Source organism: Conger conger, chromosome 19, assembly GCF_963514075.1.
Source record: "Conger conger chromosome 19, fConCon1.1, whole genome shotgun sequence".
Taxonomy (NCBI): domain Eukaryota; kingdom Metazoa; phylum Chordata; class Actinopteri; order Anguilliformes; family Congridae; genus Conger; species Conger conger.
The window spans coordinates 15,317,727-15,387,558 of record NC_083778.1 but is presented as its reverse complement, the minus strand read 5'-3'; the positions used below and the strand labels follow the sequence as shown (position 1 = coordinate 15,387,558).

Below are 69,832 nucleotides of genomic sequence, written 5' to 3'. Positions count from 1 at the left end.
GGAAACGACAGAGTCCAAATCTTCAATTTGTCGAAAAACATCTTCGCGAGGGAAAAGACGACACCAGGCAGCAAGATCTTCAGGAAAATCAGACTTTATTAGCACACGTGCATAAAGCCGGATCAGCTCTCCAGAACTGAACCCCGACTGGCATTTGTACACCCATTTTATACACAGTTACTCCACCTACAACTCCTCCTCGAACCGCATTCTGGCAAATCACCCACACTTTTCTTATCGTAACTCCTCCCAACGCTCCTCCCACAATGTCATTGTGGCAAATTGCCAACGGTCCTTATGCTCTGCCAACTCTGTACAAAGTTCAGGGCATTCTGCCAACTACGTGTCCTCACTTCACCCCGCACCTGCTCTTGGCAAACTACCAGACCTCAGAAAGTTCTGGATGCCCTCCCTCTAACACGTCATCCATACACGTCACTCTGTATCTTTCGCTTTTATAAGACGAACTAAGCAGCAGTAATCATTGAAAATATACAGGCAAACTAAACATTTCATTAATATTCACTTCTAATATACTTTTCTAATATACAGACATACTAAACATTTGATTAATTATTCTCTTCTAAGGGAATAAATGTACGTAGCATTCTTTGCTCTCATTTCAACAGTTTTCACTGTGGTTTCTTGCGTTTTCATAAGCTCAGCTATAATTAATGTTCTAGGTCAAATAGATACACTCCTGGCATAAAACATCGAGAGTCCCGGAGAAATCAGCTGTATAGTCATATCTTGCTCTGCCCGTGTCCTTGACAGTTTGGTCTACACAGTTCAAGACGGGGCCCCCCCCTGCCAGCTGGCTGGGCTCACCGTGTTATCCTAGCACAATTTAGCAGTTAATCAGTTTGAAACTATACAGGGTACATATCATACTTTAATACAGATATATTGATAAACTTTTAGCACACATCGTCGAGAGTTTTGGAGGAACCAGCCTGCTCACTAAGGCGGAGTCTGATTTTGACTTGTGATTGGTTATCATGCTTTTAGGAGGGAGATCTTTCGTTCTGTGAATTTTCCCCTACAATATTCCGCTAATTCATAATCTCTCTTTAGGTTGAGGTAGCATTCTAATTTGGATTGTGATTTGGTTGGTTACTCCAATGTTCCAGATATGTTTTCTTACTTTGTTTCATAATTTGGGTAATTGTGGTTTGATTTTGGAAAGCAGTGTTGGTCTGAGAATCATGGGTTAGTGTGTTAGTTAACCTCAGAACCAACTGGCAAAGGGGACTGGTTTTAGGGCTAACCTCTTGGGTTTTGTATGCTTGAAACTTTATGGTGTTCTCAGCACTAGATTTTAGGTATATCCAGAATTTTAGGGATCTTTTTTGTATGCTTAATGCCAATGGGAATCTGCCTAATTCTGCCCTGCATGCATTTGTGGGTGTTTTCCTTTGGATTCTGAGAATGTTTCTAATAAATTCTGCATGCAGGGATTCAGGTTATCCCATCTAGTGTAGTCTAGCTTACTGAGTGGACCCCATGCCTTGCATCCACATAATGCAATTGGCATTATGACACTGTCGAATATTTTGCACCAGATTTGAATTGGGATTTGTATTTTATGGAAATTCCTTTTGATGGCATAGAGAGCTCTATGAGCTTTATCTTTTAGTGCATTCACTGCAAGGTCAAAGCTTACTGAGGCACTGAGTTTCAGGCCTAGATAATCATAACATACTGAATGCTCAAGAGCTGTGTTTCCTAGAGTGAAAAGGTGTCTGCTTGCCTGTGATCTGCCTTTGTTTTGAAAGATCACAATCTTTGTTTTGGCCAAATTAACTGTCAGAGCCCAGTTCTGACAGAATTGCTCCAGCAGATCTAGATGCTGCTGTAGTTCAGAGGGCGAGAGTAGCACCAGGTAATCCGCAAAGAGCAGAAATTTAACTTCCGTATTGTTTAGGGGGAGTCCAGGAGCTGTAGATTGTTCCAATACCACTGCTAACTCATTGATGTAGATATTGAACAGAGTTGGACTCAAGCTACAGCCCTGTCTCACCCCACGCCCCTGAGTGAAGTATTCTGTTCTGTTATCAATTTTTACAGCATTTTTGTTGTCCATAGACATAGATTGGATTAAATCATAGAATTTACCCCCTACACCGCTTTGCTAAATTTTATAAAATAATCCATCGTGCCAAATTGAGTCGAATGCTTTCTTAAGGTCTACGAAGCATGCAAAGATTTTCTGTAGTTTTTTTTGTAAAACATGGGTGTTAATTAGGGTGTGTAGGGTGTAAATGTGGTCAGTAGTTTGATGTTTTGGTAGGAAGCCAATCTGACCATTACTCAAGACCAGGGGTCGGCAACCCTGGTCCTGGAGAGCCGCAGGGTGTGCTGGCTTTCGTTGTTACTTGGCATTAATTGATCAATGAAAGCCATTGATTACACAGTTAACTCACCTCACCTGGTTTCTTGGGTCTGAATCGGTTGCTTATTTTAAGGTGGAGACGAAAGCCAGCACACCCTGCGGCTCTCCAGGACCAGGGTTGCCGACCCCTGCTCAAGACATTGTGCTTGATAAGGAAGGCCTGTATACAGGCGTTTAGAATACAGCAGAAAACCTTCCCCAGGTTACTGTTCACACAGATGCCTCGGTAGTTATTGGGGTCAAATTTGTCTCCACTCTTAAATATTGGGGATATAAGCCCCCCGTTCCAGACCTCAGGAAAGCAGCCAGCTTGTAGAACAAGGTTAAATAGTTTTAGAATGACCCTGTGCATTTCAGGGGTGCTGTGCTTCAGCATTTCTGTTTTTATATTGTCAGGTCCACATGCTTTGTTGGGTTTGAGTTTTAGGAGTGCATCTGCCAATTCCTCCGATGTGATGTCGTAGTCAAGGGGGTTTTGATGGTCTTTAATTACTTTTTTGAGTGTGTGTAGTTTTTGTGTTATAATTTGTTGGCCAATTGTGAGGTTATCAGGAGGGATTTTCTCATAAAGTTGAATGAAATAGTTCCTCCATAACTCTCCATCTTTTAGTGGTAGCTCTTGTCTTTGTTTTGGGTTCAGTGTGTTCTACTTTTCCCAGAACTGATTTTCAATTTCTTCAAGTGTTGCATTATAGTGAGTTAGTTTTTTATTTTGAATCATATGTTTATATTCTTTAAGTTTTTTACAGTAGTTTTGTCTCATCTCCTAATTGTCTGGTTTCCGGTGTTTTTGATTGGACAATTGTCTGAGATTTTTCTCATCCTCTCACACTCCTTATCAAACCATTGTTCTTTGTGGACTTTTTTGTGGAGGTTTGCTTTATGTGAAATTGTTTGGTATAATTAATCTACCAGATTTACTGCTGTTTTAACAGCTTGTGGATATGGATCAAATTTTTTTAGTAAAAAACTGTTAATTTTATTAGTAATTTTGAGTTGGATGCATTGATGAATTCAGACACACTGTCAGATGTCCATTTATAGGATGGTTTGAGTTTAATTAGTTTCTTTGGGTTTGTTTTGACTTGCATCATTCTTTTCAGGTATATATTGATATGACAGTGATCTGAAAGAGGAAGCTGTGGTCTTACAGTAAATGCGTTGATGGAGGAAGGGTCCATGTCAGTAATTGCATAGTCAACTACACTAGACCCAAGAGCTGAGCAGTACATGAACCGACCTAATGAGTCCCCTTTCATCCTACCATTCAGAAAATACAGGCCTTGGCCTCGACAGAGGTGCACTAACTCCTTACCGTATTGGTTGATGCCAGAGTCAGGGTTGTGTCTAGGTTTTGCTGGGTTTTCTAAGTTTGGTGACATGATAAATTTGTACCTGTACTGGTCCGGCTCAGCCGAGCCCCTGCTGCTGTCCTCCCCAGACCACCAGCACCGCTGGGGCGAGCAGACCCAGGCATACGTCAGCCTGCTGGATACCACCCCCACGGTGCTGGACTGGCTCTCCGTCCCGTACCCCTCCTACAGCATCATGGGGGGCCCGCCGGTGAGTCTGACGGGGAGGTTCCTGCTGCCTGCTCTGGCCACCGAGCAGCCCTGGGACACCGTGTTCGGGAGCCAGAGGTCACCATGTACTACCCCAGGCGCTGTGTGCACCAGGGCCCCTTCCGCCTGGTGCACAACCTCAACTACCTCATGCCCTTCCCCATCGACCAGGACTTCCACATCTCGCCCACCTTCCAGGACCTGCTGACCCGCAGGCCGGCCCGCCCACGGCCTGGTTCAAAGCGCTGTGCGGGTACTGCTACCGCGACCGCTGGGAGCTGTTCGACCGCCGGTCCGACCCCGCGGAGACCCGGAACCTGGCCCCCGACCCAGCCCACGGGCCCCTGCTGCACAGCCTGCTGAAGTGGCAGTGGGCGACCTCCGACCCCTGGGTGTGCGGACCGGAGGCGGTGCTGGAGGCCAAGCTCACGCCCCAGTGCAGGCCGCTGTTCAACGGGCTCTGAGGAGCGGGGCTGCGCACGGACACGGGGGGTCTGGGGTCCAGGGTCCGGGGTCTGGGGTCTGGGGTTGCTGGGTTAGGGTTCGGCACGGACGGGAGCAGCCTGTAGCGTAGTGGTTAAGGTAAATGATTGGGACACGCAAGGTCGGTGGTTCAATCCCCGGTGTAGCCACAATAAAATCCGCACAGCCGTTGGGCCCTTGAGCAAGGCCCTTAACCCTGCATTGCTCCAGGGGAGGATTGTCTCCTGCTAATCAACTGTATGTCGCTCTGGATAAGAGCGTCTGCCAAATGCCATTAATGTAATGTAATGTCTTTGCTGTGGAGGAATGATGAAATTAGGATGTTTGCAGTTGGGAATTGTTCATGGGCCTTCTGTGCCATAATTTTTATTGACTCTGCCACTGCTTCTCTCTTTGATCTCAGGTTAGTTGTTCCTGTGTGGATTATGATGTTTTGTGGGTCAAAAAGAGTGGAGGGGCAGAGAACTTTGTGAGCGGATTCTGTGGTGGGGCACCAAAATTTTGCTACTCTGTGGGTGGGAAACTGTTTCAAGGGGTCAAGGAACCATCCATTAGAGTCCATGAGTAGGGCTGTTTTTGTGGCTGGCCGATCTTGTACAGCAGGTGAGGTAGTCTCTGTCGAGGGAGCAGTCAGCATTGGCAGGAGTGGAGTGGTCTCTGCGGTAGGTGTGGGCATGACTGGGGAGGTGGGCTGGGGTGAGGCTGCAGAGGTAGACTGGGGCAGGAGTGTGGCTCAGAGGTAGACTGGGGTGGGAGTGTGGCTCAGAGGTAGACTGGGGCAGGAGTGTGGCTCAGAGGTAGACTGGGGCAGGAGTGTGGCTCAGAGGTAGACTGGGGTGGGAGTGTGGCTCAGAGGTAGACTGGGGCAGGAGTGTGGCTCAGAGGTAGACTGGGGCAGGAGTGTGGCTCAGGGGTAGACTGGGGCGCGAGTGTGGCTCAGGGGTAGACTGGGGCGGGAGTGTGGCTCAGGGGTAGACTGGGGCAGGAGTGTGGCTGGTGATGCCGGTTGGGTTGGGGAAGCAGGTAGAGTGGGTTTGGTGGTGGGAGTGTGTCCATCCGCTGAAATTCTGTTCCTGCTGGTGTCTGGGTTGCTCTCTGACAGTGAGGCTGTAATTGTTGAGTTGGTGGTTAGGCTGGTAAGCTGTTCAGTAAGGCCCTGGATGATGTTGTGTTTCTGTTCAAAGGACATTTTTACTTGTGCCAATTCAGTGTTTAGGCTGTTGTTTTGTTCCTTCAAGTTGTTCATTCTTAATTCAAGTTTTTTTATTTTGAGTTCATTTTTTAAATTCTTCCTTCAGCTGTTTAATCGTGTCACTGTCCATCAGTTGACTTTCCTTGTATTCAGCAATTTCCATCTCTACAAACGACAAGCACTCCTGGATCCTCTGCGCTGACACTGTCCTGGTGTCTGAGGGGAGTGAGGGAGAGTGGCCGCGCATGGAGAAGGAGCAGAGGGAGGGGCAGGGGCAGAGGGAGAGGCAGAAGGAGAGGCAGAGTGGGGGGCTTTGAGTTCTCTGCTGTTGTTGCTGCAGAGGAGACAGTGGGTTTGACTTTCTCTACCTGGGTTTTAAGTTTTGGAAAGTCTCTTTCAAATTGCCCCAGGCATGACTCTGATCCCTGGACCATCACTGTTCCATTGTTGTATAAGTTGACATTGAATTTTGGCTTAGAATCCAAATAAAGGTGCCTCATTGCTTTCTTCCCAGCCATTTTGAAAGCTTTGTTGTAGGAACTAAGGGTCTGGTGCCATTCTTCTGGATGATTAGTAAAGAACACCAGATTGTTTTCCTACCATTTAGGACCATGATGTCTGCTATTAAGGTTTCCGGAGAGTCTCTTAGTACCTGTTCCTTGTATTTCTTTCTCTGAGCTTCACTAGTGGCTGTGGCTGGGTAGCTGACAGCAAGGCTACTGAGGCTCCGCCCCTTTAATGTATCCATTTCCAACTGTCATGGAATGTTGACAGGGGCACACACCGCGGCAGTTGGTCTGCCTGCAGCTTTTATCACAGATAGCCTTATTAGCTGCAAACTTAAATGACTTAGTTTGTGGCTTACCTCCTGCTTTTCTTTTCTCAAATTATGTTGTTTTAATGTTTATTTGGTGGTCTTGTCAGGGTTCTTGTTGAGGGTGCCTCCCTGTGTTGACAGTTGATGGAGTTTCTTTGTATATTCCTTTGGTAGTTTCTTTGGTGGCTTCTTCGTGAAAAGTTAGCCAAAACAGAACCAGATTTCTTTTACAGATATACAAAAATCCAAATGAAGTTTCCTGGAAAAAACTTACTCAGTATGTCCCCATAGTCTTCATCTTCATTTTTATACCTTTAGTTCTTTAGACTAGTCTCTTAACCAGTAGTTTAAGGAGCTCATATTTTGCTGCTGCTCTGTAGCTGTATCTCTCTCTCTCACCATGTGTTCTTATTTATAGTGGATTGTATTCTCACGATCTCCCACAGGAGGGCGCTAATATGCCGTCTTGCAGTCACCACTGTTCCTATGTATTTATAGTGCATTCTTACGATATCCCACAGGAGTGCTCTAGTAGATTAAGTCACCACTGTTCGTATTTATAGTGTATTCACACAATCATCCACAGAGATCTGCATTGAGCTGCTAATTAGTAGAGTCAGGTGTGCCAATGTGTTACTGTTGAAATGAAAACCTACAGGACAGTAGATCTCCAGGACCAGGGCTGGTGACCACTGTCCAAGTGAATATTAGTCTGCGCAGCTCCTTGAAAATAACCAATGAGCTCTATCTAGTGTTGAGTCCTAGCACCTTCTGAAGAATATGCTGTGAAATATGTTTCTCTGCCTCCATTGAGCACAGAAGCAGCACCAGGATATTTTCAGTGGGCCCCGTGAATGCAATTTTGAAAAGGCACCGTTTATTAATTGTCTGTAATTGAATGTTAATATATAAGGAGTGCATCTATGTTATCACATACGGGAGCAGATGGGATTCTCAAGGGGCCTACGGGAGCAGATGGGGTTCTTGAGGGGACTACAGGAGCAGATGGATTTCTCAATGGGACTACAGGAGAATATGGGGTTCTAGAGGGGACTACAGGAGCATATGGGGTTCTCGAGGGACTACGGGAGCATATGGGGTTCTAGAGGGGCCTACAGGAGCATATGGGGTTCCAGAGGGGTATACAGGAGCAGATGGGGTTCTAGAGGGGCCTACAGGAGCATATGGGGTTCTAGAGGGGTGTACAGGAGCAGATGGGGTTCTAGAGGGGCCTACAGAAGAATATGGGGTTCTAGAGGGGCCTACAGGAGCTGATAGGGCACTAGAGGGGCCCCGGGCCTCTCCACTTTCACAGTGTGGAGATCACACTCCAGCATCTCTCTGATCCACTCGTCATCCAGAGCGCCCTCGATGAACTCATCCAAGGTGATGACGGCTGAACGGGGGCAGGACACACACACAGGGTGAGTCAGTGAGCCTTTTCCAATGATATTAAATCAATGTGAAAGTGACTCTCTGGCTGGACTGTCACTGCCCTGCATTCATACCGTTTTTGTCCTTGTCCAGGTGGACAAATATCCTGTTTGTGTTTGTGCCTGTGTCAGGTAAGATGGCGCCATTACGCAGCGTAGTTAGCATGCAAAACTGCTTACTACATACTTATTTTACCCAATTGTTAGCATGTGAAACCACATACTACATACTTATTTGACACTTGATTGGCATCTATTTACAATGAAACTGTGCAGAACTGTCACAATTAGCCAGAAGAGAAGGGTGAGTGGGGACACAGAGGAATGCAGTAAGAGGAACTATAGTTCCAGATGGAAATCTGGGCCAGTATCTGTGCTCAGAATTACTCATAAGAATGGCGTCAAACTTGGTCCTCCCTGTGCAAAACCATACACTCACACACACACACAGACACTCTCACACTCACACTCACACACACACACACACACACACACACACACTCACATTCTCACACACACACACTCACACACACACACACACACAGACTTTTCTGGCATATATAAATGTGTTGAAATGTGCTCTTTAATCCAGAACCACTGAAGTGAGTAGGTAGGCCGCTCACCGCTGTTTGTGCTTTAGTTAATCATCATGCATCATCATCACTGGCCAAGCTGTGGAGGCTGCCAGCTCACTGCCAGTAAGCTACGACTGTGAGTGTGTGTGTGTGTGTGTGAGTGTGTGTGAGTGTGTGTGTGTGTGAGTGTGTGTGTGTGTGTGTGTGTGTGTGTGTGTGTGTGTGTGTGTCTGCATGCGTGCAACAAACAAACCTAGAGAAATGCGTCAATCAAATATTTCACACAAATTCAAATACATTTATATATTTATGTGGAAAAAAAATTATGTACAAATTTGTATGTACATTTTATTGAATATTATTTGAAGTATTTCAAAGCATCCAAAAAATGTCAAATATTTTAAATGAATCATAGTTAATGCAACCATAATCTCACTCGATAAAGGGGTTAGTTGGGAGTGAATGAGTTGCGCATGGACATGGTTGTTGAGCAGTCATGTTAGTCTGCTGACAGATGGTGGTTAACATGACACATGTTGCAGATTCTCAACAGTTGGAGTCAGATGATCAATACACAGAGAGAAGGGTAATGGTTTCAAAGTTTATGGCGAGTTTGAAGACCTTCACTTATTTCATGAAATATGTTAAACATTTTATTTGATATATTAGTTTGAAGTAGTAAATAGTATAATAGTTAAGCTATTATACAGAACAAATTGATCCATCTTCTTCTGTAATTCTTTTGTATTTGAATTCAGTTTAACAAATGGTGCAGTGGGTAGCACTGCCGCCTCACAGCAAGGAGGTCCTGGGTTCGAATCCCCGTTGGCCAGGGCCTCTCTGTGCGGAGTTTGCATGTTCTCCCCGTGTCTGCGTGGGTTTCCTCCGGGTACTCCGGTTTCCTCCCACAGTCCAAAGACATGCACGTTAGGCTGATTGGAGAGTCTAAATTGCCTGTAGGTATGAGTGTGTGAGTGAATGGTGTGTGTGCCCTGCGATAGACTGGCGACCTGTCCAGGGTGTATTCCTGCCTTTCACCCAATGTATGCTGGGATAGGCTCCAGCCCCCCTGTGACCCTGATCAGGATAAGCGGGTTCAGATAATGGATGGATGGATGGATTGGTATCTGTATTTTAGCCAGGTCTGGCTTGTGTATTTGTGCTTGTTGGGGTCATTGGCAGCGGGGACTTTCAGTGAAGTATTCTTTTGCATATGAGCAAATTTGATCTGGCAATTGCAAATGTTTTTTTTTTTTTACTTTTCAATTTTCCAAAACAGTGGAATTTTTGGGGAATATTCCAATCAATCTGACATGGTGCCCCATGTAAAAATAATAACATACTCGTTTTTGACACGAAATACGAAAATCAAACGTAAAACAAGAAAAAAAAAAAAAAAACTAAACTGAATCTGGCTCCAGTGGTTTTGGCCAAAGCCACATGAATCTCTTATCGAATCATAGGAGGGTACACAGCGCTCCCTCCCCAGCTCAAATTATTCAACAGGGCAGGAGGCAGGTCTCATCACCTCCCTATATATTGCTCTGTGTGCCTGAGGGTAGAGCACAGTCAACTCTTCAAGCCTACAAATGGTAAGACTTTCAGATTTCTGGGCAATTCTGAGTAGAATGGGTTCTGTTCCAGCGTAGCGGTTTGTTCAGCAGAGAGATGCACCCAAGGCTGCTCCTTGTCCTCTCTTCCGTTCGCTCTTGGCTATGAGCAGTGAACTGGCATTAATCCTGCCACAATCTAATATGAGAGGAGGGAAAATGTTTTTATGCAATTGCTTCAAATGATTTATTTCTATGATATATTTGGCCCATTAGATTGGCAAAATCCATTTTTCATTTCAGTGGATAAATTATGTTGTGTATTTGATTATAATAATTATTCATAGTACAATAAGATCAGGATAATAATACTGTGGTGTGAGTATTTGCCCCCTTTCTGATTTCTATTAGCATTTATATTAGTGCCTCACAGCAAGGAGGTCCTGCGTTTGAATCCCCGTCGGCCGGGGCCTCTCTGTGTGGAGTTTGCATGTTCTCCCCGTGTCTGTGTGGGTTTCCTCCGGGTACTCCGGTTTCCTCCCACAGTCCAAAGGCATGCAGGTTAGGCTGATTGGAGAGTCTAAATTGCCCATAGGTATGAGTGTGTGAGTGAATGGTGTGTGTGCCCTGCGATGGACTGGCGACCTGTCCAGGGTGCATTCCTGCCTTTCGCTCAATGTATGCTGGGATAGAATCCAGCCCCCCTGCGACCCTGTTCAGGATAAGCGGGTTAGGATAATGAATGAATGAATTACTAAAAGTGCATGTCCCCTGAGTCAACATAACGGGTGAAGGTTAAAGAATGTGTCTGGAGCTGATGCGTGGCTGTTGTTCTTGGTGTTTCAGGGAGTCATGTGGAGGGTCCTCACTCTCAGTCTTCTCTGCTGGGACCTCTGCTCTTCAGAGGACAAAATCACCTGCAGAGATAAAAATGGCGTTAGGGTGGACTGGCAAGTGAATGCTTTGAATTCTCGCAAGAACAGAAAAAACCTTTCTGACGACATTGGTCAGACCTGTGGTGTGGGATTTTGCATTTTGTCTTGTGATTTTTTTCTGTGTCGGCATTGATAGTAATCCCCATTATTTAGGGGCCGACTTACTAGCTGTTTGTATTGGAGCATTGTTAGTGTTCCTATGTGCTGACGAATGTTCAATTTCTGTTGGAGAAGGGGGGGAAGTGGGGGGGGGGAATATAAATTTGTTAAATGCTGATGTGAAATGGAACTGAAAATTTTATCTCCTCTTTTCTTCCCTCCTTCTCCTCTTCTCTAAATGGTCATCATCAGGTATGTCTTATACAAGGTGCCCCAACTGAACAACTACGGATTTACTGGCTTAGAGTATGTCTACATTGCTCCAGGTATGTCTGAATGGCATACTTCTATCAAGGACACGAAAGGTGTCCTAGCACACACACTGGAGCCTCTGCTTAAGTCTCCGGTGAGAACACTTTTATTATGCTCTTTTTATGGTCTGTTTTTCTGAAAATAAAATCCTGACACAAAATGGTTGCCATTTATATTGTGCCTTTATCCAAAGCACTGTACAATTAATGCTTCTCATTAACACACACACACACACACACACACACACACCAATGATGATTGGCTGGCATGCAAGGCACCAACCAGCTTGTTGTTTAATATGACCCTTTTTAACTTAATGGGGGTCCCCCTGGATGCCTTTGAGCCTGGGTGGAGGGGCCCTGAATCATAAAAGGTAGAAAACCCCTGGCCTTGATGAAATCTTAAATTAGCTTTAAGCTATAGAGCAATTGGGGGTTGGGGGTTTTGCTTAGGGGACACTGCGACACACCCAGGGCAGGATCGAACCGGCAACCCTCCAACTGTCACACGACTGCTCTTACCTCCTGTGCCAGTGTTGCCCCTAACTGCTGAATAGATGGGCTCGTACAACTAACAGGGCTTCCTGAAGAACAAAGTGCAAATCTAACACACACAGACACACACACTGACATGCACACACTGACACACATACGATAAGACTATGAAAATGGAACTTAGTTTTGTTATTTAAGATATTGTCTTGTCAGAATTATTTTTGAGTTCCAAATCTTTTTTCCTGCTATTGTTTCTCCTGACGTTATTACTTTGGCTCACTTGGACCACAGTTCTTCCCAATTCTGACATTTTGGTCTGAAAAACAGCTGGACCTCTTGACGGTGTCAGTGTGCTTTTATGCATTTAGTTTCCGCAACATGATTGGATGATTAAATGTTTGCATTAACAAGCTGATGTACATAATCTACCTAATAAAGTGCTTACTGAGTGAAGCATTGTCTTTTCTCTGTGAAGAGAAAAAGGTCTGGAGTTATCGTCGTTTTTCTTCTGCATCACTTGTAGACACCAGACTGTGGATTCATTTCCTACAATGATCAGCCCCCAGGGAGTAATGCCTTACAGAGCTTTGGCCACAGTAAAGGTAGGACGGAGAATTCCCATCATATTCAATGGCAGAAGGCAGACGCTGTACGTACCTGCTTCAGAAGATGTAGTGGAGGCGGAAACACTGGGGCTTTTCAAGACCAGGCTTGATCCGGTGTTCGATTCTGTTTAGCTTTTAGGCAAACTAGGCAGTACGTACACTTAGGGGTAGGAAAAGGTGAGCATTGCTGGGCTGAATGGCCTCTTATGTTATGTTATGTTATGTTATGTTATGTGTGTTTTTGTGGAAATGTTTTTGTCTCATTGTTCATGTTCTCGAGGGGTTTTTGTGGAAATGCTGTCTCATTGTTCATGTTCCCTAGGGGTTGTAATGATGGATAAAACCACTGGGGTCTGGCTCCTACACAGCACCCCAGATTTCCCCTATGATCGAAAGCAGAAAGTTCTCTGGCCGGACTCTGGAGCAGTAAACGGTCAGACATTCATCTGTGTGACATTGCCCTACAAAACATTCAACGAGATAGGTAATCTGCCCTCGTTAGGCCTTCATATTTAGAAAGTATTTTAAGTGTTGGGAGTGACTTGAGTGGTTAATATCTCGCTTATTTCATTCTCAGGTAAACACCTCCTGCAGATCAGTGCCTTCCCATTTGACTATAACATCCCAGATGATTTTCATACATCACTCCAGGATGTTGTAAAACGTAAATTTGCCGAACCAAAGGATCCCTTTCTGGTCCAGGATTTGACATCAAGGGGTGGCCACAAGTTTAAAAGCTTTGCTAAATACAGCTCCGGGATAGAAGATGGTGAGATTTCTGTATGTTATTTAAAAATGCCTCATATTTTACTGCCTACGACCATTTCAATCCCTTATATTATTGACTACAATCAGCAATCACATTATTCAGCAATAATATTTTACACATTGTGCTGTAGTAGTACTTACAGCGGTGGAGAGATTGGATTAGGAGAGTGAGTCCTATGACTGTGCACACACAGTGAGCTTATGTCACTTGGCTTTGCTGTCATGTGTACAGTGCACAATGATATTAATTCATGAAAATGGATACTGTTGTCAGGCTGTAAAACTGACAGTGGCCAATGAGACACGACTAACTCCTTCCGCCACGGCCCTCAAACAAGAAGCCGAATGAATGTCCGAACAAAAATACCCATCGATTTCATACATTTCTTCAATGAGTTTTGATTGTTTTTGTTTTGATTTACTTGATTGTAACGTCCTCTCCATGTGGCGTTTCTGCTCTTCTTGAAGCGAAAGATCTTTATTTTCGCATCGCAAAGATCCTGGACAGTGACCTGTCTGTCCAGTCCTGGCGGGGAAGCAAGATGGACGTGTCCGATCCCGATTCCGATTCCGATTCCGACTGCTCCATGGAAGGGAAGGTTATTAACACGGTCGAGAATATCGTGATGACCGTGCCAAAGGGTTCGAAAAGGATAACGGCTTCGTGGACCGACTGCAACGACCATTCCAAATGGTGTGTGACTGAAGACGAGCGTAAACCGCTGTGGACCTGTATCAGCGATTTGAATAGAGTGCTGAGCCAGGACGAGAGGCCTGGAGGGGCACTCTGCATCGAGGGGTCAGAGGTCAGAAAGGAGTTCAAGGCTTTCATTGACTATAAAGAAAACTGTCCAGTCCGAAAAACCTGAGGAGTCTCGCCCAGCCACTTAACTTCATTCTAAACCCTGCCTTTCCCTCTCAAAATCCTGTTAGATTTTTGTCATATTTCTATTCTCTTCAGCCAAATGCAAGGAAGCCAAATGTCGACCACGAGTAGAATGAAACGAGTGGTTTCCTGTTGTCACTGTTAGCCTGTTGTTTATGGAATGTAATACATGGGTCTTGAATGAAATTAAAAATGGACCAGCTCTTCTGAGTTCTGTTCAATCCTACTCTGTGTTTTTCATGACCAGATTAAAATTGAACCTGTCAACCAGCTACCACTAGCTTGAGCTGTTTTTTTCAGCAGGGAACACAACTCCAAATACCATTGCTCATTAGACTGCTGAACTTACACAATGACTACATAAGATTAACTCAATCTTCATAAAGTATTCATTATGTATTCATCAGCAAAAACATTTAATTACAATTACAATTATGAATATTTTATCATATGATTTAATTGTCATCACTTGAATCTGTTCTATTGTGGACTATAGAACATATTCTTGAATGCACATTGAGATGAAAGAAAATGTACGTATGCATGATATCACCAACTGGGACAGATCTCACACGTGGTTCACCGATCTAGGTACACTGCACTCATAAATCATTCATAAGCACTCCAAAAAGCATGCATAATCGTTGTGAATGTTTTTTAATAGTTCAAAAATGGTACAGTATGTTGAGGCTCTTATATAGACTACATATGAACTATTCATAATATATTCAGTCCAACAATCTGCAAAAAAAAGAAAATGGGAAAAAAAATTGATGGCCACTTGGGATATGGACCTGAGGATGAATCTTCTAACTTAAAAGTACTACTGCAGTGCGCATGCCACCTCTCTTGTGCGGGCAAAAAACAAACAAAAACAATCAGGAAAACCACCAGTTCTGTAAGTTCTTATCCTTTACTAACAGTCACTGCTTGTTCGTTTGTATTTCTAGCGCAGGGTTTCTCAAACTTTTTTATCCCACAACCCCATTTCATGGGTGGGAAAACCCCATACATAAATTATAGTGCAATTACAACTGAAACATATATTGGTTGCCCTGCGATGGACTGGCGACCAGTCCAGGGTGTATTCCTGCCTTTAGCCCAATGTATGCTGGGATAGGCTCCAGCCCCCCTGCGACCCTATTCAGGATAAGCGGGTTAAGATAATGGATGGATGGATGGAAACATATATTGGTGGTCTATTTCCAAAATAGTCGCAAATGCATTCACGTGCTATGTCTTTATAAAAAACAAATAAAACAGACTTAATAGTAGCAAATACAGTACATTCACAGGCTATATCTTTATAAAAAATAAAACGGACTGCTTCGAACACAGTTCATCAAAGCGTGGCTGCGTTGGGCTGAGAAAGAGGCGGAGATCCCCTTCAACTCTCAAACGCGATCTATATTTATTTTTAATTAATGTCGTTTCGTCAAGTTGAATGGCAAAGAATGGGCTTTGCTTAACATTAGCAATAACATCCTCAGCCATCCCCTCCGAGGAATCGCCACCTTAACGTGGTGGAGGGGTTTGTGTGTCCCGGTGATCCTGGGAGCTAGGTTGTCGGGGGCACTGTTAGCCCCCAGTAGGGCAAATTGGTCCCGGGGGAGGGGCCGGACTAAGAGCGATTCAAAGACTCCCATGACACGGCCACACAAAGACCCAGTTACCTCGCCCGGAAAAGGGAAACCGGGGCCCCCTGCTGGAGCCAGACCCGGGAGGGGAGCTCGTCGGCGAGCGTCTGGTGGCTGGGCCTTATCCCATGGGGCCCGGCCGGGCACAGCCCGAACTGGTCACGTGGGGTCGCCGCCCTGTGGGCTCACCACCTGCAGGGGTCGGCATCGGAGTCGGGTGCTTTGCCCAACGGGCAGTAGGCAAAGGCGGGGATCCGGGCGTGCTGATCCTCGGCGTCGCAGACTGGTTCTGGGGACGTGGAACGTCACCTCTCTGGTGGGGAAGGAACCGGAGCTAGTGCGGGAGGCGGAGCGGTACCAACTAGATATAGTTGGGCTCACCTCCACGCACAGTACTGGTTCCGGAACCAAACTCCTGGAGAGGGGCTGGACTCTGTTCTTTTCTGGAGTTGCTCAAGGTGAGAGGCGCCGGGCGGGTGTGGGGATACTCACAAGCCACCGGCTGAGCGCCACTGTGTTGGAGTTCCACCCGGGGAACGAGAGGGTCGCTTCTCTGCGACTACGTGTCGCTGGGGGGAAGGCTCTGACTGTCATTTGTGCGTATGCACCAAATGGAAGTTCAGAGTATCCGGCCTTCTTGGAGTCACTGGGTGGCATCCTGGAAAGGGTGCCACCCGGAGACTCCATAGTTCTGCTGGGCGACTTCAACGCTCACGTGGGCAATGACGGAGAAACCTGGAGGGGGGTGATTGGGAGGAACGGCCTGCCTGATCTGAACCCAAGCGGTGTTTTGTTATTGGACTTCTGTGCTGGCCATGGATTGTCGATAACAAACACCATGTTCGAGCATAGGGTAGCTCATAAGTGTACTTGGTACCAGAGCACCTTAGGCCAAAGATCGATGATCGACTTTGTGGTCGTATCATCAGATCTGCGGCCGTATGTCTTGGACACTCGGGTGAAGAGAGGAGCAGAGCTGTCAACTGATCACCACCTGGTGGTGAGTTGGATCAAGTGGCCGGGGAGGCTGCCTGACAGACCCGGTAAACCCAAACGTGTAGTGAGGGTGAACTGGGAACGTCTGGCGGAGGCCCCTGTTCGCGAGGTCTTCAACTCCCACCTCCGGAAGAACTTCTCACGCATCCCGGGGGAAGCTGGGGACATGGAGTCCGAGTGGGCCATGTTCAAAGCCTCCATTGCAGAGGCGGCAAGCAGGAGCTGTGGCCAGAAGGTCATCGGTGCCTGTCGGGGCGGCAACCCAAGAACCCGCTGGTGGACACCAGCGGTGAGGGAGGCCGTCAAGCTGAAGAAGGAGGCCTTTCGGGCTTGGCTGGCCCGGGGGTCCCCTGAAGCAGCAGACAGGTACCGGGTGGCCAGAAGGGCTGCAGCTTCGGCAGTCGCTGAAGCAAAAACCCGGGTATGGGAGGAGTTCGGGGAGGCTATGGAGAAGGACTTTCGGTTGGCCTCGAGGAAGTTCTGGCAAACCATCCGACGACTCAGAAAGGGAAAGCAGGGCTTGTCTCAGGCTGTTTTCAGCAGGGGAGGAGAACTGCTGACCCGGACTGGGGATATTGTCGGGCGGTGGAAAGAGCACTTCGAGGAGCTCCTGAACCCGAACAACACGTCCTCTGTGGAAGAGGCAGAGCCTGAAGACTCGGGGGAATCTGCACCTATATCCCTGGCGGAAGTTGCTGAGGTAGTCAAAAAGCTCCTCAGTGGCAAGTCGCCGGGTGTAGATGAGATTCGCCCTGAGATGCTGAAGGCTCTGGACATTGTTGGGCTGTCTTGGCTGACACGCCTCTTCAGTGTCGCGTGGAGATCGGGGACAGTACCTGTAGAGTGGCAGACCGGGGTGGTGGTCCCCATTTTCAAGAAGGGGGACCGGAGGGTGTGCTCCAATTACCGGGGTATCACACTCCTCAACCTCCCTGGGAAAGCTTACTCTAGGGTACTGGAAAGGAGGCTCCGACCGACGGTCGAACCTCGGATTCAGGAGGAGCAATGTGGCTTCCGTCCTGGCCGTGGAACAGTGGACCAGCTCTTTACCTTGGCAGGGTTGCTGGCGGGGTCATGGGAGTTTGCCCATCCAGTCCACATGTGCTTTGTGGACTTGGAGAAGGCTTTCGACCGTGTCCCCCGGGGAACCCTGTGGGGTGTACTGCGGGAGTATGGGGTACCGGGGCCGTTGTTACGAGCCATCAGGTCCCTGTATAACCAAAGTGAGAGCTGTGTCCGCATTCTCGGCACAAAGTCAAGCACGTTTCCGGTGGGTGTTGGACTCCGCCAAGGTTGCCCCTTGTCACCGGTCCTGTTTGTGGTATTCATGGACAGGATCTCAAGGCGCAGCCGAGGTGAGGAGAGTGTCCGGTTTGGTGACCTCAGAATCGCATCCCTGCTTTTTGCGGATGATGTGGTTCTGCTGGCTTCATCGGACCGTGACCTTCAGCACGCACTGGAGCGGTTTGCAGCCGAGTGTGAAGCGGCCGGGATGAGCGTCAGCACCTCCAAGTCCGAGGCCATGGTTCTCTGCCGGAAAACGGTGGATTACTCCCTCCGGGTTGGGAACGAGTCTTTGCCCCAAGTGAAGGAGTTCAAGTATCTCGGGGTCTTGTTCACGAGTGAGGGTAGAAGGGAGCGTGAGATCGACAGGCGGATCGGTGCAGCGTCAGCAGTAATGCGGGCGTTGCACCGGACCGTTGTGGTGAAGAAGGAGCTGAGCCGGAAGGCGAAGCTCTCGATTTACTGGTCGATCTACGTCCCAACCCTCACCTATGGTCACGAGCTTTGGGTAGTGACCGAAAGAACGAGATCGCGTATACAAGCGGCCGAAATGAGCTTCCTCCGTAGGGTGGCCGGGCTCAGCCTTAGAGATAGGGTGAGGAGCTCGGACATCCGGAGGGAGCTCGGAGTAGAGCCGCTGCTCCTTCGCATCGAAAGGAGCCAATTGAGGTGGTTCGGGCATCTCATCAGGATGCCTCCCGGGCGCCTCCCTTTGGAGGTTTTCCGGGCTCGTCCAACTGGGCGGAGACCCCGAGGGAGACCCAGAGCCCGCTGGAGAGATTATATATCTCTCCTGGCCAGGGAACGCCTCGGGATCCCCCAGGAGGAGCTAGAATGCGTTGCTGGGGAGAGGGACGCCTGGAATACCCGGCTTTGCCTACTGCCCCCGCGACCCGACTCCGGATAAGCGGGTGACGATGGATGGATGGATGGATCCTCAGCCATGCTATCAATTCGCCTCGAAATTGTGTCGTTTGAGAGCGGTATTGTACTCATCTGATCTGCGGCGCTTTGTCCCAACAGAACAACAGAAACCAGTTCCTTGGCAGTTTCCTTGAAACTGTTCTCCAAATATTGTGTCGGCTTTACTGGTCTTCGCGATCCAATGTGCGACGACAAATGAAGCCTGTAGCCCCCCCGTTCGTTTGCTGTTGTTGCAGTTTTAAGCACGGTTTTCTGTCCTTGCTAAGCCGTGGGAAGTAGGGGTGCGGAGGGTGCTGCAGCACCCCCTGGAGTACAAATAAATAAATAAAAATAAACAATTTAAAAAAAGTTTTGTTTAATTTGTGTTGGTTATGTTCATATTCTCATGATATTTTGATTTCAGTACAGTGGATTTTAGGTTCGGGCGGCACGGATGGAGCAGCAGCCTGTCTACGAGTTGCAGCAGCACACATCATGCTAACGCTGGAGGAGAGGAGGAAGCTGTCTATAGCCTTCCCAGTCCACTGTATGACTGAATGTTGGCTGTGCGTAAAGGCACACGGTTTCACCATGTAAACAAACCATGTATCAGCTGTGTGCTCTCCTGGAGGGCGCTAATAGACCTGCAGTCACCATGTGTTCATAAGTATTTATAGTGCATTCTTACGATATCCCACAGGAGGGCGCTAGTAGATTAAGTCACCACTGTTCGTATTTATAGCGTAGTCACACAATCATCCACAGAGATCTGCATTGAGCTGCTAATTAGTAAAGTTAGGTGTGCCAATGTATTACTGTTGAAATTAAAACCTACAGGACTGTGCAGCTCCTTGAAAATAACCAATAAGCTCTATCTAATGGTGAGTCCCAGCACCTTCTGAAGAATATGTTGTGAAATATGTTTCTCTGCCTCCATTTAGCACAGAAGCAGCACCAGGATATTTTCAGTGGGCCCCATATGGGGTTCTAGAGGGGACTACGGGAGCATATGGGGTTCTAGAGGGGCCTAGCATACAGGGTTCTAGAGGGGCCTACAGGAGCAGATGCCGTTCTAGAGGGGCCTACAGGAGCAGATGGGGTTCTAGAGGGGACTACAGGAGCATATGGGGTTCTAGAGGGGACTACAGGAGCAGATGAGGTTCTAGAGGGGACTACAGGAGCATATGGGGTTCTAGCGGGGCCTACGGGAGCATATGGGGTTCTAGAGGGGACTACAGGAGCAGATGGGGTTCTAGAGGGGTGTACAGGAGCAGATGGGGTTCTAGAGGGGACTACAGGAGCACATGGGGTTCTAGAGGGGTGTACAGGAGCAGATGGGGTTCTAGAGGGGCCTGCAGGAACAGATGGGGTTCTATAGGGGCCTGCAGGAGCAGATGGGGTTCTCAAGGGGCCTACAGGAGCTGATAGGGCACTAGAGGGGCCCCGGGTTCTTCAGGGGCCTCTCCACTTTCACAGTGTGGAGATCACACTCCAGCATCTCTCTGATCCATTCATCATCCAGAGCGCCCTCGATGAACTCGTCCAAGGTGATGACGGCTGAATGGGGGCAGGACACACACACAGGGTGAGTCAGTGAGCTTTTTCCAATGACATTAAATCAATGTGAAAGTGACTCTCTGGCTGGACTGTCATTGTCTTGCTTTCATACCGTTTTTGTCCTTGTCCAGGCGGACAAATATCCTGTTTGTGCATTCCTCCGCGGTCAACGGGTTGGGCTGGGTTATGGAGGCTGCCACACTCATCTTGTACACTGCCTGTGTCAGGTAAGATGGCTCCATTACGCAGCGTAGTTAGCATGCAAAACTGCTTACTACATACTTATTTTACCCAATTGTTAGCATGTGAAACCACCTACTACATACTTATTTTATACTATAGTTAGCTTGTGAAACGGCATACTTTTTACTGTACTGTTACCATTAATTTGCACTGAATGCACTGAGTAACAGCTATACCGGAGCCAACCGCAATAGTGAGCAGCGTCTCCACATGACCAGGGAAGGAGCGTCACCTGCATGATCTCCAGCATTTCGCTCCGTGTAATGGCGCCATCCTTGTCCTTGTCGTACAGCTTGAAGGACCAGCGTAGCTTCTCCATCGGGGAGCCCTCCACCAGCATACTGATGGCGGTCACATACTCCCGGAAGTCCACCACGCCGTCCTGAGGAGAGAGCCGAGATCCCGGACTAGCTAATACAGGCCTATCACGCCTATGTCATATGTAGGCCTAGCTAATCCAGGTCTATCACGCCTATAGGCTATTGTATTTACATGTAGCAATGCGTGTCATATGTAGGCAGTTGTGGACAAGATGTGTCGTTAATGAGAGAGGTCAGAGGACAATGGCCAGACTGGTCGAAGCTGACAGGAAGGTGACAGAAATGCAGATAACCACACATTACAACAGAGGTATACAGAAGAGTATCTCTGAACACACAACATGTTGAACCTGGAAGTGGATTGGCTACAGCAGCAGAAGACCAATAAATCAAATCAAGAAAGTGCCAAATAAAGTGGTCACTTTGGGAATGTTCGCTCCATTCTTTGGCGGGTGTATTTGCCGGGGAATCCACCAATTACCATTAATGAATTAAAATAGGTTTAATTAAACGATTGCCAGTAGAGCACTCACAAGTTCAACAGTGAATGCATCAGAAAATTCAGATAGGGTCAACCTTGGGTCATAAGATTGGGTCAACCTTACAACTGAGAGTAGAATTTGGCCTGAAATTCGTAAGGATGCGTCCCTCCACGCCCCCCTACGTGCAGTACAGTACAGTACCTCGTTGTTGTCCAGGGTGCGGAATATCTGCTCAGCATACTCGGCTGACTCCGTGCCCACCGTGCCCTCGCAGAAGTGCCGTCGGAACTCGTGGAGCGTGATGAGCCCGCTCGGACACTCCTTTATGAACTTCCTGCAGGGAACGTCGGGAAAGGGATTTTTACGGCCTTCCCAGATTCCCCCTCTCTTCCTGTTCGGCGTCAGCGAGATTATCTATTTACAAACCAGTTAATATCCCGTAATTAATTAATTGATTATTAGAAACTGAACAATGGCCTTTTCAGTTTAACCCCGGTGTTGTATTACTATCTCACGGAATGTTCTGGAAATCTTCTGATTTATATCCGGTAATACCTTGTGTCTTTCAGGAAGTGAACCAATTGTAAAGGGACGTTAGCAAACATTTCAGAATGAGAATTTACAGGTCTGTACAGAAAGATGAGAGGAAAATCACTGTTCTAATTTCTTTATTTTCCAAGGTTTTTAGCAGGTGAGATTCCAACCGTTGTTGACCGACACAAAATAATGACAAGGCCATAGCATACAGCCGGATAGTCATAAACAATTAATTCAAAGTAATAACAACTTGAACGATCCAGCATTAATGCAAGGCCTAGGAACTAAACCTCCACAGAGTCGCGAGGCCAGCCCAAGAATTATGCTGCACCGCCATATTGCTTCCCACCATCCATCCTTAATCTAAACCCCTTCTTCATGGTCTCCTTGGGGCTAGAGGCAGGCATACGGTGCCCCAATCCAGGGGCCACACACCATTCATTCAGTCTCCAGCTAACCCTAACTTGCATGTTTTTACACTGTGATAGGGAACTGGAGTACCCAAATATTCAGGAAAACCCAAATATTCAATATAATATTCAAACTCTGGTCAGCGTTCAGGCTTGGTACCGTCTTGCTGTGAAGAGGCAGCGCGATACTCTATCCACTCCCACCCTGGCTATGACCTGTTTTGACCTATATGACCTATTTTCGTAGAAAATCCATGAACCTCCTTGTCCACCCTCAATAAGTGTTCCACGTTCTTTTTTTGGGGGACTCTTAAATCCCGAGTTTAACATATGAGCTTAAAGTATGCAGTGGTAACTGGATTAACTCCCAACCCCTGGAGGGACGGAACAGCAATGTCCAGCCTTCAGGTAATCACATTCCCTCTCACTCCATTTGTTTCAATATGGTTACGATAGTGACCAAATCAAGCTTTATTTTCACCAGCATGACATTTTACAACAATACTGTATCTTGTGACGGCCTTCCAACTTGACATTTGTAATACAAAAGTACTCAAGCACTTCACCCACATTTCATAGAAATCACAAACGTTTTGCGATTAACTACAGGAGCTTGAAAATGGTAGCACTATCAATATATACAATTGAGCCACACAGTAGTTCAGTATTTATTTGTCTGAAAAATAATTTGGAAAGCTCAATGGAGCCAATGAATACACACACACACATTTTACTGGTTCATTTTTTTTTGTGTGATTTATAGTACCGTAATGGGATTATAACACAGAGTGAAATGATAAAAAGGATCCTTACCGAAACCATTGGTAAAGCTCCATAACGTAGGTGCCCCCTCTTCTGCAGGGCAAAGTTGCAGCTTGCCCCATCTTCCAGTCGATTGAAATCCCCCTGTCTGTGCACAAACCACCATTATATACCAGATCCCTGCTTCATCTTTTATCTCGTAGCTAATAGCACTTAACCGTAGCCCACCACATTTGAGGGATTGGGTATTAGGACATTTAATCTACTAGAAGGGGGTGTAGGGTGTGACGCAAATGTGATTACCCAAAAGGGCTACAGAGCCAAGCAGGTTAATTAAGCTCAGTGCTCGTCATTATGTTTATGCCAGTGGAAACAAGAAACTAAGGCACACGTTCTGGTTTTCTGCTGGTGAACAAATTTGAAAATTGTCTGATACGTTTCAGGAAAATGCCCTTGTATGTGCTGGTTTTTATTTACAGCTCAAGACTGGACCCCCATCAACAAGTCAAACACATCCAAAAATTTCACATTCCATTTATTATTCAAAAGCAGGCCTCTTATAAGGATTCTGAATAATAATGAAATATTTTGAGAATGTATTTAGATGCTCACCAATATCAAAATGGGGCCAAGTGAAAATGTTAATTTCTTCTAATTAGATTTAGGCATTGCAAAATGCATGTTCTGTTGTAAAACATCAACCTTTTTAGGCATGAAGTCTCAAAACAAGTTTTGCCAATGTGTGACAGGCTCAGTGAAAAGGTTTGTTGATGCAGGCAAAAGGAATGTGTCATTTTATCCAAACCTAACAAATTATACACTGTTGGAAATTGACCTTCATTAGCTAAAATGCTACTCAGTCATCACTTTAATAACTTAACTCCGTGATTGAAAAGCCAAAATCTGAAGAAGAACTGTGACTCTGATATGTTTGAAGCATAAAATTCAAAACAAATTAAAATTTGTTGTGACCACCGCCCTTCACCCTTCTTAAATTGGCTGGCAGTTTGTGCCAAACGTATCAGAGAACTTGCCACAGATCTTCTGCCTGCTTTGGCTGTCTGGCTTTCGTTTAGCTCTCCGGGTAATCCCAGACAGCTATTGATTAATATGTTACTTTACTTTATTTCATGAAATTCTGTGAAAGATCTCTGTAACATTGAATGGAAATAAATACTTGGAAATCACAAATCTGCTCTTTTCCACTGACAGACTAATGCATAAAAAAATAAACATCCAAGACCAAATTATATTCAACAGATCTTGGGTGCCCAAAACCTAAGTACATAACTCAATGCAAAATGTCTTCACAAATTCACATTCAAAAGACAAATGAATAATAGTTTTCACTTCCTGTTTACAAAAAGTAAATGTAGCCTATTCTCTAAATCCACGAATTTAGACACAGGTAAGAACAAGGATATGTTTTGTGGAAGATTTTTTAATGCATTTCTTTTCTTTTGTTTTATAATCAAAATATATGTGGAAGCAACCAAGCTTTCTTCCAATCAATGCCTGAAATATGTGCATTTCAGAAACACTTTGCTCTGGGACTGAAAAGGTTGCCATATGAATGTTTTACTACATTTTTATTCAGTAAGGTGGGTGTCAGCAGACAGTTGAAACGTTGAAACCGCTAGATGGCGTTTTATTATCGCACTTTTCCAAGGAGAATCTTTCCATTTTTCCCAAAGCAATCCTGTAGGAAGTGGGGGCGGGATGTGTTGGCAGTGACGTCTCCGGTCTTTTCGAGCCCATTGCCGACATGGCGTAAGTGGAAAAAAGCGAGAAAGGACGGCGCTTTGGAAAACTGAGTTATCTAAAGGAAACCAAGAGAACACTCTTGAAACCTTTGGATTTATGTAGCTCCGAGAGATCATTCGTCGGCAATTTGTGTTAAAGTTTGGTAAGTGAGTTATTTTGAAGATAACATTGAGATAGTTACTTTCCCATCACTTTTTCAGTCTTCGCTCGTTTGATTTATAAATAGCTGAAAGTTCTCCACAACTGGATTGACGCCGTTAACGACTTGGAAAACTTTTTCCTTTTTTTACCTGTTGGCAATGTCTTGCTATTCGATAACGCTGTAGGTCACTGTCGGGCCTGGGTGGAGCAGTCTTCCTTTCGGAAATAGCTCGCAAAATATATAATTATCGTAGGCTAGCCAGCTAACGTTCGTAGAAAAGTTAGCAAGCAAGCCACGGTTGGAGCTAGCTCATTTGAACAGGCTAGCCAGTTAACTTGCGACGGCCCTGCAAATCCTAGCAGAGATTTCTCAATTTCTTTCTCAATATTAACCGCTAATTATGAAAAGATAAAATCAATTCGTGTTTAGGCTGACAAAATTATCGAAATGAGGATTTGTGTGGGGAAGCAGTTCCGACCTCATCGTTTTTTCTCGAAACAAGCCGGTGGACCGTTGACGTTAGTGGAGTAAAACTTCAGGCTAATAAACTATATGGCTAGCACATAAACTGCCGTTACAATTGATATTATAACTTTAAAGTGAAGTTTGAAACATTGGAAATGCTTTGGACATGCTCCGCTTGACAGAACGCTTTTATTGGGATATTTTACAACATTAAAAGTATGTTTTAACAACAAAATCGCCTTCCACGTTGCAGTGTTGTCCAAGCTGTGCAAGGGAGAGACAAAGCGGACGTGTTTTATAGATCCATCCTTGTGCTAACGGGGCATTAAATATTACGCAATCTCCAAATGATGCTGTTTCCAACATTTCTTCGATTCACCTACATTGAGGAAAACTAGCATACGTTGTAAGTTACCTGTAGAGACACGTCATGGCTGACCAAACGTCTCGCCCACTTTCTTGCTGTAAACATGTGCAACTGACCGGTGGATGGCTGATTATGTGTGAACAGTGTTGCCAAAATTAATGTGTTATAGTGACGATATAGCCTACCATCTTAAATGCCAGTGAGTTGTAATAATGCTAATTAGTTGGCTCATGCAAAGTTTTATAGTTTGTGTTGGCTAGGTCTTTTTGGCTACGTCTTCGTTCCATAATGTGATTTTAGGCTAACGTTACTTATTAGGGAGATTTCTTGCTTGGGATTTCGCTTCGAGCTGGATTAGATTTTAGAGGTTTATTCCATTAAACTTGGATCAGGAGGAAATAGCTTTTTGTTTGGTTGCGTGATTTTGTAAACAGACGGATCAGGCTTTGTAAAACACGACACCGTGTGCTTTTTTTTAGGAATGCATACATAGCCGGAAATTAATAAACACGCTGGAATAGCCTAGTGAATGGTAACCTAACCCGTGTAAAGAAATCAAGGCGATATCTGTCGCACTGCCATCAAGGTGGAAACGCGATCCGAGCACTAACAAAAACCTTGAAGTTGGAAATATGCGCACGGTTTCAAAAAAAGCAGTGGCCTTAAATTACAGTAAATTAGCAGGTCATGCTCCAACTGCCACATATTTAAAGAGAACACACCGACCGAGTCAGATGTTTATGCAGGCTATTTCTGGTTGGTAATTTACAGGTCATGACAGAATATCGGTTTTATGGGGTTTTGCCGGGGCAAAAAGTGAATTTTGCACCACTGAAAAACAAGCCAAAATGACTCCGCTTGGGGAGTCTTAATTGTGTTAATATGACCGTGTACTTTGTCGGATGTTAACAAGGAAGTCGTCGACTTGATTCACGATGTTCTCTTTTCTATTTGCAAGCGGTAACTTGTCTTCGACCCAGAATTTTACACCATGTCATTCAAGGGAGTAAAGTGATGTAGATCCAACAAAGTGCTGCATTTGTATTTTCCTTATCAGTTGACGTAAAGGTTTTCAACATTATTTAAATAAGCTATTCTAAAGGACGACTACTTGGCCTCCTTGTTAACTGAACACAGGTTTCACTGGTGTAATCTGAAAAGATTTAGAAAAGCTGTAAATATTCCCCCACAGTGGTCTGTACAGGAACTCCCAGATTCCTTGTGTCCCTGTCACTCAAGGGATGCCTCCAGCAAGTGCTGTGTTTTGCTGGTATTTCTCACGATATGCCTTTTAATTTGCTTCACAGATGGCCTGCATTCTTAAAGTAATCCTGTTCAGAGAAGTCCAAACAGAAAAAAATAAATACAGTAGCAGTTGCGTAATGGCAAATATATGAATCAGTTTTCAACATTTTCAGGCAGAGGCCTGGCATTTATGCTGGAAATGATGAGGAAACGGACAGACAGGTATGTGGCTGTGTTGTGTTGTGTTGAAGGCTGTTGATCTGCTGTCATTTGTTGCACCTCAAACACATGTGGTGCATCAAATCCCGCAGTCACTGTGGCCCTCCAGGATTGGAGTTAAACCTGCCGACACTGTGGCCCTCCAGGATTGTAGATAAACCCGCCGACACTGCAGTGACCCTCCAGGATTGTAGATAAACCTGCAGACACTGCAGCCCTCCAGGATTGGAGTTAAACCCGCAGACACTGCGGTGACCCTCCAGGATTGGAGGTAAACCCGCAGACACTGCGGCCCTCCAGGGCTGGTGTTAAACCAGCAGACACTGTGGCCCTCCAGGGCTGGAGTTAAACCCGCAGACACTGTGGCCCTCCAGGGCTGGAGTTAAACCCGCAGACACTGCAGCCCTCCAGGGCTGGAGTTAAACCCGCAGACACTGTGGCCCTCCAGGATTGTAGATAAACCCGCAGACACTGCAGTGACCCTCCAGGATTGTAGATAAACCTGCAGACACTGCAGCCCTCCAGGATTGGAGTTGAACCCGCAGACACTGTGGTGACCCTCCAGGATTGGAGGTAAACCCGCAGACACTGCGGCCCTCCAGGGCTGGTGTTAAACCAGCAGACACTGTGGTGATCCTCCAGGATTGGAGTTAAACCCGCAGACACTGCAGCCCTCAGGACCAGAGTTTGACACCCCTGGTTTACCAGGTGTCTCAGATTGACTGTGATCTCTTGGCTCCATGCTGGAATGAATCGGGGTAGAGGAATCCTCGTCAGGCACTTGGGCAGAGATTAGGATTTGAACAAAAGAATGGAAAAAACAAATTCTTTTCAACTCAACTAACTAATTTTGGAGTCACACTAATACTGAAATCATTTTGCAGTGTGTGGAAGACGGAACTTATCACAAGGCATTGACTATTTCTCAATTCTCACAGCAACATTGTATCTTGCATATTTTCCTTCTTCTGTCTTAGAATGCACGGTGGTCATCATTGGGTCTGTCCTGTCCTCGAAATTTGGGTTTGCGCTGAGCATCATGTGGCCAGTTGCTATGAGGAGATGATTGTGAATGGGATAGGTTTGGTTTGTGCATTTTCACAGAGGTGCCCAGTGAAGTGAAGCTGACCGGAAGTGAGGTCACCGAGGTGCCCAGTGAAGTGAAGCTGACAGGAAGTGAGGTCACCGAGGTGCCCAGTGAAGTGAACGGACATTTGCTGTCATAAAATATGAGTGCGAAAGACTGGAGAAATGAAGTAGGAAAACTGTTATTCACCGACAAGTGACCGGTTGTTTCTGTATGAAAAAGATTGATTTTGGGTCAGGTGAGGTTGGGTCACTTTTGTCCCAGTGGACCCGGGGTGCCTACATAATATTTAGACAACACAAGGGTTAAGACTTAAGAGTAGCCTCAAGGCTGACATTGTGTCCTTGTTTTGCACCGATTTCTGAGTGCGTGTTTCAAACATACCCTTACAAATGTACTCGCACAATATTTAATGGAGTTTTTTTTTTTTTTTTTTCGCATGTGAAGTAAAATCCCGCGCGTTGCCGGCGGTGGTGAAAGTCTTTTTTCGAGAGCGCAGCGCTTTGACGCGCGGAGGACGATTCTGGAGAGAGCCGTCCCGTCACCGAGGAAGCGGCGCCGTGCTCGTTTCCAGAGCCGAAGGGGGTGTAAATTTAGGGTTTCCTCTCTCGAGCGGTCGGAAATAGCGGCAGGTTATTGCAGGTTATGGGCGGCTCGCATATCTGGGATGCGTCGCGTCTGGGACGAGCAGAGCGACTCGTTGATGCAGAGCGCAGAGACTGGGCTATTCTGAGAGCACAGCACCCGGCGCTGAGGGGTGAAATCAGTCTGCAAGGGGTGGAACATAATAACTGAAAGCGGTTTTAAAAGTGTCATTTATTTTGTTTGTCGTAAGTTTGCGGAATTTTATTTTTTGAGGTACATTTTTTCCCAATTATTTCTGGGGTAAGTGGACTGCCTAATTGAATATATGTTAATCTATTCAATTCAACTCTTGCGAAAAAACACAAACGAAACACTTTTTGACTGCGTCGTCTTGGATTTTAATGAGATTTGGCTCAATGATTTGGCCTTGTAACAAGAAACCCCTGGAAATTAAATTACACTTGTCTCTCTTGATTGTTTAATCTGGTGGATGCAGGCTAACGAAGTTTGCAGTAATTAGCGTAACTTAAGACTTGCCTGATATCCATTACTGTGGGTCAGTTCATAGGCCTTGTAACAGCTCAGTAAGTGTTTGGACGGCGGCGCGTTTATTGTCATTTTCGCTCCGTACTCCAGCAAACAGACAGTTGCAATAAGACGGTCGCTGTCTGAAGCGCACGTGAAACGCACGTGAAGCGCTCTTCCCAGAGAGACCCGTGAGGGAAGCGGGTTTTGGCCGAGTTGCTGCAACCGTTTCCTCTCGGCCTCTCAGCTTCCTGCAAAGCGCATCCCCTGTGCCAGTTTTCAGGGCTCGGAGCAAGTTGTCACACACCCACCCCCCCACCCTCGGGCGTGTGCCAGGGAACGGTCTGTCAGGGCAGGTTCAGGAAACGGCGCACGTCGGCTTTTTTGGCAGCTTGCTCTCGGATATTGCACTCGGATATTTTTCTCATTCGCACAGAGGAATCCTGCGTGGCTCTCTGATGACCCGCGAGGGCTGGGGTGCTCGAAATGGGCCTGCGTTTCACACCAGCGATTCTCTGAGATCACGTCCCTCCCGTTGCTTTTGCCGTCCACAGTCCCCGAGCCTTTCGGCGGTGATGAAGTCCTTCCTGAACGGCTGCGTGCCGGCCTGAACGCTTGACTGGATTTATGGCGTTCCCGGACATGCTTCCCCCGTGTGTGCTCCCCCCCCCCCCCCACTTTTCGCTTCTTCCTCATGGTTCGGAGAGAAAATGTGGAGCTGATGTCATAGATCATTCCTCCAGACATTCCTCTGCGGGAGCTATGTGACCTTCCGACCGGTGGAATCTGGCCCCGGGGGGGATACAGGGATCCCCTTATTTCCGAGTCCCAGGCAGTGAGGAGCCTGGAGCAGAGTTTTATTTGACTCTCCAACCCAAAATTCGGGGCCCCTGGGGGTCGTGGGGCCCTCTTGCGACATCTTGCATTTTGTTTCTAGAGTAACTGGCTTCTCCTCAAACCCGTCTATTTCGCTAGCTAGCGAATGTAAACAAATCATCTTCATTCATAAAAACAAGTAGCCTCGTTAACCGAGTATCCTCGCCATGGCAACCTTTTGTCTTCCTTTCAGTCGACAGGTCACGGCTACGCAAAAACTTCTGATGAAAAATCTGATCGGGTTTTATGCCTCAACTGGAAGCATTTCATGTGCCGGACCGCCAAGAGCACGTTTTGTTTTCAATTTCAGTTTGTGTCGTGTGATGTTGATGAGTATTTACTGCCATATACTTAACCTTTATGCCTAATTTTCTCATCATTCTTAATTTATGCTTTACTTACATTTGAATATTTAGAAAATGAATAGGTTGGAATCTACCAAATTAGCAACATGTCTTTTAATATTCTGGTGGGCAGAAATTGTTTGGTCCTGCTTATTTGTGGAAAGTGGAATGTGTCAGCAAGTACAAAAGATGATCTCCACACCACGGGCTAACTATGAACTGGGATTTGCAGGTGTGTAATTTTAAGAGGGCCTAGAGTTCAGGAAAGCAAAACAAATCTGTTGAATACTACTGTGTGGCTTGCGGGCGGGTTTTAAAAAAAGACTTCTGGTCACGGCAGTAAAAACACAGCCGTGTGGAATTTTTCCCAGACTAAGAAACGGCTGCTTAAAGAACACCCTCCTTTTCTGAAAAGCAAATATTGTCCAAACAGAGTGAAAAGTTGGGGTTTCCAAACAGGTTTGCCACAGCCAAAGATGAATTTCACCGAGCTTTGCTTGGCCTTGAATGTCTGGATTTTACTGAATGGGTCGAAGCTAAGTTGGAACTGTGTTCATTTGTGTCCAGAACATGAGCCTGAAGTAATGTCCTATTAATATTATATATTTTGTTTTTCCATAAATGATCCCTGTTCAAGTCAAAGTTGTGTGAGATGGTTGTGTATGTGTGTTTGGATATTTCAGTAAGTGGGTATCTGAGCGAGAGAGGGTTTTGTATGTGTGGATGTGAGATGATCGTGTGTTTGGATATTTGTGTGTGTGTGTGTGTGTGTGTGTGTGTGTGTGTGTGTGTGTGTGTGTGTCCGAGCGAGAGTGTGTATGTGTGATGTGAGATGATCGTGTGTGTTTGGATATTTGTGTGTGTGTGTGTGTGTGTGTGTGTGTGTGTGTGTATCTGAGTGAGAGAGGCTTTTGTATGTGTGTATGTGAGATGACAGTGTGTGTTTGGATATTTCTAATGGTCGTATCAAGGCTGGTTTTGGGGTGAGGAGTGTGACTGCAGGGTTTTCTGGGCATTTTACCAAACACCCCCCCCCCCCCCCAACACTATTAAAACAGAAAGCCCCCAGTGTTCACTGGAGTAACTCACTGACTCAGCCAGCGTTTGGGGTAAATGGTTTGATTCTTCCTGAGCCGCTTTCTCTGGTCCCAATCTGCACACACCTCGGGAGGGGACACAGGAAATGCTCAATCCCCCCCCCCCCCCCCCCCCGCTCCCAGGACACGTGTCACGGACATTGGGACATCCTGCCTCACCCATTGAGTGAAGTCGCACCATCCATAACATCACTATCCACACCGTCGCCAAAGCCCGGGCAAGTACACTCACCGAGCACTTTATTAGGAACATTATTTTACTTCTCTCCTGGCATTTTCAAGCACACTAGTATCTAGAGTTTGCAAGAATGGTTCCAAAAAAATAAAATAAAATAAATAATCCAGTGAGCAGCGGTTCTGCAGACAGGAAAGCCTCGTTAATGACAGACGTCAGAGGAGAAAGGCCCAGACTGGTCACAGCTGACAGGAAGGGTGACGGTAACGCAAATACCCGTGTGTTACAACCGTGGTATGCGGAAGAGCATCTCTGAACACACCGCATCATAACTCTTTAAGTGGTTCGGCTACAGCAGCAGAAATCTAATCAATACCTAATAAAGTGCTCACTGAGTGTACGTTGCCCGTCCGTGCTGATAGTCCTGTCTGTAGGTGCTTTCTCTGAACGCGAGCGTGATGTTTTGCCTTGCGAGGCAGTCACAACTACCACAGTGTGACTTCTTCTTCTTTTTCTCCTTCTCTGGGTGGAACGTTTGAATTCCACGCATATCTCCGCACTGCCGCGAAGCTCCGTTAAAGAATGGACGCTTTCTTCTCGAAAAGTGATGTTTTCTTGCGTCACGTGACCGCGAGCTCCAGAGGAAATGAACGCCCCCCCCCCCCCCCCCCCCCTACTCTGACCCTGGGCCCAGAAATCTTTGCAGCTGTGGCGGCTTTTTTTTTTACCGCGAACCTCCGCTGGTGATGAAACCTGTCGAGGGAACTCGCGTTTCTACGGCAGGGCAATGAGTACGAGCGCCTTATTGCCTTCTTGTGTAGCCCGAACAAGGGCGCTCTGTTTCCCTTATACAGCGCGCTCTCTTCTGGCTAGTTATCGTCTTGGCTGCGGCACGTGCCTCCTCGTTGAAAAGGGAGTGCTGTGTCCAGCACTCGGTGTTCTTGGCACACGACTGACCCCCGGGGTCCTTCTCACAGGGCATTGCAGGAGCGCATCGCTTCCTAGACCTGGGGCCAAAGACTTAATCGTTTTAGATTCATACGATTCGGTTAAGGACTGATCTTCGATTTCAGCTTGCCGCTCTGGCCCATTTAACGACACGAGTTTGCACTGGTTTCCCTTTGTCCCTTTCGGTTGTTTTAAAAAGCAGCTTTCCACACCGTGAGTTCACAAAAGTCAGCTATGGGTCTGTCAGTAGTTGAGCAGCGTAAAGTTGAAATTCTATTGGCCACAGTGTGTTGCAGGAAATGAAGCGGCTCATCGGTGCGACACGTCTCTGACGCAGCGGCATTCGGGGTTAACCGCTGACATTTAGGGCTGTTTCCTGCAGTGAATGGCGTGCGGCCACTCGAGGCGTGGCCGGCGAATATTTTTGGTGTCCAGAGGCGACGGGCGCACAGATCAAAGGGCACAGGTGGAAAATGGGCGAGCTGCCAATTCCCGTGCTCATTATAATACGCTTCTCCCAACAGGGATCCCACGTCTTTCTGGGGGAGGTGTGGAGTCTGGCTTTTCCCCAAAAACTTCCCAAAAACGTTGTTTGATTAAAATTTCGGAAAATAATTGATTTTCTTCTGTCAAAAGGTTAGGTGAAAAATGGATAATTATGGCCAGTTTAAAATTCTTGTCAAACAAAATGTCATGCGTTGTATGAAACAAAATGGAAGAAGGGAAGATCATAGCATTGCAACTGATACCGTCACAGCTATAGAATGACTTGGCCGATCAAGCGTCACTCAAACGAAAGAAAAAGTCAGTTCACGACTCAAGTAGACCAAACGGAGCTGTTTGAAACACAAACCGGGCCTTGAAGGGCTCACTTCAGCAGACAAAGCCCTGCCTCTCAGCGGGTCGATCCGCGAGTGCGAGTTGTCGAGGAGACGAGACGTCTGGCTTTTGTGAAGCGACGCCTCCTGCAGTCTTAACTTTGAAAGCTCTCTGGCGCAATATATGTATACTAGTTACTAGACCGTTTTAAAGCATACACTATGTTTGGGTGCGGAGGAGGAGGGGGTGTTGGGATCTTCTGGGCAGGGTTAGGGACTTTTCCAAAAAAAAACCTACGTCACTGCTCTTTGCTAACGTTTTTGTGGGCTTTTTACAGACTACAACCAGCAAGAGAATGCTGATGCAGCTGGGGCCTTAAATAAAACTTAAAACCAGGCCGACCTTGCAATTGTGGCAGTAATTTGTGGACATTAAGTGTCGTCTCAGGTTTTTATCTCAGTGCCCTTGAAATACCAGCTACCAGCTGTTTCAAAACATAGCTTGAGCAGGTCAAACCATGTTGAGTATAGAGCTGGTCTGAACTGGTCACCCAGCTACCAGCTGTTTCAAAACCTAGCTTGAGCTGCTCAAACCATGTTGAGTATGGAGCTGGTCTGAACTGGTCAGCCAGCTACCAGCTGTTTCAAAACCAGCGGGGGGGGGGTAATGTTCAGTTTCTACGCAACCAGCTGAGGGCATTTGTTTATGTTGTGTAGGCACTGTGTGTGCAGACTTGAGTTGTGACAATGAAAGGTGTTGCCCTGGCCCTGGTGGTGACAGTTTGGAATGGAACTCTGCAGTTGTCCCTCTTATTTGGCAAGTTTTCATAAAATTTGCCGCCAGGCCGATGCATCTTTTGTGTTCTCCTAATTAAGTGGTGGAGCTTTTGTTGGGCATTCAAAGTTTCAAATTCAAATTCGTCCTTGTTTACCGCGAGGCTGACCTGCGTTCCACCCCGTCTCCGCTTGAGCTGGACGCGTGACCTCCTCTCTGTGCCTTCCTGCACCACAAAACATCTCGGGAATTTTACAAGGACGTAATTGTTGCGTTCGCCGTTTGGCTAATAGATGACGGTTAACGTGCACTCTTTTCAAGACCGTTTTAGTGGAGGGGGGGGGGGGGTGGGGGGAGGAGAAATGGTTGACCATTAGATAAGAAGTTATTTGACTTGGTGTCAGTTAGAAGTGTTGACACAGACTCCACTTGTGTACATTGCAGGATAAACATGACCCCACTCTGATTGGCGGCTTGTTATGACTGAATGTGGCCTGCAGACAAATCACCCAGAAGGCACTCTTGGAGCTTTCTGAAACATTCTCAGCGGTGTCACGCTTAAAGACAATCTAACTTTTCCCTTAATTTAGCCCATTCTTCAGAACCATACCTTACCCATACCCATACCTTCCAAATTTTTTTATTAAATTGTGTAACTTGTTTATTTTCACAGCAAAGTTTCAAAATAAATTTCATCCACTTTTTGGAAAACAAGATGTCATGACATTGGATGTCATCCTTTGCCAGCGGGCGTGTATTTATCTCAAATGTCATGACAGTGTCAGCATTGTGATGTACGATATTATATCATAATATGCCTGTAGGTGGCTAACGAGCTTGAGCAAGTAGGCCTGGTCTGTTACTCACGATATCCTGCTCCCGTCATGATAGCTGTCAATCATCGTCAAACAACCGACACTGTCGTCATCCTGCTCGTGTGTGACAAAAATGTGTCCCAATTTAGTCAAATTCAAAAGCATTTTTTTTTTCGCTTTGTCGTCACCAACCAATTTAGTTTTGCCTCTTGGCATTTTTTCCAAAGCTTCTAGATCGTTCTCATCTTTCTCATGTGGTACAAAACCGCACACAACACACAGTCAGCTGTTGTGCAAAAGAAACTTTGAGCGAGGTTTTTATTTCTTCTTCTTTCCTTCCTTTCCCAGGGTTCCAGGCCAGCTTCGAAGATGATGTCAGATGCCAGCGACATGTTGGCAGCTGCATTGGAGCAAATGGACGGGATCATCGCAGGTAACGCTGCTCACCCGAGCACGCAGGACCTAACTACTCGTGCAAAATCCAAACACGCTAGGCATTTAATACATACCTCTTATTGGTGAGCTGTCAATCATGCAAATAGGCTTTAATGTCTTTGGCCTGATGTCTTCTGGGCTGAAGCAGAAAGGGAAACCGCTACACTAACTTTGTCGACCAGTTCCAAGCGCCTCCCTTAACAGCTGCAGTAAATGGCCTTCAAAGTCAGTTTTACTCGAGCATCAGTTGAGCTGCCATTTTGGCTCAGTGTCAGAACATGGACTCTATAAGAGTGCGGACAGAATGAGCCTTTCGGCCCATCGAGGCACGGCTTTGGTCTACAAACTAGACGGCGTCTCAGGCCTGCTTCAGGTCTCGACCTCGACGACACGACCTGAAATGCTGGTCCTTGTGATGTCAGAACTTACCTTCATCTAGTTCCCATCCTTTTTTTTGCCAGTTTCTTTTCCATGATATGACTTTAATACGCTCAGTCAAATCCCTCTTAGTCTCCTTTTGCTGAGCCTTATTATATTCTGTGTAGGATAATGGTGAGGTAGCCGGGCTTGCAATTTATCGGTTGTGCATTCGATTCCAAAAGGTACTTACCCTGAATTATCCCGCCGCGATAATTCGTAAACGTGAGCCGCCGTAAGAAGCTCCGGATAAGAGCATTTGCTGAATGCTGGATTGTAATCTAATATCGACTCGATATCCGAGCGTTTCCTCATTGACTGCTGCTGAGCGGCGGACATTTTGGCTCAAACATGTATTCCCCCCCCCCCTCAGGCTCCAAGGCGCTGGAGTACTCCAACGGCCTGTTCGACTGCCAGTCCCCGACCTCGCCCTTCATGGGCGGCCTGCGCGCCCTGCACCTGGTGGAGGACCTGCGGGGGGCGCTAGAGCTGATGGACCCGGAGGAGCGGGACACCCTCCGCTGCCAGATCCCCGACTCCACCGCCGACAGCCTGGCGGAGTGGCTGCAGGGACATCTGGTACGCCGCACTGCTGAGTACTCCCCTACTACACTGAACTCAGTCTCTACTGAGTATACCCTTACTACACTGAACTCAGTCTCTACTGAGTACACCCCTACTACACTGAACTCAGTCTCTACTGAGTACACCCCTACTACACTGAACTCAGTCTCTACTGAGTATACCCTTACTACACTGAACTCAGTCTCTACTGAGTACACCCCTACTACACTGAACTCAGTCTCTACTGAGTACACCCCTACTACACTGAACTCAGTCTCTACTGAGTACACCCCTACTACACTGAACTCAGTCTCTACTGAGTACACCCCTACTACACTGAACTCAGTCTCTACTGAGTACACCCTTACTACACTGAACTTAGTCTCTACTGAGTACACCCCTACTACACTGAACTTAGTCTCTACTGAGTACACCCCTACTACACTGAACTCAGTCTACTGAGTACACCCCTACTCCACTGAACTCAGTCTACTGAGTACACCCCTACTACACTGAACTCAGTCTACTGAGTACACCCCTACTACACTGAACTCAGTCTCTACTGAGTACTCCCCTACTACACTGAACTCAGTCTCTACTGAGTACACCCCTACTACACTGAACTCAGTCTCTACTAAGTACACCCCTACTACACTGAACTCACTCTCTACTGAGTACACTCCTACTACACTGAACTCAGTCTACTGAGTACACCCCTACTCCACTGAACTCAGTCTACTGACTACACCCCTACTACACTGAACTCAGTCTCTACTGAGTACACCCCTATTACACTGAACTCAGTCTCTACTGAGTACACCCCTATTACACTGAACTCAGTCTCTACTGAGTACACCCCTACTACACTGAACTCACTCTCTACTGAGTACACTCCTACTACACTGAACTCAGTCTCTACTCAGTACACCCCTACTACACTGAACTCTGTCTCTACTGAGTACACCCATACTACTCTAGCCTCAATCTACCAGTACACCCTCTGCTACAATACATTAATTAACTCTTTTTAAAAAATCTCATTGGTTTTAATATTTAAAAAAATGTTTGTTTACCTTACGTCTTCATGAGGCAAGGTTTGAATGGGCCTTGCCGTGATGGGTACAAGCTTATAAATACAGTGCCTTACTCGACCTGGGTCGCAGATTTCGCAGTGATACTTCATCTGTCTTCTTTTTGTAATTCTTTTAAGGGGGTAGGGGTTAAGGTAAAGGACTGGGACACGCAAGGTCAGTGGTTCTAATCCCGGTGTGGCCATAATAAGATCCGCACAGCCGTTGGGCCCTTGAGCCAAGGCCCTTAACCCTGCATTGCTCCAGGGGAGGATTGTCTCCTGCTTAGTCTAAGCAACTGTATGTCGCTCTGGATAAGAGCGTCTGCCAAATGCCATTTATGTAATGTAATGTATTTGCGCGACACACGTATCTCGTCTTGCTTCTAAATGCCGGCGCCGCATTCCAGTTGAGTTGGCTGCATGTGTTCCTGCATGTAGCGGCGGGGAGAGTGCTTTCCTCCCCCTCAGCCGTCTGAAATCCCGTTTCTCCTCCGTGCGTTTGGCATTTATGCATTCTTTTGGGAGAAAAAAAAGCCTTATGTTCTCGTTTTGAGGGCTCGAAGGCTCCGAGATGCATTTTAAGAGCGGGGGTGGGGAGGAGGAGATCTGAATATGGCTGTTCTGTCGAGAGTGCCCCCTGAGGCACACAAGGACCTTTCCGGAAAGTTCAGTCCACTCTCGTTTGCCGAATGGGAAAAGTGTCCTGGCCATTGGTGTTTTTCCGCAAACCTTTCAGCATTCAGATTCTAGTTAACGGCGTTTTGGATTACACCACCAGCAGTTTTATTGTGGAAAACATTTTATTTTGGTCATTCGATGCTTTTAGTGCTCTTAAAGCATTGCCCATTTGTACGTGTGACTGAAAAAGGAGAATTTTTGTTGTCATTTTGAGATAATGGCAAAAGTGTTGAATTACCAAATGACCCAATTCACTCCCATTCAACTTGTATGAATAACTTTTGAAACTGAGGAGAATTTAGCTGGAAATGCAACTTGTAATCTTGCTTCTGTTGAGGGCAAACTTGACTATCCTGTTTTTGTCTCAGTGTATGCCTCATTAGATTGGTGAAGTATACCGTTTTAAACTTCTTCCTTAATTCTGGGTGCTTGTCAAGACATGGGGATTAGTGTGTTGCCTTTAACGTAAAGACCAGAACTTGTTTATCTTAGATTAAGAGAGGATACATTAAGCAAATTCACAAGGCTGGAAAGGGTGAAATTTGCGTGCTCGTTGGGGGTGATTCGTTCTGGGTGATTCGTTGATTTGTTCGGGGTGATTCGTTCTGGGTGATTCGTTCGGTCGGCGGAGCAGTCGGGAGAGAGAGGTGAATAAAGTGACAGGATTCTGCAGACTTGGAAAGGAATGGTTTGGCTTCAAAGGATCTGGCAGTCTGAGCAATGACTGAACGCAGCCCCTTAAGGGAGAAATTCACCCAAAATAAAAGCGTATCGTTAAAACAAACAACCAGAGCAGCATACAGGCTGTACCCAGCTTTATTAGGCAGTACTAATGGTTCCATTGCTCTGCAACATTTTCATCCCACTATGAATTGGCTTTATCTAATGTAGTTAACATGAAATTATGATTACATAAGATAAGCTGTACAGATTGACGTCTCAGTAGTTGGTTAATTAACACATTACATTACGCGCATAAATTAATTTCCATAAAGTAAAATCTTACCTTCTATAGTTTCTGTTCAAGCTTCTGAGCAGGCATGTAATGCTGTATACTGCATGACAATAAACATAAGCAGCTATGCACAGTTAGTTACGGTTACAGTTAATGAAGGGGGTTGCCTATTTATTTTAATGAGGAGCTACCTCCGCCATTTCGGTGCAGTTGGCTCCAGCTCTCGGCTCTAACGAATTTAGTTGCCTTCAGACGATGGCTCCGGTCATGTCAGACGCGTGTAAAATGCACGCGACCGCTTGGAAAATCGCCAAGCCCTTCTCCTCTCAGAGCTTTCCTTTGAACAAGAAACCTAAGAAAAAATGCTCATGATAATTAGACTTGCGCACTCTAAACCACTCATGGAATTTAAACGTGGAAAGGAGTGGAATTTCTCCAGCAAAACAACTGTAATCTGTTGTAAACTGTGAACTGTAAAAACTTGGTGGAATGCGTGCTGGAAAATTAACTGGAAAATGCTTAAGTACATATACTGCGGCCTTCAAACGTGCAGAAGATACTGTAAGTGGAGAGAATCTATGGCAAAGCCACTTTCCTGTTCGTGCTGCCTCTCAGTTTGAAACAGTCTATGGGGCAACTTCGGCTCAGGTGGTAAGAGCAGTGGTCTGGCAGTCGGAGGGTTGCCGGTTCGATTCCCACCCTGGGTGTGTCAAATGTGCCAATCACCGTTGGTGTGTGAGTGCATGTGTGAATGGGTGAATGAGAAGCATCAATTGTACAGCACTTTGGATAAAGGCGTTATATAAATGTCAACAATTTACCGTTTATGGCATCCCGCTCAATATCCCATATCCCCCATTTAAGACATGAAATTGCAGGAAAATGACAAAGTACAGAGAATGATGTGTTTAGAAGTAAAGCTCCACCGTGCAGAACTGCTGTATAGTTTTTGATTGATAAAAGTGAACCGGTTGTGCCGTAATACTTTGAAGCACCAACATCACACAGTAAAAATGATGAATGAGCAAATTATTCGAAGAATAAGCGTGGGTCTTTACAGGTTGGTATGCAGAAGAAATCTCAGGGATATACACGCAGAGACTGCATCTCTCTAATAACGGACGGCAATGAGTAACCTTTTTCTTTTCTTCTTTTTTTTTCCTTTGTAAAATTGTAATTTCAGACCAACGGACATATCTCCATGGGTGGGGACGTATACCAGGAGAGACTTTCCCGGCTAGAGAGTGACAAGGAGTCGCTGGTTTTACAGGTCTGTGTCTGAAACATATTGCCCCCTTCATCACCCATCATTGCCACCTTTAGCAGCTGAACAGGTAGTTTTCGTTAAGTTTGTTTCCTTTGTTTTTTGGTCACTTGTCGTCAATGACGGCATTGTTTTTGGGAATGCCGTCATTCCGAACACCCCTCCTGAAGCCGAAACGTGGCTAAAGACCACCCTACATCTTAATAAAAATATTACCTTTAAAACGCCTCGATTCAGCATCTACCATAAGCCCCAGTGAAATTGTTGCGCATGAACCACGTTTAAATCCTCATTGTGTTTTATACCTGTGAGGCACTGTGCTATTCTCTGCGGTGACAATAACAATAACTGGGTTTTTCATTATTTATTCTATAAAATATTCAATACTCCATGTAGTAGTTGTATGATGGGAAATTTTCAAACCCTCTCGGGCTCCTCCACAGTGTTTTGGGAGCCTGTGGGGGTAACAGGGTAGTTTGGGGACATGTGGGGCTAACGGGGTATTTTGGGAGCCTGTGGGGGTAGCATGGTATTTTGGGAGCCTGTGGGGGTAGCAAAGTGCTTTTGGGAGCTTCTGGGGGTAGCAGGGTGTGTTTGGGAGCTTCTGGGGGTAGCGGGGTGTGTTTGGGAGCTTCTGGGGGTAGCGGGGTGTGTTTGGGAGCTTCTGGGGGTAGCAGGGTGTGTTTGGGAGCTTCTGGGGGTAACGGAGCCTGTGGGGATAACACAATGCTGTGTCACGGTGCCTGTTCGACAGGTGAGTGTGCTGACGGACCAGGTGGAGGCTCAGGGGGAAAAGATCAGGGACCTAGACCTGTGCCTTGAGGAACACCGCGAGAAGCTGAACGCCACAGAGGACATGCTGCAGCAGGTAGGCCCGCGCAGGGTAACACTGCTGGTCGTTGAGTTGGCGGTTTGACTGCCGCTGTGAAGGAGGTTTTAATGTGTCCTAAAGGGAAAGGAGGCCTCTGCGGGACCAAATGTATCCACACCAAAGCACTTAAAATGTCAGTTTGACCTTTTTAATGTTTAGTCTTGTATTGTTGCTCTCGGGTCAAATCCGGCCGCACATTTTTTTATTTTACAGGAAAGGTTTTTTTTTTTTTTTTTTTTTTTTTTTTTTGACGACATACACTTTGTTGGTCTTGTATTCATTGCAGGTTCAGCGGCGTATTCAATTAATTACATTTTTTAACCTGTTTGTGAACAGGGTTTATGACCAGGGTTTCAGAACCAAGTCCGTGATCGTATCTTAGAATGAACTAAAGGGGCAAAGTTACATCACGTAGCGTCCGGTCTCGTGTCTGTGTGCCGTTTGTTGTTTCACACGGTGCTTCTGACGCCCAGGAGCTGCTGAGCCGGACGTCCCTGGAGACGCAGAAGCTGGAGCTGATGGCCGAAGTGTCCAACCTGAAGCTGAAGCTGACGTCCACGGAGAAGGACCGGCTGGACTACGACGGGCGGCTAAGGGACGGCGAGGTATGGGGCAGTAAATACTTTTCTACTCACTTTTATTTGTAATGTATATCGCGCATGTTTTTTTTGTAACAACGTAATGTGTGTATGTACTTAACATCTATTCAATGTATGTATTTTAAGTGTGTATATAAGTATTATACTTTTAATCTTTTTCCTGTCTGTTTATAAAAAAAGCAGAATATCAGCTACATGAAGCTGGTGTAAACTGGCGGTAATGATGCCTCGTCTCTTGGCATTGTCCAAATAAACTTTATATAAATAATAAATAAAGTAATGAATCCGCTGAACTCTCTCGCAGCCGAAACGAAACGAGGCCCCTCACTCTCAGAACCCCCCCTCCTTGATGTTCAGAGCCCCTGTTTGGGCCCCCCCCCCCCCGGCCCCTCTGAAGTCGTTTTGACGGAGCGCACGTGTCCGTTTCGGGGCGCGGGCCTCGGGGGAGCCCGTAAAAGAAGGCGGGCTTTGTCTCTCCTCTGAGCCGCGAGCACTCATCCTCCGGCCCTCCCGGGGAGTTTTTTGTTTTTCCGTTCGACGCCGCTGCTCGTCCCTCCCATGTCTCCTCTCTGCCAAAGTTTTGTCCTGGTAAAGTGATGTGAAAACAGAAAGGGGGTCACCCAAAAAAGCAAAAAAAAAACAAAACAAAAAAAACGAAACAATGCAAGCAGTGTTTGCTGGGTCAGAGCATAGATGGCATAGCGACAGAACCCCCTCGACTCCGCTCCACTCAATCTCTCCCTATCTTCGTTCCCTCTTTCCTGCCCCCCCCCTCACCCCCCCTCACTGTGCTGCCCAGGGCTTTTACCCCGGGCAGCCGCCCCCCAGCCTGGCCCACGACCGGACGGGGCTCCTGGAGGCGGAGTTCTCAGTCTTCCGAGACGAGATGTGGGAATTTGGGGAGCAGGAGGTGAAAGGAATTTGAGGAATGTCGTTAACCCACCCAGCTCGAAAAACACACCCCGCATGAGCTTCCCCCGTCTGGCCGGGGGGGATGTGTTTTTTCCAGATTTTTCCAGATTTACTCAGGAATTACTGATTTTCAGAGCGGTCTCAACCAGAAGCGGATGGTTTTGGGTATTGTCATAAGCTCACGCACGCTGATCTATCGGGAGAGAATATTCAGCGGGACAAGCCAAATACTACTGCCCCCCAGAGACACTTAAGCTCTGGAAATCCGTATTTTCTTATTAAATTGGAATAATCAAGGAATATCGGCTCGTGGCTGCATGACTGCGATTCCTGTTACAGAAACATTGCTTTTTTTCAGCAGTAGTTTCCGGTTGTTTGTTCGTTTTCATTCTGTGGGGTAATTCGTATCAGATTTAGTCTGGGGAAAGTGCCGGCCCAGGGAGTTAACCCAGGTCCTGGAGTGCCAATCAGACCCCAAACCATCCGGACACCAAACTGCGATTCTGATAGGGGAGCAGTATAAAATGGTTCTTCTATTCAGAGCTAACCTAAACCTGAAACCAGTTTATCAGCTCAAAAAAAACAAAAAAACAGACCATTTGATGTTATTCCTTTCCTTATCGATCTGTAATCCTTCTCATTTAGTCTGTGCTTTAGAACAATTAAATTCGCCCAGGTCCCAAAAATGAATGGAAGTTAGTCGGAAATATGGCAATACCGTGTTGCTAGTATTCACTCTATGCAAATGGGATAAGCTCTGCAAAATTATTTGTGTTGTGCCTTGAGTATATTGATCTTAAAATCCCTTTTAATCGCTCTAGTACAGGGGTGTCAAACTGAATCCCCAGGGGGCCGCAGTGTCTGCGGGTTTTGGTGGTTTCCTTTCAATCAGCTGCCAATTAAGGCCAATTAAGGCCTTCAGAACAAGGCGTGTGGATACTTTAACCAATCAATGACTTGGAATGAACCCAGAACACCCCGAAAGCCAGCAGACACTACGGCCCTCCAGGACTGGAAGTTTGACACCTGTGCTCTAGTATATATGTGTGTGTGCTAAATGCTTATAATGTAATGATTGGCCAGCCTGTGAGATTCTGGGTCAGTCTGTTGAGTTTTTGTTTGTCCTGTTGGGGGAGTGTTTAACCACCTCGTGTGTGAAGAGAGCGCCAGCCTGGCAATGAGAGTACGAGCATGGCTTGCAGCCGCATCCACAGAAGAACTACATTCCCCATCTGCCAAAGCCTTTTGCCGATCGGAATTTCTCTTGACCCGACGTTCCATGGTCTCCTCCTAAGCATTCTGGGTGACGTAGTTCCTCTCTCCCGCAGGGGTTGGTCCAGGAGATCAATGAACTGAGGTACAGGGTGTCTGAGATGGAGAACGAAAGGGTGCATTATGAGAAGAAGCTGAAGTCCACCAAGGTGAGTGGTTTGTTGAGAAAAGGCCATGTCTGGAGGGACTCCCTGGACTCCCAGGGTTGCCTTCACTCATGTCCTCTTTGTCAGGGGTGGGGAGGTCCGTTCATGGTGGGGATGGTTTCTGCTTCCACCAATTACCCCTTAATTGGCTCACATCGGTTCATTCAGTCGTTCACATTTTAAATGGGGACACCGTTGATTCATTGGGTCATCAATTAATGTAGGTAAAGTGATTGGTGTTATAAATGATGGCTGATGAAATTAAGCTGAATTTGGCATGAAGTCCTGCCAGAGAACCTCCCAACCCCCCCTGCTCTGTGTCACCACTTTACGGTTTCATTTCTCTTTCCTTCCTTCAGAACTTTTCAGACTCTTCTCACTTCTCCTCCTTCTCTCTTCTCTTCCCTTTGCTCTTTTTTTCCCGGCTCCTAGCCGCTCATGGCCAAACTGTCGAGTCTGAAAATCAGAGTGGGGCAGATGCAGTTTGAGAAACAGCAGAACGAGACCGCGACCCAGGCCCTGAAGGTGTGCACGGCTCCACTGCGTCCGGCGTCGGGTTCTCTCTGCGATCCAGCGCTCGCTCGCTCGCACATCCAAGGGCTGCCTTGGTTGTTGAACGTCAGTGAAACTCGACCAGGGGTTTCCTACCTTTTCTGATTCAGGGCCCCTCCACCCAGGCTCAAAGGCATCCAGGGGGGACCCCCGTTAAAGTTAAAAATGCTCATATTAAACAAACGAGCTCGTTGGTGCCTTGCATGGCAGCCGATCACCGTTGGTGTGCGAGGGTGTGGATGAATGGGTAAATGATGAACATCAATTGTACAGCGCTTTGGATGAAGGCGCTACATAAATGCCAGCCATTTACCATTCTCCATTTATGGATATCAGGACATAAAATGAAACACTGGGGAGGTGTACATTATGGGATGTTTAAAGAGGAGCGGCCCTGTTTCTCTCCCCTGCAGGAGGAGCTGGCCACGCTGAGGAGGCAGCTGGACGGGAGGGACGGGGAGCTGAAGATGCTGCAGGAGGAGTCGTACCTGCGGGGAGGCGCAGGGACGGGAGGCGCAGACGGCTCGGAGAGAGGTAGGAGCAGGGAGCAGCCGCGAGCAGCCACAGGCAGCCTAGGAGCAGCCACAGGCAGCTACAGGCAGCCTAGGAGCAGCCACAGGCAGCAACAAGCAGCCTAGGAGCAGCCACGAGCAGCCTAGGAGCAGCCACGAGCAGCCTAGGAGCAGCCACAGGCAGCAACAAGCAGCCTAGGAGCAGCCACGAGCAGCCTAGGAGCAGCCACAGGCAGCAACAAGCAGCCTAGGAGCAGCCACAGGCAGCAACAAGCAGCCTAGGAGCAGCCACAGGCAGCAACAAGCAGCCTAGGAGCAGCCACAGGTAGCAACAAGCAGCCTAGGAGCAGCCACAGGCAGCAACAAGCAGCCTAGGAGCAGCCACGAGCAGCCTATGAGCAGCCACAGGCAGCAACAGGCAGCCTCTAAGTCCCTTAAAGTCACTGTGAAACAAATCTTTCAGGGGGAAGTGCGGGGGGTGGGTTTGACTGATGTGAGATGGGGAGGTGGGGGGGACAATGGAAACGGCTGCCTGAAAGGGTGTTGATTGGAGGGGAACGGAGAATTGAGACGTTTGATCGACGTACACGGCCACTGGCGCACGATGACGTAAAATCTCAAGTGTTCGAATTTCTTTCATTTTATGGAATATATATACGCTATATGCTGTGTTCAAATGCACGCATCAACAAAGCATAGCGCTGTATTTCATCAAATATTCATATTCATATTCATAAGTATGATTTGGCTCAGTCGGAACATGAAACCCTGGAATTTGCATGTTTAACCATTTCAGTCCCGAGAGTGCCATATGACATTCAAGCGTAACTACCAGAAAATCCCAAGAGTGCCATCTGGCACTCTTGACCTCTTCAATCGATCAAAAATGACTGCTTTGCAATTTTTTTGAGCCCCGAATAAACCCTAAAAAGTTCTCATCTTTCTCAACGAGGGCTACTTCATATTGGGCTTGGGGCCGAAAGAGTTGATGCCACATGTTGAGCCATTTGTATTCTACGACGGCTTTGTTTAAATTGGCAAAATAAAAAGGTTTATTTATTTTTCAAAAGTTGGCGCCTCCGCCAGTGTTATTTTTGGCCGTGCCTCTGGAATGAGATGTAGCAGCCGAACTTTAATCTGTGAATAACCGAGGTCAGAAAAATAAGATATGCTTCTTTTCCTGTTTTGGACAGTGACATCATGTGGCCTTCAGCCATACTCACTGTCGAATTCTGGTTTGGACATGGAATGTTTTTAAAGCCAAAAAATATAAACAAGGTTTTTTTTTTTTTTTTCCCAGACTAGCTTCTCTGTTCAGCTTTGTAAAGACTTTAAAAAATGGTTTTGTTCGCTGATGTTGAAAAATCCTTCCATTTAATAATAAGAATTCCTTGCATTTATATAGCCCTTGTCAGACACTCAAAGCACTTTACAGTGATGAGGGGGAACTCGCCTCGACCACCACCAGTGCGTAGCACCCCCCTGGGTGATGCGATGGCGGCCATTTTACGCCAGAATGCTCACCACACCCCACACCAGCTGAGGTAGAGATAAAGAGAACAACTATTTATCTAAAGTGACTTCAAAGGCCGAACCACCAAACCTTCTTAGCCACTAGGCTCTGGGCTGCCCTCACTCTGGTCCTGGGGGTCTTCATTCTGATGGTCTTAATGTTGATGAATGTTTTATGCACTTTTACCAACGACACTCAACCAGCAGCGACATCACTGCTAATGGAAAACAGGACCCAGGCGACACTTTATCACACATCCGTTTTCCACAGCATCGTACACTTATCCATTTCCCCAGCAATCTTACACGTGTCTGTTTCCACAGCACCTTAAACTGTCTGTTTAACGGTTGTGTCCCACACAGAGGAAACGTCTAAGAGGAAACTCAGAGAGAAACGTAAGGGTGGTTTAATTCACTTTCTCAACCTCCAGACCCTTTTTAAATCTTTGCATATTTCTGCTGGCTGCTCACGGTTTGCATGCACGGGCAAAGAGCCATTCCAGACCTGTTTACTCAGCAGGGAGTTGAGTCACCTCCCGTACATGTGCCTCATTTCAGATAACGTTCACCGTTTTTGAGAGGCCTTCATTGCATTCTGACACGTCACGTGCATACTCTTTATTTTATATTGCAAAGAGCTTTTGTGTCGACTTACCTCAGACTATTCCATTTTTTTGTGGTTTACAAAAAAAAAAGAAGTATGAGTTCATACTTTTTTGTGGGAAATATTTTACCCAAAATATCCAGACACATCGGGGTCTCCCAGATAAAGGGAGGCTGGAAAACCAGGAATTAGTCATCCAAAATTGTGTGCTGCTCTTTCAGATCAGTAATGATATCTCGGCAATGACTAAAATATCCAAGTCCAAATTTTCTGGAGATGGTGTTGACATTACGGCCTAACTTTGGTGAAAATTCTATCTATTTTAAAATATTATCGAGAAATCTGCGAATCAGATTTCTAGATAATCACTGATAACTCTGTTACCTTTCATTTTGGGGTGAAAGGTCATGTATATGTACACAATAGAGCTGATGAAGACCTCTGCAGTGATATAAGAACCATTTCCCTTCGACCTACAGTTGTGGAGACATCACAATTCAAAGTAATTGGGGGCACGCTAATCAGTGCAATTTGTGTTAGCTCGTATCTCCCAGACCAGCAATCCGAGACGAGTGTCATTTTGGTTCTAGGGGTTTCTTATAAGGCCGAATCAGCATTACAAATCTCATTAAAATCTCTGTCCGATGACGATGTGGTCCAAAAGTGTTTTTTGAATTGACACTGAATGACCCAGCAGACAACCCAACAACTTAATAAGTTGAAGTATGTACCTAATAAGTTACGTACCCAGTCAGAAGCTGATGAATCTGATTGTGTTTTACGGTTGTGCAAGTCTCTTTGTCGAACAGCATCAGCTAAACTCCTGAATGTTTGGCCTTCCCATGAATTACATTTCTGCCTGGTCCTTCCCTGCCAGGATTCAGCTGGCGGGATGAGTCACACTACTTTGGAGCGTATTTTGCCAGCAAAGAGCTGTTCACATCGCGTGAAAGAACACCTGCTGGCTTGTTTTTCCCTCTCAGACAACGGTCTGACTAAAAGTCTGCCAGACCGTGGAAAACTGCTGATAGTCATGCAAGGGAAACCACCCAAAAATTATAATTTGGTATGCTCCATTCCGCCATCACGATCATATAATTTGGCACGTTCCATCTTGACCTCAGAATAAGCTGTGTGACCTGTATAGTTCTTGTGCCAAAGCTTTTATCTGCATCCGTATCTGATGTGATTATATCGTCTGGACACAGTTCCTCCTCTTGCCCCCCGGTAATTCCAGCTGTTTCGGCATCCCTGTGTGTGGCGCCTCCTTCTTGTGTACAGAAATTTCCCAACAGTGTCTTAAGGCTCTTTTGGAAATATTGCCACGGCAACGGGTGGTTGGGGCTGTTCAGGGGTTCACCCCCCACCAATATTGTGATGTCATGCTGGCAGGACTGCTCCTTTCCGCTGCAGCCACACCCCTTTCCTGCTGAGGCCCCTCCCCCACCGCTACAGCACACACCCCTCCCGCTGAGGCCCCTCCCCTTCCCCCCCCCCACCACCCTTTGCAAAATGTGCGGATTTCACCTAACCAGACCTGGGTCAAATACGTAATTTGTTTTGGATTCAAATACTTTTCTATGCTTGACTGAGCTTGTCTGGTGTATTGGAACTACTGATGAAATGCTCTCACAAGCCCCACCTTCTCGTCTTCTTAGTTGGCTCTATTGCACCAGGCAAGATCAGTTGAGCGCAGAAAAGTATTTGAATCCAGAACGATTATGTAATTGTCCCAGGTCTGGGGCCCTCAAACTGTGTCAGGCGCGTTCCTGTGAAATGAAGCCACGTGCCCGTTTTTGTGGGTCGGCGTCTGTCCAGTTTACCTGCGCCCCCGCTGAGCCCCGCTCCGTTGCTTTCAGATTTCGAAGTGCAGCGGATGAAAAAGGCGGTGGAGTCCTTACTGACGGCAAACGAAGAGAAGGTGAGCTCGTCCGGCTCTCTGTCTGCCCTCCCCTACCGAGATCCCAAATTCAACATATGGGAAAGTATACGCAAATTAATGGTGCTTTCAGATATTTATTTGAAGTGCTTATATTTGGAAAGAAATATATCAGCAGTATAATCGGCTGTGAAAGGCATTTGCCCTGCTGCACAAATGAGTTCTGGCCCCTTTCCACACTGGGCCCCAGTAAAGGGTTTTCACCACGCATGCCAGAGCAGCCTGCCTCTGTAGTCTTGCTAACTTGGTAGAAATATTTTTGGCCTCATTAATAATAAGGGCCATTTAGCACAGATGTTGAAATCAGTCGACGCTCGTTCTTCACCTGTTTTTTTTACGGTGTTTGGAGCCACACAACACGCCATGTTTTTTTTGTTTTTTTCCTGCACCTGCAGGATCGCAAGATTGAGGAGCTGAGGGCTGTCCTGGGACGGTACCGCCGGGGTCAGGACACGCTGATGTCGCAGCAAGCCAAGAAAGGTGGGGATTGCACGACCCCCTGTGGTTGGATGCGGTACTGCGGTCTGCGGAGGTTGTACTTCAGGGATCATCAAATCTGAATCCAGTCCTGGTTTTGTAATTACCGCCCCCGCCCCCCCCCCCCGAATAGTGCTACTGCATCCCTGGTTAAAGGGTGGGTGGAAAGCCAGCAGTTATCAGCTGTCAAGGACTGTGATTTAATGATCCCTGCTGGACTTGGAAGTGCACGCCTCCACTCCAGCAGTGACTGTGTGAGCACCAAGTAGAAAAGTTTTGCCGGATAACAGCAGCTCACGTCTCAGAGGAGCCAATATCTCTAGAATGACAAATCCAACGAGGGGTTCACCCCTCACGTCTCAGAGGAGCCAATATCTCTAGAATGACAAATCCAACGAGGCCGAATTTTGGCCATGTTCTCTTATGAACGTTGAACAATATTTACACAAAGTTTGAGAAAAATTGGGAGTGGTCACCCCATGTTTCAGAGGAGGATAGCGTACAGGACGGCCTGTAGCATTGTGGTTAAGTTACATGACTGGGACCCGCAAGGTCGGTGGTTCGATCCCAGGTGTAGCCACAATTAGATCCGCACAGCCGTTGGGCCCTTGAGCAAGGCCCTTAACCCTGCATTGCTCCAGGGGAGGATTGTCTCCTCCTTAGTCTAATCAACTGTAAGTCGCTCTGGATGATAGCGTCTGCCCAATGCCATTAATGTAATATAATGTAAAGGATGCATGCTTGTGAAAAATAGTAGAAAAAAGAAAAGTAAAGTAAAAGGGGTAGTGGGAAAAAAAGGAAGCACGATAAGTGAAGGGTCATTTTGGAAAGTTCTGGATGGCCTTGCGGCTCACTTGTAACACGCAAATGTATCTGTTCCCGATCCAGACCTAGACAGCGAGGAGAGTCACAGCGAGGATTCGGTATCGGCATCGGCACAAGCGGGCGATTCCGGCGCCACGGATTTAGAGAAGGCCACTCTAATCGGCGTCGAAGAGGCGGCGGGGACTATCACTGAGGAGGTACAGTGCAGTCGGGCGCTGCTCGCTCTCGAATGGCACATCCAATTTAAAAAATGTGTATAATAAATGCGAATTAATATCAATAACTGAACATTTTGACACACTGAAACATCTGTGATCTGACAACCACACTCTATTCTCAGTATTGTAGCTTTGCTTTCACGTTAGTCTCCAAATATCATCGGTTTGCCTTCACTCTTGCTGAAAGAACACCTGCTGGCTGTTTTGCTCTCAGACAATGGTCTGACCAAAAGTCTGCCAGATCATGGAAAACTGCTGATAGTCATGCAAGGGAAACCACCCAAAAATGATGATTCCGCCATCATGAGCATATAATTTGGCACGTTCCATCTTGACCTCAGAATAAGCTGTGACCTGTATAGTTATTTTATCTGCATCCGTATCTGATGTGATTACATCATCCAGACACAGTTCCTCCTCCTCTTGCCACCTGGTTATTCCAGACCTGGGTCAAATACATTGCTGTAAGAAAAGGATATGCTTGGGTTGTCTCGGTGGCGCAGCCTGTAGAGCACTGACCGCATGCTCATTGCGAGCCGCGACGTCGGCGGTTCGAATCCGTCCGTCCGACATTTGTCGCATGTCTTCCCCTCTCTCTCGCTCCCATTCTTCCTGTCTCTCTATACTATATACTGTCCAATAAAGCTGAAAAAGGCCTAAAAAAGAAAAGGGTATGCTGATGTAATGTCATGGATCACACGCCTGCTTTATAGTCTGCATTAATATTCACTCTCATTTCCATTTTGTTTGGCCTGCAGCTTGCGGCTCTCACGCAAGGGTCCGCCGCTGCTCCGACCTCTGACCTGACCGAGGCGGGAGAGCCAGAGCGGGTAACGGCTGTCAGGTGAGACCGCCATCATCATCATCATCATCGCCTCGCTGTCATGTCACGGTCTCTCGGTCCTCTTCCTCGATTTCCCACGAGACCGACGAGTTCAGTTTCCAACTCGCTGGCATCGTTTATGAGATTTAATTCCACGTGGAGTGCCAAACTCAACGTAGTGATCAACTATCTCAAAAAAGAGAAGAAAGACCAAATTGTTCTTGATGAATCTCGTTTGCCTAAGACTTTTGCACAGTACAGTATATACCAGCAGGTGCGTATATCAGAACCGTGATGGTGTCCCAACTCTTTTGTCCTGTCACAGCGATGGAGACAGCCAAGACGCATCCGCGCTCCTGGAGTCGCCGTCGTGCAGCAGTCAGCGGTGAGTATGCCGCCTGTCGGCGTTGCTTCCACAAGCTTTTCCGGAAGCTTCCGGTGCACACAGTGACCTAAAATGGCTGCTCAGTGTTCTCTCTCTCTCTCGGAGGTGAGCCTTGACCGTTTCTGAATTTTCCGTTACAGAGAGGCGGACCTCCCCAAGGCAGGAGGAAGCCTGGATGACCTGATCAACGGCAAGGGTGACGAGAAGGTAAGGTGGTCTGCGCCTATCGACGTGGGACGCCATCTTGGGCGGGTGTCTCTGACTTGCCCTGGAGGGCTGCTCTTTCCACTTTGGGTCAATTGCGGTTGTGCCGATTATTATTATTTTTTTCTTTCTTTTGTTTAATCTTGATTCTGATATTTATGGGCAAGAGTTCCACAGATAGAAATGCCTGCCTTCCAGAGCTTACCAGCACCAGGTAATGCTCCTGTAAAGGTGTTATTTTGAGTCATTCTACACTCAAAACTTCATAGGGGACATGCAACCAAGCATTTAAATCCGCAGAAGTCTTTCATCCCATGCGGTGTAATGAGAACGTCTTGCAAGCTGTCTACCCTTGCTGTCCCGCGTTTGCTTGGGATCCATGTTGGTCAGGCATAACATTTGCTTCAGTTGTCTTGTGGTCAGACCATTGAGCTCTCCTGAGCGGCTTCCCTCTGTCTTCAGGGTCTTATCACACTTGTTGAACTTGTTGGGTTGATTGAATCCTGAATTTGGGAATCCTGACACCCTTGCTTTTTTAGTGAAACTGAACAGGGAGATTATATAAGAAATATGTGGTGTTTTTCTCATACTGTGGTCTTCTGTTGTTGGAGACGTTCTCATTCTGTGGTCTTTTGTAGTTGTAGAAGTTCTCATATTGCTGTCTTTTTTCATTGTAGAAGTTCCCATAGAGTGGTCTTTTGTAGTTGTAGAAGTTCCCAGAGTGGTCTTTTGTAGCTGTAGAAGTTCCCATAGAGTGATCTTTTGCAGTTGTAGGTGTTCCCATAGAGCGGTCTTTTGTAGTTGTAGAAGTACTCATACTGTTGTCTTGTCGTTGTAGAAGTGCTCATATTGTGGTCTTTTGTAGTTGTAGAAGTACTCATACTGTGGTGTTTTGCGGTTGTAGAAGTCGATGTCGGTTCACCAGACGCCTGCAGAGGTGAGCATTTTCCTTCCTTCCTTCCTTTCCTCCACCCTGCTTTCCCCTGTTCTTGGCAGACTGTCGTCTTTTCTCACACTCCCATCTTCTCTCCATTCCCCGCTGCGGGGGCTGTCCTTTCCTCTTTAGATGGCCGAACACCTCTTCCTGCTCATAAAGGTTAGCATCCTTCAGAAAGCCTCGAGCGTGTACGAGCTTGCGTGAGATGGACGCCTTCCCGCTTGCACATAGACGCTTGAGAATATCATGTCGCCTCTTCAGAAGAGTGCGGACATTCTTGTTTTTATTTTTCGCGTGTGTCTCGTCGCCTGCATGTTTTGCCTGTGTGCAGCTGCATCATTGGCTGCATGCATATTGAGTGCGGAGTGAACACCTGTTCAGCGGCTTTCAGGGAAACCTAAATACTTTTTTTTTTTTGGAGGCACGCACATCAGGAGCTGTCGCCAATCATTTTCACTGAGCGGCATGCAGTTTTGAGCCGTCCCATCATCGCCCCCTGCAGGGAATTCTAGGCACAGCAACGCGCTGGATTCAAATCCAGTAGCATCAAATAACAAATGTATTATTTTATCATGTTACTCTTTCTCCCCCCCCGTCCCCGTCCCCGTCCCCGTCCCCGTCCCCGTCCCCCAGACGAAGGCCCGTGAGGAGCTGAGTAAGATCAGCACGCTGCCGCCCCGGTCCCCCCCGCCCGCCTCAGCCAGCCCCGCAGACGACAGCTTCGGCTCCAGGAAGGCGCGCTCGTCCTTCGGCCGCGGCTTCTTCAAGATCCGCGGGGGCAAGAGGACCGCCAGCGCCCCCAACCTGGGTGAGAGGCTCCCGCCGTTTGCCCCCGGGGCGGGTTGGGGTGGTGGGGGTATTTCAAGACCCGTCTAGTCAGGGATCAGTTGTATTTCAAGTACAAATGCGTATTTGTATGAGGCTCTTTCATGTACAGTGAGGTCCGTAAGTATTTGGACACAGTGCACTTATGTGCATGTAGATGTGCATACCATAACCTGAGAGTCTGCACTTTAATTTGAAATTGAAACCATTGCACACAGGGTCTACAACTGGAACAGCAATGAACAGTTGACTTGTAATGTTGGCATAATGTAATGGTGTTCAGTTAAGTGTACAGCTGTCCATCGACTGGGACCTTCCATTGTAAAGCTTGGGGTCCCGGTCTTTACCTGAGACGGACCAATGGGAGGGAAAGCTCTCGTTTGAGCCCGGTCCAGGAGGTATTTCATGAAGCAGGAGGACTGCGTTAGCTGGGTAACCCCTAACCAGCATCCTGTCATATGACGCCGGGCCTTTCGTGACTGTTAGCAGTGGCGCGTGTTGTGCTCTGTGGCTGTTCGCTGTTGGCACTCTGTGTTCTCGTCCCGATTGCGTGGTAACCTTTGACCTTTCCACTCTGCCCTGCCCTGAAGACCGCAGCCGGAGTGCGAGTGCGCCCATGCTAGGTACAGTATCGACCCCCCCCCCTCCCCATCAGCAGACGGCGCCTGCAGGATGGCCACTCCAGAAAAATGGCTGCAACTTTGTCTACCCCCACCCCGTGTGGATAGTGCTTTTATCCAGCTGTACGGTTGAAGAAAGGAGACTCCAGACTCCCATTGGGGCCGGTGGACTTTGGGTTTGGAAATGCAGGGTGCCTCCCCTAGCAGCTGCTCTGTCATGGAGTCTCCTTTCTCCTCCGTCAGGACCCCCTTGTGTGAACCCTGTCCTTTTGGTGGTGGTTGCTTGAGATGAACTAGCCAATCGGCACGATGCGTCTCAGGCTTGCCCAGCATGAGATCCGCTTGCCGTATGTGTCATCGTCGCCTCCCCCTCCAGTCGACCGTCACCCGGTGCAGCAAAGTCCCCAAAGCTTGACGTCATTGCACTTCTGCGCCTGTACGGGCGACTTTGCAACTGCCTGACGGAAAGGTTTTCGCCTCAGTTGAAGCAGGCTGGAGTAGATTGTGATTGTGTGTCGTGAATTTGAAACATCCCTTGTTCCTCATTGCTTGGCTACCGTGGCGTGAAAAGTTGCTGTGTTATTGTGGAATTCCATCTGCCGCTGCTTACAGATGGTTTGTAGTCTTACTGATGTCTTGCAGCCATGAAATGGGTGCCCTTCGGCATTTCTGCTCACAACCACAGGTGGATTGTGGGAATTGTAGTCCACACCCTGCTGCTTGTAGTTCCAGAGTGCTGTTGATTGTGGGAGTTTGTGTGGGAGTTTGTATGGGACACTGAGTGGTCCATGTGATGCTGATGCTTACATACTTGTAGTTCCCAAGTGCTGTTGCATTGTGGGAGCTTGTGTGGGACACCGAGTTGTCCGTGTGATGCTGACGCTTGCATGCTTGTAGTTCCCGAGTGCTGGTGGATTGTGGGACTTTGTGTGGGACACCGAGTGGTCTTTGTGACGCTGATGCTCGCATGCTTTGTATTTCCCGAGTGCTGTTGCACTCTGGGAGTTTGTGTGGGACTGACGCCTGCGGGTGTGTGTCTGTGCAGCGGAGACTGAGCGGGAGGGAACGGACCACCTGGATTTAGCCGGGGTGCCCCACCGCTCGGCCGACAGCGACAGCACCCACACGCTGCCCTCCTCTCCGGAAGGCAAGAAGAAGTCCCGAGGGATCAAGAAGCTCTTCGGCAAGTGAGTCAGCGTTTATTTGTCTTCGATTTGATGACTCTGCATGGCCTTTGACCTAAAAGTTACATTGACCAAGTTTGCTTTATTAATTTAATGGCATGGCATGGCATGGCATGGCATGTCCTGTTCTGTCTACACCAGGGCTGCCCAACCCTGTTCCTGGATCTCCCGTCCTGGAGGATTTCACTCTAACCCTAATTTGGCACACCGGACTCTACTCGTTAGCAGCTCAACACGATCTCTGGCTGTTGAATGAGGGTGTGTTTTGTTAGGGTTGGAGTGAAACAGGAACAGGGCTAGCCGGCCAGTAAGAAAAGGCAAGCATTGCTGGGCTGAATGGCCTGTTTTCATTGTTATGTTATGTTATGTTATGCTATGTTATGCTATGTTATGCTATGTTATGCTATGTTATGCTATGCTATGCTATGCTATGCTATGCTACACATGGACATCTTGCACCATCAATGGCAAGTCCCTTTGGATTGTGTTGCTCATCCTGCTACAGTATAAATGCAGTGCACAAAATGCTAAAAGCTAACCGTTTTTTTTTTTTTTACATCTCTAGGCTGAAGAGAAGCCAGTCCACTACATTTAACCCTGACGAAGACATGTCAGAGACAGAGTTCAAGCGGGGCGGAGTCAGGGCCACCGCCGGCCCCCGGCTTGGCTGGTCACGCGACCTGCAGCGCGGAAACAAGTAAGAAAAAAAAGAGCTGTTCCCAGATCAGCCAGGCAGCTTCCAGTCTGCACAAGTAGAGAAATTGGATTAAAGGTACAATAGGTCATTTCAGACTTCTCACGGTCAAGAGATGAATCGCAGCGACAAACACGCTCAAACCACAACACCGTTAATCCCTCCCCCTTCTCTGTAAACATTCTGACGTTTTTCAATGATAGGACGGGATATACAATGGTCGTGTAACAACGTTTTAACACAAAAAACTTAGCTATTGCACCTTTAAGGGATCTTTTTATAAGTTCATATTAGAATATGGACCCCTATAACGGGGATGGGCAGTAAACAAAAAAAAAATATATATATTGAAAAAAAAAAAAAAAAAAAATGTAGGGTGCCTTAAGACTGCGGCATAACCCCCGGTTTCCTGTCCTGCAGCGAGCTGGACACGCCCTTCGCCAGGTGGACGAAGGACCAGGTGTGCGCCTGGCTCCAGGAGCAGGGTCTGGGCGTGCACGTGGGCCTGGCCAAGCAGTGGATCACCTCGGGCCAGACGCTCCTGCAGGCCTCCCAGCACGACCTGGAGAGGGTGAGTCACGGCTCTGTTATCGTTGACCTCAGTGTCAATTTCGCTTTTGGACAGTTTGTGAACTATTTCAGTCTTGGGTAGTGTGCACACTGCATTTACATTTGGATTGTGTCTGCGGCTTGTGTGAATGTTGTATCGTGTGTGTGTGTGTGTGTGTGTGTGTGTGTGTGTGTGTGTGTGTGTGTGTGTGTGTGTGTGTGTGTGTGTGTGTGTGTGTGTGTGTGTGTGTGTGTGTGTGTGTGTGTGTGTGTGTGTGTGTGTGTGCGCGCGTGCGTGCGTGTGCATACATACGTGTGTGTGTGTGATTGTTGTATTGTGTGTGTGTGTGTGTGTGTGTGTCCGCAGGAGCTGGGTATAAAACACGCCCTGCACAGGAAGAAGCTGCAGCTCGCCCTGCAGGCCCTGGGCTCAGAGGAGGACGATAACAAAGGAAAACTCGACTACTCCTGGGTGACCAGTAAGTGCGTGCTCTCCCACACATACTCCACTACTCCTGGGTGAGCAGTAAGTGCACACTCTCCCACACATACTCCACTACTCCTGGGTGACCAGTAAGTGCACACTCTCCCACACATACTCCACTACTCCTGGGCGACCACTAAGTGAGCCTGCTTCCTTGTGTACGCCCGCGAGTGTGAGAACTGCAAGTTTGTGGAGTTTCTACTCCTACCGTCTCTGTCCTCATGCTCTTTCGACCATCCTTGCACATCTTTCATGTGCTTATTTTCTCTCACTCTGTCTCTCTCATCCTCACACTTCCTTGTCCCTGCTCCCTCTCTCCCAGGGTGGCTGGATGACATCGGCCTGCCGCAGTATAAGACCCAGTTCGATGAGGGCAGGGTGGACGGCCGCATGCTTCACTACATGACTGTGGTGAGTTGCCCCTCTGTGTCGGGATGAGGAACATGCTGTCTGTCTGTCAGTGATTTATCTCTGTAAGTCTCAGTGATTTCCCTCTGAGTCTGTCAGTGAGTTTCCCCTCTGTGTGTCGGCTGGTGATTTCCCTCTGTAAGACTGTCTGTGATTTCCCTCTGTAAGTATGTCCGATTTCCCTCTAAATGTGTGAATGAGTTTCCCTCTAAGTGTGTCAGACTTCCCTCTGTAAGTCCCAGTGATTTCTCTCTGTAGGTCTGTCAGACTTCCGTCTAAGTGTGTGAGTGATTTCCCTCTGTAATTCTCTGTGATTTCCCTCTGTCAGACTTCTCTCTGTAAGTGTGTAAGCTTCCCTCTAAGTGTGGTCCTGCTGTCCTCAGGACGACCTGCTGTCCCTGAAAGTGGGCAGTGTTCTCCACCACCTGAGCATCAAGAGGGCCATCCAGGTCCTGCGGCTCAACAACTACGAGCCCAACTGCCTGCGGCGCCGCCCCTCCGATGAGGTCAGAGTCGGCGGGCCAATCCCGGCGCAGGGGGCGGGGTGTGGGGGTTTGCCCTGGGCTGGCTGGCTGGTCTTTGACGGTTCTGTCCCGTTGCCGCTGCCGATCCAGGGGAGTGCAGGAGAGCTTGTGCTTTGATCTGCACTGTCCCGGATCAAGGTTTTTCTGTGGCGTGAGCATGAGTGACCACTCCGAATTGGGAGAAAAATCTGGGGGGAGTAGCATAAATTTAGTTTTGTTCTTTTTTTAAACAGAAATATTTAAATGCATCATTTCTGCTTGAAATGTAAGGTCTATGGATAGAAACGATAAAAACATGAAAAATACTCCTCCTTTCTCTCTCTGGCTTTCTCTCCTCTGCGTCCCCCAGAATCACGTGACCCCAGCGGAGATCTCGCAGTGGACCAATCACAGAGTGATGGAGTGGCTGAGGTCCGTGGACCTGGCCGAGTATGCGCCCAACCTGCGGGGCAGCGGGGTGCACGGGGGCCTGATGGTGAGAGATCCGCTCAAGAGATCCCCTCAGAGATCCCCTCAGAGATCCCCTCAGAGATCCCCTCAGAGATCCCCTCAGAGATCCCCTCAGCTCTCTAAACAGGAAGTTTAGAGATCCGCTCAGCTCTCCGCAGGAAGTTTAGAGATCCGCTCAGCTCCCCGCAGGAAGTTTAGAGATCCCCTTCTCATTCGTATTTACTGTACTTCACTCTGGAAAAGAGTGTCTAAATTACTGTACTGTAATGTAATGTAACATAATGAGATCTGCTTCGAGATCCCCTCAGCTTTCCACAGGAGGTTTCGAGATCTGCTTGTCTTTCCACAAAAATTTTAGCTTTTTAACAGAGATGCAGTTTAGATTTCTAACAGAACAATTAACTTTAGCTTTTTTTTTTTTAAACAGATGTAGTTTAGCTTTTTAACAGATGCTATTTTAGCTTTTGAACAGATGTAGTTTAGCTTTTTAGCAGAGATGTACTTTCGCTTTTTTACGGGAAGACCAAGTGTACCGTGCTGCGGAACAGTTCGGGTTCAGGCTCGGGTTTGGGTCCGGGCTCTGGTCCGGGTTTGGGTCCGGGTTCGGGTCCAGGCTCGTAACGGCGCTGTCCCGGCAGGTGCTGGAGCCGCGGTTCAACGTGGAGACCATGGCCCTGCTGCTGAACATCCCGCCCAGCAAGACCCTCCTGCGGCGCCACCTGGCCACGCACTTCCACCTGCTGGTGGGGGACGAGGCCCAGCACCTCAAACAGGAGCAGCTGGAGTGCCCCGACTACACCCCGCTCACCGCCACCGCCAAAGTCAAGGTAGGGCCCCCTCACAGCGTCAAACCCCGGTCCTGCACTGGAGTTAGTCCAGCCCGGGTTTTCTCTCCTCCCGCGGGTGATTCCTGTAACTGGACAATAAGTGCTGCGGGTAGGCCGGACTGCCTTCACGCCTGGGTCCCAGGTTGAGGGACGACATTGGCTCAGGCAGTAAGAGCAGCCGTCTCATTGGCTCAGGCAGTAAGAGCAGCCGTCTCATTGGCTCAGGCAGTAAGAGCAGTCGTCTGCCAGTTGGAGGGTTGCCGGTTCGATCCCCCGCCTGGGCTGTGTCGAAGTGTTCCTGAGCAAGTGTGTGTGTGTGAATGAGAAGCATCAATTGTACAGCGCTTTGGATAAAGGTGCTATATAAATGCTAGCCATTTAAGGGAGGGTGGAAAAAGCAGCAGGTCTTGGCTGACACTGAAGCGAGCATGAGCAGCAGTTCTGCGTCTTGGTTGCAGGCTTCCAGGGCATGCTGTTTCTCCTCACAGCTGACATGTGTTTCTCTGTCTGTGCGTGTCTGTGTATCTGTCTGTCTCTCTGTCTCTCTGTCTGTATGTATCTGTGTGTGCATGTGATGTGTGTGTACGTGTGTGCATGCATGTGTTTTGTGTGCATGCATGTGTGTCTGTCTGCATGTGTGTGTCCGCGTGCGTATCTGCATGTGTGTTTGGTGTGTGCGCGCACGTGCGTGTGTGTGTGTGTGTGCGTCTGCGTGTGTGTGTGCGTGCGCCTGCGTGTGTGTGTGCGTGCGCGTGCGTCTGCGTGTGTGTGCGTCTGCGTGTGTGTGCGTCTGCGTGTGTGCGCGTCTGCTTGTGTGCGTGTGTGCGCGTCTGTGTGTGTGCGCGCACGTGTGCGTGTCTGTGTGTCTGTGTCTGTCTGTCTGTCTATGTGTGTGTGTGTAACTGTGTGTGTGTAACTGTGTGTGTGTCTGTCTGTCTGTGTGTGTGTATGTGTGTGTGTGCGTGCATGTGTGTAACTGTGTGTGTGTAACTGTGTGTGTGTGTGTGTGTGTGTGTGTGTGTGCGTGTGTGCATATATGTGTGTGTGCGCGTCTCCAGCCGAAGAAGCTGTCGTTCGGCAGCTTTGGCAGTCTGCGGCGCAGGCGTCAGGAGGACAGTGAGGAGTACGTGTGCCCCATGGACGTGGAGATGCCCAAGGGCAAGAGCTTCCAGACCGGCCACCGGGCCGGGGAGCTGCACCTGTACGAGGACGACCTGGACCGGCTCCAGCAGGTCAGGGCTGGTCACTCACTCCAGCACCCTCCCGTGCTGAGAATGTCCTAAACACGCGTGTCGAGAGCTCGCCGTATCGTAAACAACCGTGTCGATAAACGCATGTATCAAACGCTCTGCCCGCTCTTGACTATTGAAATTACGGGGGAAGAGATGAGCCCATACACCCTGGCCTGCAGTCCCCACCAGTTCAGCTGGTCTCTGGTTGTCTTCCTGATGTTTTATGTGTCCGCCCGCAGATGGAGGACTCGGAAGGGACTGTGAGACAAATCGGCGCATTCTCTGAGGGGATCAACAACCTGACGGTAGGGGTCGAGTCCCGTTCGTACGCCCTCACCCTCCCTGAGAATGACACAGTTCCCGGGTCAAAAAAAAAAAACCATGGTCTGGAACAGTGAGCTTTCACAAAATATACTGTTGGTGGAGCTGGAGTCAACTCTCAATCATTTTAGGCTCTCCTCAAGGCTGCGTTTTATCTGCCTTGTTGTTTATTTTATACACAAATAAGCTGAAGTGGGACAAATATACTGAATACATTAACAAAAAGAGACAGCAAAGGCTTTACTTTCTTAAAAAGTTAGCCTTATTTGATGTCAATCTCACCATGCTTAAGATGTTTTACAGTGCCTTTGTTGAGAGTGTTTTAACCTTTGGCCTTATTTGGTGGTTTGGTAATGCAACAGAAGCACAGAAAAAAAAACCCTGAGGAAAACTGTAACCAGTGCCAGCAAATTGCTGGGCTTTAAACTGACCAGCTTAGAAGAGAGTTACAGAACCAGGTCTCTCAAGAAAGCAGAGTCATTTCTGACCCCAAGCACCCTCTGTGTACAGCCTTCGACCGGTTACCTTCTGGGCGTAGGTTCCGGCAGCCAGCCTTTTCAAAAAACAGGTCCAAACATTCATTCATACCACAGGTGATTAAATCCCTGAATGGTAAGGTCTAACCCAAATATTTTATTTTATTTTATTTTATTTTATTTTATTTTATTTTTTTATATTTATATTTTATTCACTTAGTTTAACTCTGTCTAGCGGGTCCAGCCAGAGCACTACTCTTATTTTGTTATATATGTCGTAACTACCAGCAGCTGCTATAGTGCACCGTGTTTTTTTATTTTTATTAATTCAGATCTGAATTTATAAAGATCTGATCTGTTGATGTTATATGTCTGTCTCTATGTGCTGTGCCTGTTTTTATGTAACGCCGCCAACAATGATTTTCTACCGAAAACCCCCACGGCGACAATAAAGTACCTACTACTACTACTTTTTTCCACCAATCAAATTAATTTGATCTCCCAAACAGGTCTGAGGTGGCCTCAGTCTCCCACCACTATCTGAATATATGACCATGGAGAGTGTCGCACGTGGATTTATTCTCACTGTTGAGTTCAGAGATCCTTGTTCATCGTTATGGAAGGTTGTTCCAGTGATGAACTGAATTTGTCATTTCTGAAATTGAGTGCAGTGAAATAGACCCTGAATGCCCCCCCCCCCTCCCTTTGCCCTTCCTGTAGAGCTTGGCCTCTTTGAACCGGCCTGTAACTGCGCCCGTCTCTCTGTTCCCAGAGTATGCTGAAGGAGGACGAGTTCTTCTGCGAGCTGTCCGCGGGTTCGCCCACGATGGACGACGACTCCAACGTGTGAGGCGTTCGGGAGAGAGCTGTGAAGCGAGAGCTGACCTGTGCCAGCCCCCTGCCCGCCACCTTCGCTTTTCGGGCCTGACCGGAGCCAGGGCCGTGGGCCCCCCCCCCCCCTCCCCCCAACCCCTCCCTGACTGTTATGTTTGGTAACCGCTATCGTCAACCGCAAATCAAAAAGCCCACATCACAGAAACCGGTCGTAACCGGTCTCGGCAGCGCGGTGCAACGCTGAGCGAATGCGTGCCACAATCACATTGTAAAGGTGACGCCGAAAAAAAACCTGCTTTGAAAAATTCACTGCGTGCATTTAAGGACGCTGATCTATGACCCTCGTCGTGAGCTGGAACGTGCTGTCGTGGCTGGAAACGACCGGTCTCTCTCCGTGATCGTCAGTTACGTCGGCTTCATGGCCTGTAGTTTAAGCGAAGCGGTTACGGTCCGTTTTTTTAATGGTTTAAAAAAAAAAAAAAAAAAAGAAGAAAAAAAAAAAGTTCTATGTTCTTGTTTGTTTTCCAGTTTCACCGTACACTACACAAAAAAAAGCATTTGGCTTTGCAAATGGTGTCAACATTCTTGTGACTTTTTATTAAGAGGATGTTAAGCTTTAAATTTTGTGAATTTAGGCTCCACTCCAGTTCAGTTACTCCACTTTCTGTTTACACGTTGGAGACGGTTGAACTTGTTTGAAACCTGCACATATTGATATGCAAGTGCGAAAATAATACAGTGTTGGACAGGTCCCGAGTTTGCCAACCAGCTGGTTACTGGATGTGTTGGACTTGTATAAGGTTATGTGCTTTGTGCATCATTTTTTTAAATTTAGGACATCAACTGGACACAGGGCTCACATGGATTGCGTTCTCAGAGCACGATGCATGCAGTTTTTCGGACGTGGGGCGGTGTTCGTTGACGGCTGATCTGTTTTAAAAAGACAAACCGTATCTCGCATTAGCCCATAACAGAGCCACTTGTGCGATCGGTGGTTTCACTTGAAGCCAACAGTCACTCCCTTACCCTCAGCCCAGTTCGTTATTTCATGCATCCATTTTGTTTCGCCTCATTTCTATGATTAGATGAGTGGACCCACCCCCCACGGTCAGACATTTTGTGCCAAAACGCTTGTTTTCCTACCCGCAAAACCGGCACTGTTGCAGTTGTAGACCTGGAAAATGTCCATGATATTTTTACGTGACTTTGACTAATGCCCCCCCACCAGATCGCTGAAAGGCAGTCCTCCACACCAGTCTGTCTGCATGTTTTTTTCACCCAAGTCATTAACACATATTTAATTCAATTACTTTAGTGTCCTTGCATGTTATTTAAACTAATTGTCATTTTTTGCAATGACTATTGTGTTGAGAACTGCTAAAGACGGATTATTATTATTATTATTATTATTATTATTTTTATTATTATTATAATTATTACATTATATTATTATACATATTTGTAACAGGCTACCGTACAGCAGATTTTATTTGGGATTCTGTATGTTTTTAGAGTGGAAAAAGAAAGCAATATACAAGATGCACAAATTAATATTGCTATGCAACCCTTGTTATCCCATATCTGTAAAGCAAATATGTATTGTGTAACATTACTTAAGCATTTTTAAAAGTGTCAATAAAATTTCAACTTATTTGTGTGTACTTGGTTTTCAAAGTTCTGGTCAAGACGTTTGCTTATTGTACTGTACTAAGTAACCGTGTAAGCGCAAGTTTGCCAAAAACGGAAAACCACCCGATGATGACATGGATCATGAGCAGTGGAGAAACTGTTTCAAATAAACGAGTCCTCTTTGGGAGAAACGAGGAAACCATTACATGACATTATTGGCATTTGGCAGACGCTCTTATCCAGGGCGACGTACAGTTGATTAGACTAAGCAGGAGACAATCCTCCCCCTGGAGCAATGCAGGGTTAAGGGCCTTTGCTCAAGGGCCCAACGGCTGTGTGGATCTTATTGTGGCTACACCGGGATTAGAACCACGGACCTTGCATGTCCCAGTCATGTACCTTAACCACTACGTTTCAGGCCGCCCCGTATAGTCCCCGATGCAATGCGCTCGTCTCTCAGATTCAGGAAGCCTCCAAGACCTGTTATTGATAAACAGTATTATTTAACAATTCATTATTTCCCCGTCTTCAGAGTGCCTCATCTTGTACCACAGCGATCAGCAAACGGGATCATGGCTTCAGTGGGTGACTGAAGATTGGAGAAACATGGCCTGGCCTGATAAATCTCCCAAGTCTGCTGTGAGATGCAGAATTTCATGTAAACCATATGAAGCCCAGGGATCCAGCCTGCCTCGTGTCAGCACCGTCTGCTCTTTGTCAAACGAACACTTCCAGCAGGGGAACGTTCTCGTCCTCTCAGGCCACCGTGACGTGACCACATGTTCCTTCTCCTGCAATGGCCGTCTCAGTACCAACATCTCACGCAACGGAATCGGAACGAGGCGTCACGGGAGGTTTGTAGCAAAAGATCTGGAGCTACTACAAGACCCCCACCGTCTGCATTGACGAACCAATATCCGTCTCATGTTTCCAGCACCTGGGTGAATCCATGCCACGAATAATTCAATTCTGGAGTACCTAATAAAGTGGCCACTGAGCGTGTGCGTGCATGCATGGGCCTGCGTGTGTGTGTGTGTGTGCATCTCAGTACATACCGTCACTGAGGACAGTAATCCGTTTTCTCCTTTGTTTTTCAATCTGTATTTTGGAATACACCAAAATACTAGTTGAACCAGATCGGTTTTTCTCCTGGTTGTTGTTTGTTATCAACCTTTATTTATACAGGGTAAGTTGACTGAGCACACATTCTCTTTTGCAGCAACGCCCTGATGCAGGTAATTTGTATTACCTGTATCAACAACATTGAAGTGACAGTGCAAACAAGAGCAATGTTGAGATGATATTTCCAGGTAAAACATGAAAGGTGTTTGGAAGAAAATCACTTTTGAAGGCATAGCACTTTTTCATCCGTGTTTATTTAGCAGCCTTACTGGGTTGATCAAACCACAGAAGGATAAGCATTTCAGTAACAATCACTGTCAAGCTTTTCTTAGAATATAAGCTGTGGCTTCAATCAAATGCGCATACTGCCAGCATTTACACATCAGTACTATGGTCAATACAAAATATGGTTTAATACTCTTGTAGAGCTTTCAGTATACCAGTCTAGGTACTACTCTATAATTGGGTGTAAGGGATTGATTTCACTCTCAGGAATACAGATTTTACACAGATGATCCCGAAAGTACAACTTGGAACACCTCTACTGTAAGGAAGACACCCGTCACAAAAAAAATAACCCTTTTAAACAAAATGGCTGTGTGCAGTTACAAACGACATACTGAATGACTCGTGTATTGAGCAATAAGGCCAAAATCAAATTGCTGATTACAAATCCACTTTTCCCATTTCCCATCACAAACATCCAACTCATGCACCATCTAATTGAGCCCAGCTTTTGTTCCAGATTGTGCGTCCAGACAATCAGCAAATGTGTGAATCTCAACACATCTGAAAAAACGTTTTCTCGGTTAACAAAACAACACACAAAAATAACACAAAGTGCATAAACTCACTTTCTGAGAAATCACGCCAGTCGAACCACTGTATCCCAGCCGCATCATGCGTTTGATATTGCTGCATTGAAAGGTTGCGTTTGAGACACCCAAATCACACGGTTGTCTCCGATCGCAACATTCACCAAAATCCATTTCCCTTTGTGGTGCGGTCAGTGTCAATTGCTCATCAGCTACATTGACTGGCATTACTGGCCGAAAGAGGGGAACAGCACAAGTTGGGAATTGGCCACTAGGGGGCTTACTGGGAACAGCCTCAGCCTCAGCCCCAGGGGAAAAAGGCACTACATTTGGACCGAACGGAGCTCTTCAGTCAACATTTGCTGCAGCTTTAGTCTTCTACTCTCTGTGTCTATTTACACCCTAAGCCCTCAGCACTAGAAAGGCCAGACCTAGAACTGCCGAGCATTTTTCCTTTTGTTGTTCTTGTTTTTTCAAATGCACAGCAAGTGTCAGAGTAATCGATGCCATCGGCATTGATGCATCTCCTCCCTCTTCCAACTCAAACTAAAATGGCTGCTCGCAGCTCAGGGGTCTGTCATTTCAGCACAACTGACGCCAGACCAAACCTGACGCGTTGGGAGTACGCTCTTGCGGTTCACGTTTAGCAGCAACCCATTCGTCGGTTACGGTAAGGGGGAGTGCCCCTCCCCGTTAAGTGCTAGTACTTCAGTAAAATATTCAACAGCTGCCGTGCACCCTATAGACTTGTCTCAACACTTACTTTGATCTTAGATTTCAACATTCGCTCACATACATTGCATGAGGAGGAATCGGTGCCCAACCAAAACTGCAGCCTCTCCCACACGTCTTCGGATTCTCGGTCTTGAATCAGGAATGTGGAGAAATATGGTGAACAGCAGTGGTCAACCCCTCAATACAATTGAACATCTGAATGATAGTATTTGATCCCCTTTAAATTTGTTGTCTGTAACTTTTCTTCCCAAATGTTCAATAAAGGGCTTTGAGAGACTTTGCTGAGTCGTTGAATCGGCAAAGGTAGTCATCAAGCTCAAACTTCTAGTGTCACCACAGAAAAATTTTTTGGTCTTTTTTCTCTCTCAAAAAAAGTCAAGTATTCCAAATAATAATTTGACCCAGTGATGGTGGCCCCATGGTAACCATGAAAATAAGATGGTGAGGCCATTGATAACCCTTAAAGTAGGGGTTTGGTGGCATTAGGTCCCGTTTTAATGTTTACTGATCTTCATAGCTTAGGCTTGATTAATTCATGCATAAAGTCAAGGTGCTGTGCGGATAGTCAGATATACTGAAATGCGAAGCAACGATTAAATAAAAACGCCTCAATTTTATATTGGTAGTCCGAGGATCGAAACTGTCAGATGAACGCAAATGTCATTCCGTGTTAGTCAACTAGTTAAATTACTATTCTATTTCTAATTTCTATTAAATTTCCTATTTTTTCAACCAATTTGACTTCAGTATAACTGGAATGAGTGGTAAAGGGTTTTCTCATCATTTTTTTGGTCCTGGATGGTCCATGGAACAGATCCGGGGGGGGGGGGGTCGATCAAAGCCAAGCACTATTCAGCAGGGGAATATGAACGTTTGCTTGCCCTAGACGCACCGAAATGGCCCCCGCTGTCACCCGACAGGGAAACGGGGTTAGAAGATGAACCTCCTGTGGGCCTCGTGGCCCACCTTGTCCAGGTTGGGGTTGCAGGCGAACTGGATCATAGGCGGGGGGCCACACATGAGCACCAGGGTGTCCTCTCCTGGGGGAGGAAGGTGGTCCCGCACCATATCCTCACTGATGAATCCTTGGCTGTACTGCCAATCTGGGACAGAGGGGAAAAAAAATAAAGTGTGAAGTGTTTATCAATTAAATTGGAGCCTTCAGGGCAATGCATTGTGTACACTGGGAACTTGTAGCACTGGTAGCACCTCCTTTAGCAGCAATAACCACAAACAAACACTTCCTATAATTTGCCATCAGTCTTTGAGGAATTTTAGAGACTGACATCAAATTGTAGGAAGCAGCTGGTTGCAGTTATTGTAACCAGGTTGTGCAACCAGTTATTAAGTTTAAGGACGTGATTACTTTTTCCTGGTACAGTGTGCGAGTAGAAAACCTACCAATTTGTCTGAATTAAAGCAGTGGGCTAAAATGTGAATTTAAATGGCCAATCACTTCTAGTATTTTAGCATCTGGGCCCACTGACTGTCTGGAGGGGGAGCCTTACCCTCAGGTGCCCGGTCCACGGTGAACCACAGCTTGAAACGGGACGGGTGAGTAGCCAGAATCTCCTCCAGCTCAGGACGGAGCAAAATGTCCTTGTCAGTCTGTGGACATAATGAGAGGTGGGAGTTTTTCCGTTTGAAATGTTCAGTTTGTAATATTATTTCCTTCTTGCCTTCCTAAAAACCAATTGAGCAATTGAACACACCTGACGAATCAGAGGCAAAACCATTAAGTAAGTATAAAGATTAATCTTGTGCAGAACTGATGTGTACACCGATTTTCAAACTCCTGGAGTGTGTTTGTCATTTATTTTAAGGGTTGGTTCAATTTCATTGTGTTTGAGTTCACCCTTTCTATTCAACTAAAGTGGCAGATTTTACCTTCTAAAAATGTCTTTCCAAATATAATGCCACGGTTACTCACAAGCATCCACAGCGCTTAATTTGTGCAGGGATTAGTTGAAAAATATGAATTTTCTAAGTACACCAACCGTGTATATCTATCCTTAGTTTCAAACAAAGCATTCTTGTATTCTGGGGCGGAGTGTCAACACTGTCAACACAACATTGTTGAATCAATGTTTTAAAACCGCAAATGGCCAATTCAGGAAAACTTTTTTAACTTTTAATTATTAAAATGTATAATTTATGGAGGTTTCACTGGTGTCATTTTTGATCCTGAGGAAAACAGAACGGGGGATTTTAAGAACTAACATTTCAGACTTCAGACATAAATTCCCGGGGGAAGAACCTGCCAGGTCCACCTACCTGGTTGGCAAAGAGTAAATGGCACACAGTCTTGTCCTCTGGGTCCTTCATCACAGCGGTGATGATCTGCAGCATAGGGGTGATCCCTGCACACAGATACCGGCATTACAGCCAATCATATCCCTGCTAAAGCGCAGCCAATCGAGCCATGACATCACATATAACTGTCGCACAG

At 46.9% G+C, this 69,832-nt stretch overlaps 4 protein-coding genes across 11 annotated transcripts in view; 2 read left to right on the top strand and 2 right to left on the bottom strand.

Moving 5' to 3' along the window:
* The first annotated feature begins 9,989 nt into the window (after positions 1–9,989).
* Positions 9,990–14,375, top strand: LOC133119264 (deoxyribonuclease-2-alpha-like). Its single transcript, XM_061229791.1, has 7 exons — positions 9,990–10,046; positions 10,851–10,954; positions 11,291–11,444; positions 12,368–12,446; positions 12,772–12,933; positions 13,027–13,218; positions 13,686–14,375. The coding sequence occupies exons 1-7, from the start codon at positions 10,044–10,046 to the stop codon at positions 14,084–14,086; spliced, it is 1,095 nt and encodes a 364-aa protein (XP_061085775.1). The 5' UTR covers positions 9,990–10,043; the 3' UTR covers positions 14,087–14,375.
* Positions 14,376–20,355: 5,980 nt separating this feature from the next.
* si:ch211-245j22.3 (uncharacterized protein LOC563798 homolog) lies at positions 20,356–23,356 on the bottom strand. The gene is made up of 5 exons (XM_061229085.1): positions 23,286–23,356; positions 21,727–21,859; positions 20,956–21,105; positions 20,593–20,698; positions 20,356–20,480 (listed from the first exon to the last, which is right to left on the bottom strand). The coding sequence occupies exons 1-5, from the start codon at positions 23,354–23,356 to the stop codon at positions 20,356–20,358; spliced, it is 585 nt and encodes a 194-aa protein (XP_061085069.1).
* Positions 23,357–24,936: 1,580 nt separating this feature from the next.
* ppfibp1b (PPFIA binding protein 1b) lies at positions 24,937–64,733 on the top strand. Of its 7 annotated transcripts, XM_061229364.1 has the most exons (32): positions 24,937–25,140; positions 35,830–35,914; positions 36,707–36,912; positions 40,786–40,872; positions 41,621–41,734; positions 42,211–42,342; positions 43,136–43,246; positions 44,577–44,669; positions 45,099–45,191; positions 45,632–45,752; positions 47,606–47,638; positions 49,706–49,767; positions 50,181–50,265; positions 51,151–51,284; positions 52,064–52,149; positions 52,454–52,513; positions 52,654–52,720; positions 53,622–53,654; positions 53,784–53,813; positions 54,288–54,462; positions 55,070–55,102; positions 56,145–56,286; positions 56,849–56,980; positions 57,398–57,548; positions 57,894–58,005; positions 58,333–58,421; positions 58,802–58,924; positions 59,292–59,417; positions 60,031–60,219; positions 61,278–61,451; positions 61,691–61,756; positions 63,021–63,236. In XM_061229364.1, the coding sequence occupies exons 2-32, from the start codon at positions 35,851–35,853 to the stop codon at positions 63,096–63,098; spliced, it is 3,201 nt and encodes a 1,066-aa protein (XP_061085348.1). In that variant the 5' UTR covers positions 24,937–25,140; positions 35,830–35,850; the 3' UTR covers positions 63,099–63,236. The 7 variants fall into 7 exon arrangements, with proteins under 7 accessions (XP_061085348.1, XP_061085345.1, XP_061085347.1 ...); XM_061229361.1 differs by lacking the exon at positions 47,606–47,638 and having other exon boundaries at positions 62,969–64,733; XM_061229363.1 differs by lacking the exons at positions 43,136–43,246; positions 47,606–47,638 and having other exon boundaries at positions 62,969–64,733.
* Positions 64,734–66,068: 1,335 nt separating this feature from the next.
* The window catches only part of LOC133118911 (NADH-cytochrome b5 reductase 3-like), an 8,131-nt gene continuing 4,367 nt past the window's right edge, over positions 66,069–69,832 (bottom strand). For both annotated transcript variants that reach the window (XM_061229202.1, XM_061229201.1), the window contains exons 7-9: positions 69,658–69,743; positions 68,892–68,991; positions 66,069–68,486 (exon numbers count right to left, since the gene is read on the bottom strand). In XM_061229202.1, coding sequence (XP_061085186.1) covers positions 68,314–68,486; positions 68,892–68,991; positions 69,658–69,743 — 359 coding nt within the window. In that variant the 3' untranslated portion in view covers positions 66,069–68,313. The remainder of the gene's footprint in view (positions 68,487–68,891; positions 68,992–69,657; positions 69,744–69,832) is intronic.

What these genes read in the sequence shown, in the direction of transcription:
- si:ch211-245j22.3 (XM_061229085.1), bottom strand. Translation starts at nt 23,356, where the DNA reads ATGGGGCAAGCTGCAACTTTGCCCTGCAGAAGAGGGGGCACCTACGTT. An exon ending in GAGCTTTACCAATGGTTTCG is followed by an intron (nt 21,860 to 23,285) that starts GTAAGGATCCTT and finishes CGTTCCCTGCAG; the next exon opens with GAAGTTCATAAAGGAGTGTC. An exon ending in CCTGGACAAGGACAAAAACG is followed by an intron (nt 20,481 to 20,592) that starts GTATGAAAGCAA and finishes GCCCCCATTCAG; the next exon opens with CCGTCATCACCTTGGACGAG.
- LOC133119264 (XM_061229791.1), top strand. An exon ending in AATGGCGTTAGGGTGGACTG is followed by an intron (nt 10,955 to 11,290) that starts GCAAGTGAATGC and finishes GGTCATCATCAG; the next exon opens with GTATGTCTTATACAAGGTGC. An exon ending in CAGCTCCGGGATAGAAGATG is followed by an intron (nt 13,219 to 13,685) that starts GTGAGATTTCTG and finishes CTCTTCTTGAAG; the next exon opens with CGAAAGATCTTTATTTTCGC.
- ppfibp1b (XM_061229361.1), top strand. Translation starts at nt 35,851, where the DNA reads ATGATGTCAGATGCCAGCGACATGTTGGCAGCTGCATTGGAGCAAATG. An exon ending in CAGAGGACATGCTGCAGCAG is followed by an intron (nt 41,735 to 42,210) that starts GTAGGCCCGCGC and finishes TCTGACGCCCAG; the next exon opens with GAGCTGCTGAGCCGGACGTC. An exon ending in CCCAGCACGACCTGGAGAGG is followed by an intron (nt 57,549 to 57,893) that starts GTGAGTCACGGC and finishes GTGTGTCCGCAG; the next exon opens with GAGCTGGGTATAAAACACGC.